Raw genomic sequence first — 72,089 nt, forward strand, 5'->3', positions numbered from 1 at the left:
TGATTGTAATGGTGGAATGTGCATTTTTTAGTAGTGATATTTCAATGCTTTTTAGTTGCTTGTTTAAGAAATGATGTGTGGTATGTGGTCTTTTGAGATCCTTTTTCTTTACTATGCTTAGGGTAGGTTATCTATATGTTATGTTGGGAATTGGCTTGGAATGGAGGCTGAGGCCCTAAAGAGGTTGATAGGAACCCATTGTAGGTTATTTTAATAAGTGATAAAATTTTATTAAATGAATTAATAAGATATTGGTATCATAGAAAGTTGTTAGGGGGGAAGAGGATTAAAAGACTAGTTGGGTAACCTTAGAGCTGACTCATTAGTATGCCTTGTTAGTGCAAAAGGATACTAGTGCTGCATAGAGTCACTAGGGGGCTGGTGGATTAAAAGACTAGATGGTTAATCATAGAGTTGGCTTGTATGATGACACTTTCCCACATGCATAATAGATTCTCTACGTGTCTTTTTTGCTTCTGGGTTTAGTTGATACTTGTGTCTTGGTACCCCTTGAGATAGTTTTCTTTTAGGGGATTCCTTCAACTTAGATGTTGGTTTTGAATTTTAATTTTTTTATCATGTCTAGGAATTGAGACTATCTCCTTAGTGCAATGGGAATGGACCTTTTTAGATTTCACGAGGTTGGGTGGTAGTGCTTTTTCTTATACCATTGAGATCTAACCGTTTGATGTTGTGGCTGGAGTTCCCTATTCTATATTCCTTTCATTCTATTCTTATGTACTTTGATGGATGGTTATACCTTTTTTATTGTATTTTATTTCATGAATCTAATGAGATGTTGTAATCTATTTTTATGTTGTATATTATTTCAGCCCTTCATACCCTGTACCTTCTATAGTGGATGATGGTGCATTATGATTATTGCCAAGTGGCATTCAAAATGGTTGTATATTATTTGAATGGATTCATACTAGTATATTATTATTTTATGTGGATTTATTATATATTGGATTTAGTGTTAATTAAAATTAAATGTGATTCATCGTCATTGGACCCTTAACCATTGTAACTTGTTTATCTGTTGTTAATGTATGAGTGTATGCTAATTATTTCCGCTATTCTATAATTGTTGTTGTATCTTTATCTTTAAAAAAAATGTTTGTCAAACTTAGTAAAACTTTAGGTTAACTTCTTTTGGGTTCCCTGGTGGAGCATTACAGAAGGATATAAAAATGTTCAATCATTTTACAACTTTAACAATGATAAAGGCTTGTTTTTTGATGGCTGAATAAAGCAACTTGTGTTTCTTTAACTAACACTCATGAAGGAGATTGGGATTCCTTTGTCCTTCTTATTTTTTTGAAGAAGGTTGAAAGACATGGTGTGTTCAGATGCATAGCATTACAACAAAAAATCTCGCTTAGAATTGGGATGGATGAGGATAGGTGCTTTGGCAATGGCTTCCTTAACCACTTCAAATGATTTAACTACTAGGTAATCCCACTTAAAACTTTTCTTTTCACTTAAAAAATTAGCCATTGGTTTTGTTATCTCAACAAAATTGGGGACAAATTTCCCAAGGAAAGTTATTTGACCAAAGAAAGATCTAATGTCGTTGCAATTAACTAGGAGACATAGTTGTTGTGTCACCTTTACTCTTTCTAGATCAATCCTGATCCCTTTTTTTGAGACTACATGACACAATAATTTCCCTTAATTAACATAGAAGATGGAATTTTTAGGATTCAAAGAGATCTTGCATGTTCTCTGCATCTTTGTATTACTTCCCTTAGCTCTTTTAAATGCTTTCTCCACCTTATGGAAAAGATAGTCATATCATCAAGGTATATTGTAATGCTTTTGTTCAAGAGATGTCCAAAAGTTGAATTCATCGTGCGTTGAAAGGTGACACCAACATTTATCAGCCCAAAAGGCATTCTTCTATAGGAAAAAGTACACCAAGGTGTAGTGGATGTCATCTTGTGTTGATCTTCTTTAGAAAGTCCTATTTGATTGTATCCAAAGAAACCATCAAAAAAAAATATCATTTATGAGCCTACAACAATCTGAAGTATTTGATCATGGATAGGGTGCAATTTTCTTTCAAACATGCCTGATTAAGGTTTCTAAAGTCCACATAGATCCTAATCTCCCCTTTTTTTTTTCTCACAGGCACAATGTTAGCCACCCAACTAGAATGGTGTATTGGGAAGATGATATGAGCTTTAAGTGTCTTGTCAATTTCTCTAAAAATAACATCTGACACCTTTGGATTGTAAGTTCTTAATTTTTATCTTAAAGGTAGAGTAACTAGTTTCAGAGGAATGTGGTGTTTAAATTGTCTGCCTTTGAAAGTTTTTAGATCTTCATAAGACCATGCAAAAACATCTTTGTATTCTTTTGGTAACTTAGTGAAGCATGCTTTCTCACCTTCATTGCAACAAGTTCCCAATTTCACTATCTTTGGACTTCTTTCATCACCAATATTGATCCTTTCACAATCACCATTTTGGACATCTCCGGAGGCTGTAGCTTGAGCTGAAAAAATATCTCGCCTATCAAAAATCCTTTCAAGTTCAACCAATCCCTTTGGTATAACATTACTTTTGAATCGTATAATATCCTTTGACTCCTCACTGGTGATGTCAGGACATAATTCATGGCATTCTACTTGTGAGTTTTCTAAGTAACTGGCATTGAAATCGTCTATACTTTGCAAGAAAGTATTGATATGAGCATCATCCTTGAACACTTCCCATGAATTATTATTATCAGGTACACTTGGTCGAAGTATAATCTCTATGGTATACTTGTCACTCACAAATTTTGGGCATGAAATCAACAAGGAAGTTGACATTGCCAGAGTGTCTACCTAGGTGTTAAATACCCTCGGTATTGATTGAATAGAAAAAGCATCAAACCAATCTAACTCACCCCATACTTAATTTTTATAATGCCTTAATCTTTCATTCTTGACTAAAAATATCTTTTTAACTTGCTTCACTATTAATTCAGGATCTCCTCTTGCCTTAAGAAATTTTATACCTTTCTTCTTCGCTTCTTCTAATCCTAATAATAGAGCTTCATACTTTACCATATTGTTTGTGTTCTCAAACACAAGCTTAAAAGAAAAATAAAAAGTCTATCTTGAAGGAGAAATCAACACTGTGCCTGCTCCTAATCCACTTGAACAAAAAATTCCATCAAATTCTAGGACCCAAGGGGTTGTTAGGAACCTGTGTGTTCCTTCTGTTTATTTTGTTAGAGTAGTGTTGTTGGACGCATATGCTTTGTAAGTCGTCCCGTGAGTATATTTTATTATCCCACATGCATAGGTAGTATTACTTTTCTAGATCATACTCAGTATATAAGAATAGGTTGAGGCCCTTGATGGGCACGGACGAATTTATTGTATTGAGCTTGCTCAAAGGAGGTTACCCCCTCGAAGTGGCCTGCGATCAGTAGATTCATTCTGAGTTCTGCTATCACTTTGTATTCTGTTATTTCGAGCATTCTCACGATATTGCTATAAGGAGGTTCATCACATCTGGTATCAGAGCACTCTCTTGGGCTCGCTGGGTGGAAATTACATCAAATTTTTTTTCTGTCGTGGCCTTCAGGTTCCTCTCACTTCTAATATCTCTTGTTATTGCAATAACTCTTTTCCGTTGTTATGTCTGTGAGTGAATTTTTCTAAGTCGACTGTTCAAAAAAAAAAAAAAAAAAAAAAAAAAAAAAAAAAAAAAAACCTTGCTTTATGGTTGTTACGTGTACAGGAGCAAAAATCATGGAAGAAGAAATGGCATCCCTCAAAACCAAACTTCAAGATCTGGATGACAAAATTCTGGGTCTTAACTTTCAGCAGTTAGCCATGAGCCGAAACCATTCAGGAGATACTGGGTCCTCTTCTGGCAATTTCCGTGGACCAAAGCTTGATTTTCCACGCTTCGATGGTTCTGATCCGACTGGATGGATCTATAGGGCAGAGCAGTATTTCAGCTTGCATAATACTTTGGATAACCACAAAGTCCCCCTTGCATCTTTTCATTTGGAACATGAAGCTCTTCAATGGTTCCGTTGGTACATCAAGGCTAATGTAGGCCCAACATGGAGAGAATTGTGCACCCTCATTTTGGAGCGCTTTGGCCCTAGTTCCTTTGATGATTTCACAGGAGCACTCACTAAACTGCGTCAAACAGGCACTGTAAGAGAATACCAGACAGAGTTTGAAAAATTAGCTAATCACACAGAGGGCTTGTCTGATGAATTCTTCCGTAGTTGTTTTGTCAGTGGTCTGAAGGATGCACTTCGCTCAGAAGTCAAAATGTTTCGACCTACTACAATGATGGAAGCCCTTGGGTTGGCTAAGTTAGCGGAAGACAAGATTAGTGCTCTACAACGCTCCAGATCTAATTTTGTTCCATTCAGAAATACAGGTTCTCACAACCCTCCAGTCATACCAGCTCCTAGAACTACTCTGATCAAGCACTTGTCTGAAACAGAGATGCGAGTCAGGCGAGACAAAGGGCTTTGTTATAATTGTGATGAGAAATGGTCTCGGGGCCATAGATGTGTTCAGCAAAAGCTCTATCTCTTGGATGTGGATTCTCCACCGAAACTGGAAGAATATGTAGATGCTCAGGAAATAGTGGATGATGAGGTTGAGCCTCACCAGCCTGAACCTCCTTCACCAGAAGCTCCACCAGAGATATCTGTCCATGCTTTGGCAGGAGTCACTACTCCACAAACCATGCGGGTCTAGGGTTTCTTCAAGAAGATCCCTCTTACTATACTCATTGATTCTGGTAGCACTCATAACTTCATTGATCCACGAATAGCCAAACAGGCTGATTGCTTTATCCATCCCTGCTCTAGCTTTGAAGTCATGATTGCCAATGGGGGCACTTTACCTTGTAAAGGGAAATGTCGCAATGTGCGTCTCTCTATTGGCGATTATAACATGCACTCTGACATGTTTTCCTTACCCTTAGGTGGCTGTGATGTGGTTTTGGGTGCCCAATGGTTACGCACTCTTGGCCCCATTCTCTGGGATTTTGCTGAACTTTGGATGCAGTTTTCAGCCGAGGGGCACCAACACACTTTGAAAGGCTTACAGCCAGGGTCTCTCAGCATCATCAGTTCACACTGTATGGAAAAACTTCTTAAGAAGAATTCACATGGTGTCATCGCTCAGCTCCATTCCATTCAGATGCAGCCATCAGCAGTCTCTAGCACTCCTGCCGATCTCCAACACATTTTGGACAAGTATTCTGGTGTATTTGCTGAACCTGTGGGATTACCTCCTTCTCGTCCAGAGGACCACCGTATTCAGCTCCTTCCTGGCAGTGTTCCGCCCAACATCAGGCCCTACCGCTACCCATTTCATCAGAAGACCGAAATCGAGATACTTGTCCGTGACTTACTGAAGCAAGGTATTATTCGCCCTAGTACCAGTTCCTTTTCTTCTCCAGTTCTGCTTGTTCGCAAAAAAGATGGGTCATGGCGACTCTGCATTGATTTCTGAGCACTTAATCATCTCACTATAAAGGACAAGTTTCCCATTCCAGTTGTTGATGAACTTCTTGATGAACTTCATGGGGCTCATTTTTTCTCCAAGTTAGATCTTCGTTCTGGGTATCATCAAATTCGGGTTAATGAGGAGGATATACCTAAAACTGCCTTCCGCACACATGATGGTCACTATGAATTTTTAGTCATGCCCTTTGGCCTCACGAATGCTCCTTCAACATTTCAGGCAGTGATGAATAACATATTTCGGCCATACCTCCGGAAATTCATTCTGGTCTTCTTTGATGATATCCTCATATATAGCAAAACTTGGGCTGAGCATCTCCATCATCTGGAGCTTGTCTTGCAACTTCTCTCTGATCATCAACTCTGTGCAAAACTATCTAAATGTGTGTTTGGCCAGGAGGAAGTGGAGTATCTCGGGCATATTGTTGCACACCATGGAGTGCGGGTGGATCCTACAAAAATAGATGCCATGAAAACTTGGCCGCATCCTAAAACTCTCAAGAGCCTTCGGGGTTTTTTGGGGTTGACTGGCTACTACCGCAAGTTTGTCAAAGATTACGGGAAAATTGCAGCACCATTGACAGCTCTGTTAAAAAAGGATGCCTTCTCCTGGACCCCTGTTGCTGAGACTGCATTTGAACAACTGAAACAGGCTATGTGCAGTACACCTGTTCTCGCAATGCCAGATTTTTTCAAACCCTTCACTATTGAGAGTGATGCTTGCGGCAATGGATTGGGTGTTGTTCTCCTGCAAGATGACCATCCTATTGCGTTCACTAGCAAAGCCCTCTCTGGTAAGAATCTAGCACTCTCTACTTATGAAAAAGAAATGATGGCTATTTTGCATGCTGTACAGAAGTGGCGGCCATACCTCTTAGGGAGTCATTTTTGCATCAGAACCGATCACCAAAGTCTGAAATACTTCCTGGACCAACGGGTATCCTCTCCTACACAACAGAAATGGGTCAGCAAACTCATGGGGTATGATTATGAGATCACCTACAAGAAGGGTAAGGAGAATATTGTGGCAGATGCTCTTTCTCGCACATTTGATAATCAAGCTTCCCTTTCCGCTATTTCTATGCCCATTCCCAATTGGTTAGCGTCTGTTCAGCAGGGCTATGACAGTGACTCTTCTTTATCTCAAATCATTCACCAGCTAGCCAATAATCCTTCTGCTATACCACATTACTCTTGGGATGGTGCTTCTCTTCGATACAAGGGTCGGCTAGTGCTTCCTCAGAACCCAGCTCTACATCAAGCTATTTTTTATGAACTCCATGCTTCTCCTTCAGCAGGGCACTCAGGCTTCCTCAAAACTTATGAGCGAGCAAGGAGAAACTTCTTTTGGAAAGGGATGAAACAGACGATTCAACAGATGGTGGCTGAATGTGATACTTGCCAATGCCACAAGGGTGAAACGACCCTCCTTCCTGGCTTGCTCGAACCATTGCCCATCCCTACACGGATTTGGACTGATATTTCTATGGATTTCATTGAAGGGCTTCCTAAATCCGATGGCAAGACAGTGATCTTGGTTGTGGTTGATCGTCTCTCGAAATATAGTCATTTTTGTGCCCTCAACCACCCCTATACTGCCTCCTCTGTTGCACAAATCTTCATGGACCAGATATTTCGTCTTCATGGACTCCCTTCTTCCATTGTCTCTGATCGTGATGCAACTTTTACCAGTCATTTTTGGACTGAACTGTTTCAGAAAACTGGCACCAAACTGAAGATGAGTTCGGGCTATCACCCACAAACTGATGGTCAAACTGAAATTGTCAATAAATGCTTGGAAACTTATCTTCGTTGCTTCACTTCCGAATAGCAACATCAGTGGGCCACGTGGCTCCCTTTAGCTGAATGGTGGTACAATACCTCTTACCACACTGCCTCTAAAATGACTCCATATGAAGCAGTCTATGGTCAGGCACCTCCAGTGCTCCTTCCCTACACTCCCAATAGCTCACCAATCCAGGCAGTTGACATAGTTCTCCGCAGCAGGGATCAGATTCTTCGTACCTTACAGGATAATCTTCACATGGCCCGTAATCGGATGAAACAGCAAGCAGATCAACACCGTTCTGAGCGCTCATTTCAAGTTGGGGATATGGTTTTTCTTCGTCTACAGCCATACAAACAATCCTCCCTAAAGCTGAAAGGGCGTCATAAGCTGGCCCCAAAATTTTATGGGCCTTATAAGGTTCTGCAGAAGATTGGTTCAGTTGCTTATAAACTGGAACTTCCTCCTTCTTCCCGCATTCATCCAGTCTTTCATGTTTCTTGTCTAAAGAAAGTTCTGGGTACCACTGTCAGAGCACAAACTACTCTCCCTGAAATGGATACGGAAGGATCCATTATCCTGGAGCCGGTGGCAATCATTGACCAGCGCACTCGCCAGCTTCGCTCTCGCTCCATCTCTGAGGTCTTGATTCAGTGGCATGGCATGCAACCAGAGGATGCTACCTGGGAACCCCTTCTTCAGATTCAACAACAATTTCCACACCTTAAGCTTTGAGGACAAAGCTTTTTTCTAAGGGAGAGGGGATGTTAGGAACCTGTGTGTTCCTTCTGTTTATTTTGTTAGAGTAGTGTTGTTGGACGCATATGCTTTGTAAGTCGTCCCGTGAGTATATTTTATTATCCCACATGCATAGGTAGTATTACTTTTCTAGATCGTACTCAGTATATAAGAATAGGTTGAGGCCCTTGATGGGCACGGACGAATTTATTGTATTGAGCTTGCTCAAAGGAGGTTACCCCCTCGAAGTGGCCTGCGATCAGTAGATTCATTCTGAGTTCTGCTATCACTTTGTATTCTGTTATTTCGAGCATTCTCACGATATTGCTATAAGGAGGTTCATCACAGGGGTATTATCATTGTTTGCCTTGATTACCATCACTTCAATTTTAGGCATGATCAAATAGCTAGCAAAATTAGTTTCTTAATAAAGGATCTAGGATTTAATGTCATTAGATGGGAAAACTGTATATTTAGATTTGGTTTTAGGTACTAGGGTTACTTTCTCCTTCCCTATGCGTATAATTTCTTGTAACCAATCCATCTTAACTTCTCCTCCTAGATCCCAACATAAAGTTCTACTAAGAAGTATTCCATAACTAGTAGGAATATCAACCACCAAAATAGTGAGGCTCTATAATGCAATTGCTTAGTTCGAAACCATATAAAAAGAGAAGTACACAAAAAAGTTTAGGTTTTTCTTTAAAAGATATCTCTGGACTTAGTTTCTCAAGTAGAATTTTCTCTTTATGAAATTTTGGTTGTTTTGCTCCCAAGAAGACACCTTGTTTACTAGTTTAGCTGACAATTTTGAGGTAGGGTCATGAACATAATCTATTAGATTATCAAGTTCTTTAGGATTCATCCTCAAATATTCAATAGGGGAAATTTTAATCCTAGAGGATTTATAAAAATCAATAATACCAAAAAGTGAATCAGGATTAAACCGTTTTATGATTTAAACTTGAGAAGCTTGAGCTTGTGGTGCTTTATTTCCTCCTATCCTAGTTTTAAAATCTTTCACTTGCAGAGATGTTACAATGCCTTTTTGTTAGGAATAAACTTTTTCAAGCTCTGTTGCCCCCTAGTTAAGATTGAACAAGAGGGTTCTTTCAAAGTTACAAGAATGTCACCACCTCTATCAAAATCAGACTTATACTTGAGCTAGTAACTTGAAGAGTCACTAGGTCCTTCAGAAGAATCCTCCTCAAGGATTGTATTTGTTGCAACTACCTTTGCTTCTTCCAATTTTCCATGTCTTACATTTTCTGGACATGTGGCCACTTCATGATCACTAGTAAGATGAAAAACACACATGTTACCTTTGCCAGGAAGAGGTTCAATTTGAAGTCTTTGTTGAGTGGGAGGAAGATTAAATTATTTCCCTTGATTATGGGTGTTTTGGCTTGGGTATCTTTGTGTGATGTCTCAGTAAGGAACCATAGCCTTTGGTAGTTGTCTTTTGACAACTATCATATCATTTGCCATCTTTTGAATTAGTAAATCAGTTGGAGAAGAGGAAGAGGATGCTTGGGAATTTGGGATTTGTGCATGATCTTTCTTCAATTTTCTAGTTATTATAAGATCATCCTTAAGTTCAATAGCAAGTGTCTAAGCAACTCCAAGTGTTACAGGGTTAGCTCTTTTCAATGGGAAAGCAACGTCTGAGGACATTGCATTCAAAAAGAAACCTTTATAGTTTTATTCATTAGGTTTCTTAGCATTGGGAACTTGTTGCAGAGAGTTACTGAACCTTGCAAAAAATTCATGCATGAGAACATGTATCTTCTTTTTCATCTGGCTTAGTTGTATCAGTAAGGAATTGGCATCATCAACTAAATTAAACCTAGCTTCAAAAATACTTCTCATGGTATCCCAAGATGTAATGGATGCATTGGGAAAATGATGAAACCAATCAGTTGTAGAGTTAATCAAAGTCTAGATGAATAACCTCACAATGACATCTTCCATAGTAATTGTTAACACACCACATATTGTATTGAAAACATTCAAATGTTCTTCAGGTGAGTTCTTGGCATCTCTACTGAATCTAGGCAAAACTTCTCAAGCTCCTTTAGGCAATCTTCCCATATTACCAGCTAGCCTCAAAGGGCCTATGATAGTATCAAAGGCTGGTTGAGTGTCATTCTTGGTATTTTAATATTAAGAGGGAGAATATTAATGGTAGAAGGAATCAGGGTTTTAGGAATTAGTAAGGACTGGAAAGAAGGTGGTTGGATAACACTTTTAGTTTTAGTAGAAGAGGATGGTCTTCTAGTGGTTTTAGTTTTCTTTCTTTTCAATGAAAGATCAGGTTTTAAATCAATCTTCTCTAGGTCTTCAAAAATCTTTATCTGCTAGTCTTGAGAATCTATCGGTCTAGGTGTATCCTTTTTCCGCCAGGGTGACCAAAAGATAGTATAACTTAGTTGCTTCAATTGTTTATGTGGGTAACCCTTTCTACAACTACCTCTTCTTAAGCCTTCAAAATCCCTCTAATTCTCTTGGTTATTTCCTCTTCTCTTTCTAGGATTTGTTTTGCCTAAAGATATTGTTGATTACTCAGTCTATTTACCCAAGCACAAGCATTAAGATCATAAGTAAGGTCTTCTTGTGTATCTAGAAAACCTAGATTTCATTGTAGAATAGAAATTTGACTATGGTTAGGTAGAACCATTTTCCCAGCTCACTGAATTCATTAGATAATTTAGGGAAAGTATTGATCAATGGATCTTCTTCTTTCCCCAATAGAGTTGCCAAAAATTATTAGTGAATTGTTTTTCTTCTAACAAAGGTGAACTAAACTTCTCAAAGAAAAATACCAGATCAACACCAATAGTTTGAGTTCCCAAGAAAATGATATGGGACTCTTTGCGTAATAATGCTTCTCAATATCATAAGGTGTAGCTACCAAATTGAAAGATATTCATTAATTCCTCTTTATGAGGGAAAACCTTCCCACTCTTTTGAAATAACTAGAATGTAAATAAGGAAAGATGACATGAAAAATGGAATGAAGTTAGTTAGACCCAAAAGCCCTTTATTCAATCCCTCTTCTATTAAGTTTGCCCAATTGATAAATTTCTTGCCTCCTACGATCTTCTAAATGAAGAGGTACATCCAATTTTCCTAGTGGAAAGCATGCTCATTTCCTTTCACCTTATTTAAGAGGAATCATATCTCCATAATTTCATTAATAAAATCCTTAATGGTCAGTGGCTTAGGAAACCTTAATCCTCCTGGTGCTGGTCTTAAGAGCCAACTTTGTGCCATTACATAGTCATAATCCTTCTTAGTCCTTCCATAAATGCTCTACTTTTTCAAAGGTCCAAGGCTCGTAAGGCACATTGTTGGGATTTTTCAAGTATGAACTAACCATTATCCTATCAATTCTTGCCAAGACTTCATGTGAAGCTTTCTTTATGCACCTACTATGAGGGTCATAATGATTCACACATTCTATTATCAATTCAGGGCATTCCATAGCGGGCGGAAAGGCCACAACTTCTAGCAACCCACTGTTGGCTAGCTTTTGAGCTATGGTTCCACTTTGGACATTTCTGGTTCTTTCCACTAGCTCAATTACGTTTACATTTACCATGAATGTGTCTTGAATTTATGATAGGGAGATCAAAAAAACATGATTTTTTAGGTTTAGGGAGCTTAGGCTGAAACAAGATCATGTTTACGTAGAAAATAAGAAAGCCCCACAAAAACAACTACTTGAAATTCTTAAAAAGAAACTAGGAATGGAAATGGACAAGGAAAGTTGTTTTGTACTCACCGATTTTGCAATGCTAAATTACTCCTACTTAGTCCTTATCAGCTTGGTGATCCAGAGTCTAGAATAGCAAGTTAAGAAAATAAGCATGGAAATTGAGTACTTAAGCTACAAGTCCTAAGAAAGAGTATGAATAGATGTGGCAATGTGAAATCATTAATATGCCTATGCAAAGGTTTATTTGACAAGACATTTTAGTTTTTTCAATTAATTACTTATGTAAAATTGACACATTATCTCACACTTTGAGTGATGTCAGCAAATCATCGCTTTCTTTCTAATAATAACTCATACTTTAACACACTCCTTCTAGCTCTCATTATTATTATGCATCCAACCTATGACTCTAACATGGCATATAGATTTCTAGAACTCCATGCCTAAATATTTATAAAATCCCTACAAAGGAAACAAGATGAAACTTATTAAGAAAAGAGAAGTTGAACTTGAACTTGAAGTGGTAACTTTCAATTTTAACTTCAAATTCAACTTGACAAAAGGGATAGATTAACCATTGGGGACCCAAAAAAGGTTTTAACTTTTAAGACCTCCTGACCAATCCAACTTGAACTTGAAGTTGAACCAAGCGGAGATAGTTCAAGTTAACTTCAATTTGACAACACTTGGATCCATAAGAATAAAGGGGAAACAAAATATGAGTGTAACAGGAGTGGAAAAAAATCTTATGTCATTGGTCATCATTTCAAATATTGTTAATTTTTTTTTAAAGACTCCAAACATATTTTCATTTGGTTGTCATTTTGGAGACAAATAGGGATAGCTTTAGTGGTGAATATTCACCAAATGGTGTATTCCACACATTGGGGACCTTGAATTTGGCAAAAAAATTACACCTTCAAGGTAGCCACATCACACACTCTTTTTAAAAATTGTGTCTTGTGCTTAGACTAATCGCCAATAATCATACATAATTAAATATTTTTACCTACAATTTCTAAGGCTTATCTTATTTGATGGTCACATTCATCAATATGTGGTAAAAATTTAAGATAGGTTATATGTTAAGTACATATACTTTACACGTGTTTCTATTCTAGAGACTTTTCAAGTAAGTTTTTATCCTTTTAATCTTTGGCCCAAAACAGATCTGATTGTAGACAAGTGTCATTATCCCAGATACTTTCTCTAAAACTTGTAACATTTTGGCCTAAAATAAGATTTATACCATTAATTTAGGATCCTCTAATGGTCATTAAAATGAGTTACCATGTTTGAGATGATATAAAAATATGCTATGTAGGTGTTTGTAGTTTTGGTCATGAGTTTCTTCAATAATTAAAGATTTGCCAGGATTTTACAAAATTTCCATATGATGAAAAAAATCGCCAATGAAATTAATTTTTTCCCTAGTGTGAAAAAAAAAATTCCAATAGAAATTGTAAAGAACTAGATCTAGACTAACTGTGCCACATCATCTTAAACCTCAAAATGCAGAAAAGAACCAATTACATAAAAGTGAAAAATTCAAATTAATCATTAACAATAATTATGAAAACAAGAATACAACTTTAAAATGTTGATCATCAATTTCCCTTTCGTGTATCCATGTTATGACATACATCATTTACAAATTTGTTGATTACAATGGTTACATATAATTTACAATTTATACATCAGACATACAAAAATTTTGAGTTACAATTTACATAATCTTGAACATCTCATTAATGAACACCAGTTAGCCTACGACAACATTTCCTGACATAGAAGTGTGGCCTAGGCACTTTAACCTTGACAACCATGGAGTGAAGTACTCCCCTGAGATTCTTCCTAACACAAAGAATTCCTCGACTCTGGCAAGAGAAGCCTAGCGCTTGAAGTGTGGCCTAGGCACTTTAACCTTGACAACCATGGAGTGAAGTACTCCCCTGAGATTCTTCCTAACACAAAGAATTCCTCGACTTTGGCAAGAGAAGCCTAGCTTCCCGGAATAGGCCGGATCAGATGGATTTGGTGCGACTGTGAAACATTTCTACATTGCAAACATGTGCCTAGTAGTCTAAACACGGAGTGTAGTCAAGAAATAAAAATAAACTACACATCTACACATATGTAGTAAAACCAAATAAGCATAACCATGTACACATGCAATATCTGGAAAACAAAATAGCTTGGCCAAGCACTTTTAAAATCCAGAATTCCCTGTAGAATAAATAAGAACAACATGTATCCATTCTACAGAAACTAAACATGAAGATATCCATCTATTTGTCCCATAATTGCTACATTACACCCAATCATGAGGGAATACGCATTTCAAATGCTATTGCCAACGAAATATTCAATAATCTGTCTCATATCTAGATACGCATTTGTTTGAAATGTAAAATAACAGACTGCTGGTAGAAAAATGTTGTAAAAGATTTGACTGTCATCACTAATAAAAAGGTTATAATGAGTCAACTATATGAAACCAACAAAACTCAAACTATCAGTTGAAGTTGATTCAGAATTTAAAAATGTGTCAATGTCATAGCCATTACTCTAAGAGATCATCTAACTCAGCATTACCAAGCTCTTGTCGCATGTTTTAAAGTCAGCAAATTTAAAGCTCAACGTATTATCTAACTTCTGAACTTACATATACAACTGAGAAATTCAAACTATTTCCAAAGAACAAGTCATGTTTCAGTCTTGTCGGAATGCATTCGAAAAAAATAAGGGTGAATGCAATTTTTAATTCCTCTTATTTACGACAGGTAAAAGAGGCAACTAGTATCTTGTGATTCAAGCATGCACAAACTTTCCAGGGAGATTTTGGGTCATAAATCAGCTATTCCACCAAGCATCATCAGTAGTTAGTGAGGAGGGGGTGAACGGGCTGCACTTTTAGAATCTATCATACATTGTTCCTTGTTTGTTAGTGAGTTAAACAATTGCCTAACTCAGCTTTGACTACTGAAATTGTTGAAATTTGTATGTGAGCAATACTACCAGTTCCATTTCCTATTTCATCATATAATCTGACTGGCAGTCAGCTGTTATTTTTAAGGCTGATGCTATTGCAAGAGATTGATCGGCTGTGATAGTAATGATTGCTCCAACTAATGGTACATAGATGACAGAAAAGAAAATAGAAGTCTATCAACAGAAAATAGACGACCCAGATGAGTATATATATAGACATACGTGCAATAAAAGTTCAAGCTGAAGGATTTAAAGACTTGACTGGATCAGTGGTATGAGTGGGTAGACTAAGTTTGATGTTACTAAGAAATGGATGCATGGTATTTCAGTATTAAGTTTTCATTATATTCAATCGCTAAACAGCCTCAAACATGTAATAAGGCAGAGATAATGCTGAACACATTATTCAATATAGTAGTTCATCTATAATTTCCCTTGATTTGAACAAAACCAAATATCTTATGATAATCCTAGGATACAACACACTGGACAAATACTAATATTTGAAAGGAGAAATCAAAATAATAATAGAAATCAAAATAATAATAAAAACTACTCCTTCAATACCCAAAAATCTTAAGGAACATAATTAAAGACCTTGCACGTACATAAATGGCAATTTAAGGAGGAGGGTTAACTGTGTTGTTGTAAATCCCAATCTTCACAACTCTTAGCGATTCCAAGAAGATAAAATGATAGAATGCTGCCCACCCAGATTTCTTTGCAAAGTATTATCAAGGCATGTCTTTCCGTAGTTGAAGTCTACAGAGTATTAAAAGTTAAATCTTTCAAATGACAAACATAGAATTTGAATCTACGCCCTTGACAGAGAGCAGTACTTCTAAAAAGGTTTTCCCTTTATTTAAAATAATCGTAAGGGATCCATTCTACAATTTTGTCCTAATAATTCAAAGATTTTCAGACAAACATACACATAGATGTACGGCTCATCTAACATTTGCAGACCAAAATGCACTTCCCAGAGCTTAAACTGTATCAATCATTTGCATTAAATCAAATTAAAAAAAGAACCTGTGAATTGAAGCTTGCTTGTTGGCTTGCCTTCCAAGCGTCCCTTTTGTCCTGTCGGTTTTCCTAACTCCTTCTGCCCTCTTTCTTGTGCGCCACCTCTGTTTTTGTTTCCATGAACCCCCCCCCCCGTTTTAAAACAATTTCCAAAACAGTGCTCGTAACTGACCTAACTTCGCCCCCCCCCGGGGATTCCACTACTATGATAATATACTTTGTTTTGTTTTGCCAAAATTTCTTTTAAAAGAAAACATTTATTTTGTTTAGTTAAAGAATAATAAAAGAATGCTCTTCTAAGGTCCTATTTATCAATATCCACAATTAGGGCTTTTCTAATATATATCAAAATTAACATCAAACAAAAAACTCTTTCGTCAACAAGCTAATATGTTTCCTTTCTATTTGCACATTTTAAAAATATCTCATTATAAATCAAATGTTACCTCTAAATTTGTTCCAATTTTTTTTTAAGGTTAACATTAATAACGCAACATAAAATAAACAAACATATGAATCCTATGTGACGTGTGTGTGTGGTCACACGGTCATCCAACACATCCCCTTCCACGAGGCTAGTCTTCTCTACCTCAACCACACTTCCATCGTAATGATCTCTGCATCCACTTAGACACTCACAACCATAACAAAGAGTCAGTATTAGTCGAAATCAATGTATCACAACTTAATTACACCATCATTAAGTAGTAATCATTAACTAAATCATAGATATAAACATGACAGGTAAAATACATCAATGACATCATCATTGAAATGTAATATCTCATGCACATCCATAGAAAAATAGATCATTTTTTTTTTTTTGGAAATCTAAAATATTAACTTGCATTTTTATTTGATTAACTTTAATCCATTTGACCAAGTCAACATGGCCACATAAGCAAGAAAAGAAAAGGTTCTAGGGCTAGACATAACAAAAATTATATTTTCCCACCTAAAATAATATTGGATTCACTAAGATTTTACACATTTTTCCAAAGGGGGGTCTCTTAAAGTCATCCCTAGAGCCAAAGTAAGAAAAAAATGGATGCCTTAAAACAATCATTCAAAATTAATTAGATGTGGCTATGTACTATCATTTGACTTTTATTTAGCATATGGTTTAGACATAAATCAAAATGAGATCTTTTTCACTCTATTCATAGGCATATGCCACTCTTAAGAAGAGGAAACTGGTTGATTTTTTACTATTAGTCACTTTTACATTTAATATGAAGTGTCGATGATTTGTAAGCATTGCCTTAGTAAAAGTTTCTATGGAGGAAGGGCAATAGTCAAAAATTATTCTCAAGTGAAAAATAAAAATCCTCGACTCCAGAAAAGAAAGGCATGCAAATCTTGAATACTGGGCATCTATTTATCATTATGTCGATAGTAAGCAAATAAAAAGTTGTGTTTTCCTACTTTTAAGGAGAGAGAGAGAGAGAGAGAGGATTTAAGGTATAGTGACTAATATAAATGATTTAGGCTTTAGGTTTTAGAGAGAAAGGGGGATTAGGTTTTAAGGTTGATGGATTAGGTCTTTGATCTTAGAGAGAGAGATGGGGAGAGGGTCTAGGGTTGAGGATTTAGGGTTTAGAGAGATGAGGGAGAGGGTTAATGGTTTAAAGTTTAGGGTTTAGGGACTAGTTCAAGGTTTATGACAATAAGTTTAGCACAAATATGGATAGAGTGAGAAGAGATATGGAAATGGGGTATGGAGTTAGAGAAAGGGACGAACGTGGGTGTTTATGGGAAAATGTTATAGGATACAAGGCTTGTGTGTCTAAGTTTAGTGAGAGATTGAGAGATGTATAAGATATGGTGCATGCCATATAGGGTAGTGTGTGCCATGCTATTGCTAGGGTATCATTTTTACATTCCATATGGTGTATGTCATATGGGTTTGGTATGCTCAAGCATTAGGCTCAAACACACCACACCATAAGTTTAGTACTACATATCTTATGATGCACGTATATCCTTGTCAAAATAAGTCCATATAATTAAATAATAAATAAATAAAATATTAAAAATGTTAAATTTTCTATATTCATTGCATAAGATATATTAAATATGAGAATTCAATATTATTATATCTATATAAAGTAAATATAATATGAAATTGTAAATAGACTATGCAATATTAGTATTGAAGAAATATAACTTATATATATATATATATATATATATATATATATATATATATATATATATAGTATGTTAGTAATATAATATATATAATGAATATAATTAAATTATTAATGTAATATAGTATTTATTTATGAAAAGCTACGACTCTTAAAATGAAGAGTATATTTATAGAACAAAATAACTTTGAGAGATCATCATTCAAAAATGAAAAAATATTGAAGTTCAAATTTATGCAATTAGTAAAAATGAAATAAATTAATGGAAGTCCCAATAAGGGACATTATAAATGGTATTAGAGTAGTGTATTTTGCCAACCTATAGATTTAAAATATTAGATACTCATATCTCATTTGCAGAGACTTTAACTTATTCATCTTCCTGAATGAATATCTATCTCCTAATATTTTAGGTAATTCTAGAGGGAAGGAGAAGCATTACTAGTTGACAAAAGCTAAATTGAGTGTAGAAGATAAACCAAACCCTATTGACCAAAAGAGAAGAGCAAATGGAGGTGAGTTTAGAGGTACATGCTAAAAATGTGGTGAAGCAAGGCATAGATCTTTTGAATGTCATGGTAGAAGAGGTGTTGTTGTGAATGAGGATGAAAACCATGATAGTCAACATGAGCAAGGAGAGAATTTACTAGCTTGATGAGTACTGGTTAGTTAGAGGACATTGGACTCTTGTTAGAGGAGTGATTTTTGTTAGGACTCATTGTACGTCTAGTGGTAAAGTTTGCATTGTGATTATGGATAGTGGTAGTATTGACGACCTTGTTGCTAAGGAGACAGTTTAGAAACTTGGTTTGAAAAGAGTAGGACATCCTTATCCTTATAGGATTGGATGGTTGCAAGGTGAGCATGCTTTGGAAGTTAGGGATCAATGCCTTGTTGATATCCAGATTGGGCAGCATAAGGATCAAGTGTTATGTGATATTGTGGACATGAACAATTATCATTTGTTTCTTAGTAGACCTTGGCAGTATTATTGTAGGGTTGTTCATGATTGTGTCGAAAATATGTTTTCAATTGAGAAAGGTGGCAAGAAGCATTCCATGATTCCTTTGTGGAAGGAAGAACTTGAGTATTGGTAGTTGGGTTGAGTTGAAGGATTATGAGAGGGTTATAGATCAACGTGGAAAGAAGACTTGTAGCACACCAAGGATGGATTTGAAGAAGCAAAAGTGGAACAAAGGAAAGACTGTACAAGTTGAGGACTTGGAGGATATGTATGTGAAGAATCAATTTTATATTTATGTTCTGAATCCTAGAAGATGTTCTTCCAACTATTGAGAACTTCTTTTTGAACCTAGGGTGTCTTATGTAGGAACATCCTAGGCTTACTGGCAATCTTGTAGGATGATATGGTTTGGCTTTGGAGTTGGAGGACTTAGTCAAAGAAGGAGAAGGTACTCGGTCATCGAAGGCACTCAGCGTGCAGTAGGAGCTTGGTGATGCTAGTTGTAGTGTTTCCTGAGTTATCTCAGTCAATGAAGGGGCTCAGTTATGCTTGAGGATTTTCTAATACTTAGCGTGGTTTCTCTAATGCTCAGTTTGGTCTTAGTTTCTGTGTTTCTTGAGTTTTTTGTGAGCTGACCTTTTGGCATTTAATTTAAGTTGTAGGTATTTAATGAGTGTTGTAGCTGACTTGTGGCTTAGTTGGGTATAAGTAGGGTGTTTTTGTGGAGTCTTTGGTCAAAATCATCCAGCTTGGAGAAGAGCTATAACAAAGGAACACATTTTGATAAGGGCTAGTAGCCAAGGCTTGGGAAACAAGGAGCTTGCTTGGTGGGCTTGTGAGCATAAGTTTAGATTTTCCTTGGAGGTTTCTACCAGAGTGTGGATCTTGACTAGCTAGTGGTTAGGCCAGATGTTGAGGGATCTTGCAAAACTACTTTTGTAATTGCTATTATATTTGGCCCTAACCCAAAAAGCCTTACAACTAGGCACATTGCATGTAAAATTTTTTTATATGAATAAAGTGTTGAGAAATGGTATTTGATCTTGCATTGTTGTTTTGTTTCCAATGTGTGGTTATTTGCTAGGGGCTAGGACACCTCCTTTGGGGATTCTCCTACCTTGCACTACATCATGAATATAGTCAAATCTCTCACACAATTAGAGAATATCATTGGACAAGTAAGGAAGATACACAAATTATAAGGTAGGGCTTCCTCCATCTCTATAACTAGTACATGTACAATAATGTTTATTTTGATAAAAATTTAGGTAATGACATAATGCTCCCATTCTTTAAACATACATGCTCAGGACAAGTTTTTATTTTTCAAGGAAAAGAAGAGATGTATTTAAGGAGAGGCCAATGTAAATCCAACCCATCAATTATTTTGAGATGGGTAAGGATCAACATCCATGTAAGATGCCTTGACGATTGACCAAGATCGGATCAAGTTTCCTTAAGGTTATTCCAATATGGGATTAAGGGCTTGGATCCATAGAAATCTCGAGGAAGATCGTTGAGTTTGGTGTCAAAGAGACCCATTACATCTCAACATTCCTTCTAGACCAGAGTTATAAATCAGAATAACATGTTCCTTTTTAATTCACATATAGATAATTTCTTACCTATAAAAGTAACCTCAAGAGAGAGAACAAAGTTTGATCATTCATTAATGGAAAAATATCAAAGAAAATAAATGCAATTGGTCTACAATTAGTAAAAATAAAATAAATTAATAGAAGTCCCAATAAGGGACATTACAGTGCAGGCCATGTGCTTTTTGGGGACAAGAAAGTTGAGTTACAACTTTTTGGTCCCCTAATTTATACACATACCCTTTTTTCAGTTTCTTTCCAATGTGACCATTCAAGGATTTTGTATGACGACCCTTGGTTTTTGGCCTCAAATGATTTGAGCCTTTAAAACTGGTCTCCTAGTTTCAACTCACGGAAGGAAAAAAAATGATGTTTCTTGTTTGGGTTTAGTTTCCTATGTTGCCGTTGGAGTTTTAGAATGAAAATATTTTGATCAAGATATCTGTCAATTATTTGGTAAGTATAGTGCTAGAAATAAAATGGTTAAGTTTAAGAAGTGTTTACTATTTACAATATTTTGTGTGCTTGTGGAGGAAAAAGAGGCTCCCCCTACCCAAATCACACTCTCCCCCAAATTTGAGAAGTGGGTGCAACTCTTTGAGTGTGAGGAATCCTTAAGTATTTTTCATGCTTGGAGTTCGATGGGTCATGATTGCAATTCTTTCTTACAAGATAAGAAATGATGCTTTGTTTGGAAAAGAAAGGAGACAAATGATGAGAATTCCTATTTTCAAGAGTCTCAAAATATTGATTCTATTCAAGAAAACCCCTTTTTGGATTTTGAGGATTGACAATGCTTTGGAGGTTGAAGAAGGGTGTACAAGTGATCTTATGTCTCCTTGTTTCAAGAAAATGTGAGTTGGAGAAGGATTCTTCCATTATGTTCAATCAAAGGGCTTTGAACCACTATTTTTAGACACCAATTTCAAGTTGGCTCTTGTTTAGTTAGTGGTCTTTTTCCTTTACTTATTCTATTAGGTTGTGCTCTAGTTGTTGCTTTGTTGTGTGGTTTTGTACTTGTTTTGTTATAGCTATTTGTTATTCTATTAGACTTAATGCCTCATGATTTTCTATTTGTACATGGGTCAAAATCTATGCTTATCTAATAAAAACACAACCTACCCAAAAGACATGGATATTTTATTGATGCCCTAGAGAAATGTACCTTAATCCAACCTTCTTTTAGTTTAATCCACTTGAAATTTTTATATTTAGATGTTGTTGGATTAACCTACTAGAATCCATTAACAATTGAAATGAAATATTGATCTTAGAAAGACGTTAGTTTTAAATAAAACAAATAAAACAAATAAATCAAATATAGAATTCAACCCATTAAAATTAGATATTACAACTCTTATTAAGATATTCATCAAAGTAATAAAAGACTAAAAAATATATATAAAAAATAAACCAATCAGAGATAGACTAAAATATATATATATAAAATAAACCAATCAGAGATATACTATGTAATATAAAAATACATAGAATAATATAAAATATTATGAAAGGAACCCATCCTATAGGAGATAATCTTTGAAATCAATTGAATAAGCACTACTCCATGGACCATTGCCAACTTAAATTTACATGAATGCTTGCAAAAACAGTACCTCACATGTCCTTATAAACAGGGAAAATTTAAAATTGCTCAATTTGTTCTCCAAACCAAACTACAGACATTCCTAAAACCAAAAAAGAATCTGATAAGGCCTAACCCAAAACTCCTCCACATAAAGAGACTTCAGACATTACACATTAATTCCTGTGTTTTTCTTGTCCGTTAGATCTCTCTCTGGTACCTTAATATCATTACCTGCACAATCCATATTGAAGGACCGAGTGAATCCATTGAATGTTCTCTTCCTTTCCTCGAGTGAGATTGAAGCATCTCTATCTCCCTTTCATCTTTGGGCTGCCATTAGCATCAAGCAAACAAAGCCATGCAACCTTATTTTTTATGAAGATTTGATTATTTCTTCTAATGAAACATGACAGTGCGTCTATTACCTTGGTATTATGATAAATCCTTTGGAGACCATTTATTAACTCTATCTATGGCTTGAGCAGTCTGCAGTTAATAGAGAATGAAAGTAAATTAGAAATATAATTAACATTAATATGTTGTATATCTGAATTCAATTATAATACGCTTAATTTGTTTTCTATACTTCCTTTATTTCGATGATAAATCACAGAATATGATCTGAATGTTGATACAAATAAATGCTCTATGATTGAAACATAACATATTTTAATACTGTTATTAACTGAAGAAATCTTATATATCTGAATGAAAACATTCACTGCCATTTTGACACTAATACAAGCAATCAAATTGAGATTTAGTACTTACTGCTTTGTCCCAGTCACATCGATAGACAATAATGGCCAGAACAATGGTCTGAACTGCTGTACCACATATCATTCCCGTCCATATCCCCTGCAATATAAAATTTGGGACACCATGCATTTTAAATTTGATAAACTGAGTCTGAGAAAGTTAATTAAGCACAAGGAGATCAAAATTTGAGAAATTTAAGCTTCTAGATTTTATTTTGCTGTTATAAACAACCTACATTCCCTTTATTGGTAGGATTTTCTCAGAAGTCCTTAAAATTTTTATTTTATAGAAGTTGGACTTACCAAAACCCCCTGTTTGAACACCCAACATAGCATCACACCAAATGGTACACCGATCACATAGTAACATCCAATATTGATGTAAGCAACGTAGGATTGCCAGCCCGATCCCACTGCTACCCCTGTAAAAAAATAATAAGAAAGAAAAATGCTTATAACTCTATTGACAATTGAGTTTTTATATTCGTATTGAGATATCACGTTTTCAGCATTGTCAGAAACAGTTTTGAAAAGAAAATTAGTTCGGAGGAACAAAGTCAGAAGTTACACACATAGAATGGGGAATTTGTTTACCTGATAGCACTGGCTGAATGCTGTTGAGGAGCACAGTAAAGGCCAGCAAGATTGACAGTTTAGAAACTGCCTCTATAATTATGGTACTGCTTGTGAAAATCAGACTAAATTCCCGGCGAAGCAGAAGTATGAGCAAACAAAAAACAAGGCCTATCATGGTTGACGTAGTTGCAGAAACAATTACTGCAAATTTGGCTCCTTTTCCATTTCCAGCACCCAGCTCATTAGCTACCCTCACACTGCATTCACAAGCATTCAAATTCATTAAACAATAAATCCACGCCAAATAAAAGACATAAAGGGTATGATATTAACTCAATTATAGTAGAATTTGTGATAGCTTAAGAGATGATAGTGGAGCAGAGCTAGGTAAGCTTACAACACACATCTTAAGTTTTGATTTATTTAGGTGATTTGTTTAAAATTATGCCTATTTTTTCAGTAGAGTTAATCTACGGAGATTTCAGATGAATCATTTAAACAAATCGATCTTAGAGTGTGCTATTTAAGTCAAACCAGACTAAAAGAAGTCAATGTCACCCTTTGACAAGTGGGCTATGCTAGAATTAGGATATACAAAACAGGAGGAAATAATTTACTGTTAAAATCTTTAGAACTAGCTATTTATTTAGTTTATTGTTTAGACAATAATTATATTTGGTTGCCTTGTGTAGAACCAGATCTTTTAAAGAAAACTCAGAGGTAAGAAAAGTATTCAACTAGGGATACAAAGAGAGTCTACAGAAGATGAAGACACAGGGTACTGAAAAGGCCTCTTTGCCCACAATAATGCTGAAACTTATGAAACCAATGTACTTTCAAGATCATGGAAATTTTTGAATGAGAATGATTTTTTATTATCTAGAAATGCGAGGATGATAAATTGGATGGCACTTTCTGTTCTTGGTACAGGAACTCAATTAGGCGGGCATCCCTTCAAAACCGTTATGTAGTTGTATTCAAATTCTCAAATATGTGCAAGTACTCAAGAAGATGATTTTGAATAAACATAAACCTGCAAACATTAACGATACAGATGAACCGTTATATCAGCATTACATATTTCAAGGCTTTCCAAAACCTTTACACGTTTTTGCATTTCATTAAATTCAGGAAATACTTCCTAATTTACGAGTACATACCCAGTAGCAGCAAAAAAACCAAGTGGTATCATCATCTCCCACCCATTGATACTCATGCTGCAAAATACATATCAAGGTTTAAGAACGTATATTTTGCACCATTGTATGAATCTCTGTATTTGTTCTCAACAAATAGTGAAAAAAGTGTTTCTTTGTTTTTACCAGATAGAAAGAGAATCAATTGCAACTTCTGAATCTGGCAAATTTCCCGTTAACACTACCAGTATTTTATAATACCAATTCTCCAAACTGTTCACAAGATGAAAGTATGTTAGAAGTAGAACCATCTGAACATTTGGACCCAACCACATTTAAAATGTATTATATAACAGATTTGGCAACTAACCAGAGCATAACACCAGACGCTGCAGAAAGCTTGAAAAACGACCACAAGTCAGAGAATGCATCTTTAGACAGACCAGTCCACGTCAGTGGGCAAAACCCACAGGTGGCATAAAGAATGAGGCCAGTTGTGGGCATCCACCATGCCAAATTCAATGTAATTGCAGAACCAATCAATCCCATCTCAAGTTTAAAAATCAACAGCCAACTCAGAAAAACATGGAGCACTAAAGAGGCTGCAGAGATCCAGGCAATGACCATGTTCTTCAACTGGGACTGCAAAAATCTCTGGGCTGGAAAGTAGAAAACATATGCAAAATGTTGAGGAATGAGCCAGATTGAGAGTGTTCCTGTTAATTCAGCAATTTCATCTGATTGTCCAAGGATCTTCAAGATGGGGGTTGCAAATATATACATTGGCAAGAGAAGAATTGCAACACCAAAGACGACAATCCACGCTCTCTGCATATACAATCCTAACATATGATATTGCCGAGCCCCAAATGCCTGGCCACACAGGGTCTCCAGGGCGCTCGCCATGCCTAACTGCCATACCCAAAACTCTCATTCCTTTATAATAATATCCAAAACTGATATTTTCTATTAAGAATTGAAACATAATTGACAGAATAAATGGTATCAAGCAAGCTGATTCTGTCATTAATTCTTAGAAAATAATGTACTAGTTGATTTACATAAATTATTTATTGGACAATATAGAAACAAAAGAAAGTAAAGGTTAGATTTAACGAAGGAAAAAATTAAGGAAGAACTAATGAACAATGCGGTCAAATAGGATAAAGTTTTACATTCACATTGTAAAAAGAAATTGTTGAAAAGCTTTTAATTATCCTCTGTTTCTTTGTATTCAAAGAACAAATTGTATAAATGAGTGTGTGCAGTCATGTGTTGTACCAAATTATTGATTAATAAAAAAATTCTCTGTTAGATTGTGGATGTAGGTGAGATTTGTTGAACCACGATAAACATTGTGTTCTTATATTTCATCTTCTCTGTTTACATTTTTTCGTTTCTTTGCTCGTTTTTATATTTATAGTTGTTATTAGAGCCAAGGTGAGGCTAGAGCGAAGATGGAAGAAGGTGAAGTTGATTTAATTATCAATGAATTTCTTGAAAATTTGGGCTCAGCAGAGGATGAGATTATGCAGGCTAAAAGCAGAAGTATCCACCATGTGCACTGGTGGGATGGCTGGGAAAATAACCTGAAGCTGAACTAAAAGATTTAAAAGTTCTTAAATTTGAGGTTAACACAATTCTTGAGCGTACAGGCGCGCATAAGAAAGTCGTCATGCAAGAATTGTGGAAGTGGACAAGTGAAGATAAGACTGGCGAGTTTGCAAAATGTCTAGTGTTGGCATAGTATCAAACAGCTTCTCTTATTTTTGGTTTTAACCTCGATGACGCAAATAATTTTGCATCCAGAATTCATAGAATGCTGCAGCAAGAGTAGAGTACTTTGAAAAGCCTGCGAAATTTCCAGTAGAAGAAGATGAAAGGGCAGACGAAGGAACAGATTAGGACTTCACCATGGAAAACAGAGAAGGGACAGACAAAGAGGAAGAGAATTCGCTTAAGGGAGTTAATTAGATGTTACAGCTGCAAGGAGTTTCCAATTCTAAGAATCTTCCTTGTGTGATCCTATAAATACTGGTTTCAATGCAGAAAATCAGTTTCAATCTTTGTTGTTGTGTGGTGGTGTTGGTCACACACAAGTTCCATCAACACAATCTATGCAAAAAGAACACGGGCAGCCTCCAGCATCTTCAACAGAGGAAGGATGCTCTAAGCTGCAAGAGGTCCATGGGCTTCCAGCATGTTTTTCTCTCGACAAAGCGAGGGAAAACTGTTCAGAAAAGGATTCGAAAGGCCAGACTATTGAGGAGCCAGATGAAGGCATTTTGGAGGAGCTCCGACTGCTCAGGATTCCACAATTCCGGAGGGAGTTGCGTTCGCGGGAAGTTTTAAAGAGATAGCGGATGGGGAAAAGATAGTCGCGTATGTGGGGCCTCAGAGGATTTGTCCACTACAGGAACATAAAAACATCACATTTTGAAGTCACGTGGCGAAAGAATTTGAAGACAGAAACTGCAATGGTGGCCAATTGCCATGAGCCATAAGCTACAAAGTGGCTGCATTTCGAATCTCAGGCCGAGTCTGTAGAAACCCACGACAGCACTAATACTGGATTTAACTGTGGAGGAAACTCCGTAGTTAAGCGCGCTCAGGCTGGAGTAGTACTGGGATGGGTGACCTCCCGGGAAGTCCCGGTGCTTCACCCCTGTGAGCATCACCTAGATCCAATGAGTGCTAAGTGTTCCATTTATTCTCATGAGAGATGGATTCCTGTTGAATCACTACTCATGAAACATGGGTCATCGAGTTTGACTCAAAAATCACACAGTTAAATCCTGATATTCACATCACAATTTGACTAGCTGTGGAAAACATCTCCTACTTAGCACTAATACACCTTGTGAAAGGTGGATGGACAAAATAAACTAAAATGGAAAAATAATCAATATGCTGCCACACTAATATATATTATTGACCATTTTGTCCATATCAATTACATTTTGTCCATCCACCTTTCACAAGGTGTATTAGAGCTGTCGTGGGTTTCTACAATTGATATCAGAACCAGTTGAACAGAATTTCTGACTGAGATAAAAGAGCAAGCGATGTTTTGGTGCAGCCAACGTGTGAAGGTCATATATTAAGATCATATCCACTGAAATAGAGAAGTGTCAGATTGTTGTTGGCCAATGGGTCAGATCATGTGGAAGTTGGAGTAAGAAAGATGCCACATTTCATTTGAGGAAAAATTACACATTCCAACAGAGTCAGTACGACACCAAATAAAAATCACAGCTTTAGGTCGGTAATCAAAATGTTTTCATTACAAAAAAAAGCCACCATCGACGACACCAAATAAAAATCACAGTTTTAGGTCGGAAGTCAAAATGTTTTCATTACAAAAAAGCCACCATCGACGACCAAATTATGGCCGGTTATGTATCTCCCAGCGTCGGAGGCAAGCAACAGGGCAGCCCTGGCAATATCCCTGGCTTCACATCTGACCCCTTCAGTACATCCCACAGTGATTGTACTCAAGACATTCAACGTACCCAAGATGTTCTCCCTTCCATGAAATCTCCTCTCAAGACATTCAACGTAGAACAAGAAAACGCTTGAGGACATGAGCAGTACCACTGTTATAACCAATACCCGAATCAAGGAATAGCTCAAGGATATAAATAGGTGTTTGTGTTCTTTGTAGACAATGTGGGATCCAATCAGTTGCAGCTTAAAAGGATGCAGAAATTGAAGGAATTTAAAGCTGCGCTGAGCTACCATTTTCATGGTTTGAGAGGCTGAATTGTGAAAGGGAAAAGATAAACGCAAAGCCAAGTGAAAACCGAAAACTTTACAGGGAGATGTGAAGAGTGGAAGAAGGGACGTTGTCTTCTGTAACTCCTAGGGAGGAGGAAATGTTAAAATTTTACAATGGGCAATTTTATGTTTGGGTTTTAGAGCCAGCTAATCTTGTTCAGAAGGGGAGCACAATAATAGGAGAGATTTGATGTGAAGAAGACTAATTTGGATTGTGCTAGAACAAAATCTGGCAAGGTCTCATTATTCTCTAAAATTTGGAATAGGAAGCAGGGGCTGTCGGTTGTGCCGATTGAACTTTATGGGGGAGATGTTGGGATATGAAGTCCAACAGTCACATGACCTTTCAATTCTCCTCAGTCTCTTTGTATTTGAAGAACAAGTTTGTATAAATGACTCTGCAGTCATTTATTGTATCAGATTATTGATTAATAAAGGATTCCCTGCTGGATTGTGGATGTAGGCAAGCTTTGTGGAACCACGTAAACATTATGTTCTTGTGTTTCATCTTCTCTGTTTGCATTTTCTGTTTCTTTGCTCATTTTTATATTTACAGATATAAGATATACTTTAGCATTCAGATTGTTATCCTCAACTACAAACATAAACAGGGGAAGAAAAACACAGAAAAAATTGCACAAAAAGCGGAACGGCACATAATATATTATGCATACTTACAAAGAGTCCCAAGTTGAATCCCAAAATGACAGTAGTGGTTATGGTAATGGCGGCCAATTCCAATTCTCCCAAGTGTCCTGTAAAAGCCTGAGTCACAACGATTGACCCATTCAGAGCAAGGCGACTGAATATGGCAGGCCCTGCAATTGCCCATAATTTCTTTGATTCATCTGCAATCCTCCTTCCTAACTCTTTTGAACATGTAAGTGACCCACTTTCATTGATCCCCTGCAAATTACATGAAGTTTCATTGCCCCCTTGAAAATTACATGAAATTTCATTGCCCCCATTCTGCTTGTCATGAATAAGTGGATCTTCTAAAGAGGCTCCCAATTCTCCCATCTTTGCAGCCAATATTTAACATGCCAGGCACGCCTAAACTCTGACGAAAATAACCCTAATGTGCTAAATTTATAACAGGTTCTCCCATCAATGGTGTTGTCCATAATGCCGATTAAAAAATGATAATGCTCATAAGGGTCAAATAAATAGCAACCTACTGCTAGCAAATACAAAGAGAAAAGTAAATCGGGAATACAAATGGAAACGATTTTAATATGTAAACAAATTTCTATGAGCAATCGGGAATCAATGTTTCCAATGAGTTTTACTAAATGTCAAATGGAGGACAGTGAGCACTGAGAATTATTAACAAAGCTGGGAGCCTGGGACTGACTTCACGAAATTAAAATATAACTAGAAAAATGGATGGAACTCGTACGTTGAGTAAACAATCATTGTTTGACTTTTATACCTGATTGTCACCTTTAATAAAATCACCTTTGATAAAATTGGTTTTAGTGGCTGTCACATCAGTTCTTAGGGACGGTCCATGGGAGGGGTTGGCCCCATGTTGGCAGTTGGTCTCATAATTTTCTTTTAGAGTTATCTGAGGAGATTCAAATCTGTGACCAAGTTTTAATAGCACTTGTTACAAGTTAGAGCTATCGTTGCACCAAAAGATCGACCTATCAATGCCCAATACAACCATTAGACTTATAGAACAGAGGAGGTGGTTAAGCCATGTCATGAATCTCAAAGGGGAACGTTGGTGGTTAGTCCAACAGAGTATAGGTTTATTTGGAATCTACTCCTATAAAATAGGAGCTCCAACTTTTTAGCCCACTCAATTTGAGCGAGTGAAAATGGGATGGGGCTACCCAACCAGCTTACAAAAGAAATCTGCTACTTGTCAAAACCTACTATTTATTTTCCCACCAAAATGATATAATTGTATGAAAATTTGACAACAAAGAATTTAACCATTTCCACATATCCCATAATAGATTTGAAATAAACACATAATTAAAATCCACATGCAAGAGAATAGACAACATACCCCCAAAATTGTGACACAAGATATACTCTGAGAAACCCTCATTGAGGGAAAAAACTCAGCCTCAAAAAGCATCCATCACCATGTATTATTCAGTAAAAAATACCATTGCAATACAACCATGGAAGTCTTCATGGCCATAGCCACAACCGAGCAAACCATGTAAACAAGCATGAATCCGCACATCCCATGCCATGCTTTTAACCTTCACAAATGTTCCCTTGGCTAACCTGTCAAGCCTTGTCTCGCTCGACTCTTGCCTTTTGTCTTCTCCTTGTCACTCTACAACAACTACCCTTGTGGTTGCTTATATAGTAGCAAGTCCCACAAAACCACTAAGTGGTATTACATAAACCATGTGCTACCTAACCCATTGACCCCACATTTAATATTGGGCATTTAATTCTTTTTCCCAATATTAAATAATTACATAAAATATTTTCACAATGTTACAATACAACTCATCAAAAATATTCCATGAAAATCTTAACATGTTGCACGTCTATCTAGATGCAACATTACATAATAAAATAATAAAATAATAAAATATAACAATATTATGCAATGTGTGCAACACCCATTATCTCAACAATCTCCCACTTGTTGTATACATTGCATAGGGTCAATCCGTAGCCACATAAATGAACAAGGGAACAATCCCTCCCAGCACATCCACCATCATGGATCAAAATATACCAAGTGCTCCATCTTGGTACTCGCAAAAAAATCAAAGTATCCAGCATCTCAAACATGAATGATCTCACCTCCTATTATGCCACTGCCACTAGACATACATAGAAGCCATCCAACCTGTCGCATTAGAAGATTATATAATCCCATACCAACTAAAATTCCGAGCACAAATAACCTGATCCAAAGGTAATCACATGCATCAGTGGTTGTCAAAATATCCATAGCTGAAATAGCACCCACAGCAAGTGCCAAACTCATCCAACTATCCATACCTCAAAGGTATAACAAGTGAATCTCATATCACTGACATATCCAATCTATAACTTGCAATCAAGCCTCAAGAGCAATACCTACCACATATATACCAAGAAGCTCCCACTGCAAAAGATAATGTCAAATCTATAACCAATCCACTCAACAACATCTCAAAGAAGTGAATCCATGTACTCGAGGACATCCACAATACATAAACTGATATCTTGCAAGAACAACTCTCATAAAAAGTCTCCAATGCTCTCCCAAGTTCTCCACAACCAACAGAGGAAAGAGATAAAGGAATAACCATGTCATCTCTCACATAACATGCATGAGCACAAACTAGTGATCACAATCTTTAACCAATCTCAAATCCAATGTACGCAAAACTGAACATCCAATAAGATAACCAAGACCAGAGAAACCATGCAAATCATAACCTGTATCATGTCCTTCTACACACACCTCTAGATGTAAACTATGCAAGTATGATCTCCTCCATAAAACCCCAACAAGAAGCCTCAACAACACCCAAACCATACCATATAGCTAATCATGGATGTAAGCCTCTCACAAGAAGATTAAACTCATAAACCATTCTTAAATCAAGGAATAACCATTCATAATCCAAGGAATATGCCCAAATATAAAACCATCTCCTAAACTCAACCAACATAATAACATATGCACATGGAGATAACCAATGCTAAACCATATCTCAAATGAACCCTCCAGAACTAATTCATGCACCATAGCTCAAGATACATATCCATGAAAGACAAGCATAAATATAATGCAACTGAGAGAAACAATGGGCTATACCTCTCAAGTAGCAAACTGTCGAGTAGACCAAGAGTGGGGAATGAGAATGCTCATCAAGATACCCAAGTCTCCAACCAAGACTCATCTAAGAACAATCTCCTCTCAAGTCCATATCAGGGGACTGCCCCTCAGACTTCCTGCTAAAACCATTAACCATCCCAACAAATTCTTCTCTAATCCAAGAGAAATCAGCATCACCACCGTCTCTAAGTATCCATGAGCACCTGTAACCAATCAATCCATGCCAACTTCAAATGCAACATAGCAACATCATGAAGTATTTAGCTTATGATTGGTGTACTCAATACCAAGAAACTAAACCAAGATCAATGTCAAAGTTCCAACCATGGCCTCAAGAACATAAACATGACAACATGATCTTACCATCTCAACCAAAGAGATAACATGCTTCACATGAACACACCATAACATGTCACAACTCTAAACGCGTATCAAGAGTATACCATGACATAATAATGAAACTATTTTCATACCAAGGATAACATGCCAAATAAAAGCATAAACCACACCTTTTCCAAGAACCCCATAAGTCCTCAAGATACAACCATCTCCATACACCATGAAGAAAACCATCTCCACATACCATGAAGAACCATCTCCACACACCATGAAGATAACAAGTGCACCATGCAAATGTCAAAGACGCTTCTACAGCAACAGGACCTAAGACAACCTCCAACATCTATAAACACTCAATAAATATATCAATGCCAACAACTCCCACTCAACCGTTGTACCAAGTCACATATGGCATCATAAAATCCATCTCCTACTTGAAGATCCAAACCAAACCAAGAACTAATCCTGCACTGTCACCCCATCACTATCACAAGCTTCCACTAAATCGTGTATCTAAGCCATCCATGACATAATGATGAAAAACCATCTTCTAACCTTGAGAATCAACCAAAGCATCAAACCATCAAAGAACTCAAAATACACATCATGAGCTCTTCAAAAAAAACCAAATAACCATGATCCTCAACCAAGAAGATATACCACCATAACCAAATCGGAAATCCAAGCTAATGAACATCAAGGATGTACTTGTATAACCAATCATTTCATGCCAAAAATCCATGGCACCATGATCACATCCATGAATCGAGCATCTGGCTCTCAAAGTGTCCAACCTGTTAGCATAAAATAGTCAACCACAATCTTTCACCATGACTATACTTGGTAACATCATCTCATCCCTTCTACATGAAGAAAATAGTAAATCATGTGACTTAGGGCATAGACAACCCAAATTCAAGCCACTAATTTGAATATGCATCAATACTGAAAGATCAATGGGCAAAGACAACCCATAACCAAGTTATAAATGCAACCTGTAAGTATAGACCGCTTACAACATTGCACAACTTAAAGATCCAACAAGTCATCATACATATCCAAGCCAAACACTGATAATCATATTATCATGAGACCAATCTGAAATATGAACTAAGTATACAATGACATCAAATCTTAAATCTCCAATGCCATAAACTCACAATGTTACCATAGTAAAAAATATACCTATAAACTGTTCAGATCAATATATCACCAAATAAATCATGCCAAATCTACACCAAATCTAAATCATTGTGTAGAGCTCCCCAAGAGCTTTCTGTTGACTACTCGAAGTCCAAAATCTGACTCTGTATGCCCAAGTTATACCCTAATCCGTGCTCAAAATAAACAACACCTGACTTTAGGGCTCTTAAAACCTGCCAAAATTTCAAAATCATAGAACCAAACCTATACCAAGTTGTAGTGCTCTGAATTAGCTTTCCAACGCCTATAAGAACTCTGAAATCTGATATTCTGAGAGAAAGTTATGGCCATTTTACTAAGATAGTCTTTTTACCATTTTCACTGCGATTTTTATTTTTTTATTTTTTTTCTTGTGACGAAAATTCTGACAGGATTAAATTTGAAGGCCATCACAGGTTGAAACTAAAAAACTCTTTCATTTTCTCTAAACATGGCCAAACTAGGGCATATTATATATCAAAATTTATGAAAATGTCGACCTGGATTCAATGGTGAGGTCTGTTTTTACCCAAGAGGTAATTTCTGCAAGCTACCCCCCAAAACCCTCATTTAAAATGAAACATCAAAAAAATCCTTTTGTACAAAAAATTTCACATGCCCAAATCTTTTAACATCCCATCATAATAGAAAATTCAAAACTCTCAGATCTGCAATAAACAACTCATATATCTTGCCCTTTCTTTTATCCTCTCATGCATTCCCATGGATTCAATCTAGGGTTACAATAATAAAACCATAGCTCTGATACCACTTGTATGAAAACTTGGCAACAAAGAATATAACCATTTCCACATAACCCATAATAGATTTGAAATAAACACAGAATTAAAATCCACATGCAAGAGAATAGACAACATACCCACAAAATTGTGACACAAGATATACCCTGAGAAACCCTCATTGAGGGAAAAAATTCAGCCTCCAAAAGCATCCATCACCATGTATTATTCAGTAAAAAATGTCATTACAATACAACCATGGAAGCCTTCATGGCCATAGTCACAACCGAGCAAACTATGTGAACAAGCATGAATCCACACATCCCATGCCATGCTTTTAACTTTCACAAATGCTCCCTTGGCTAACCTGTCAAGCCTTGTCCTGCTCGACTCTTGCCTTTTGTCTTCTCCTTGTCACTCTACAACAACTACCCTTGTGGTTGCTTATATAGTAGCAAGTCCTACAAAACCACTAAGTGGTATTACATAAACCATGTGCTACCTAACCCACCGACCTCACATTTAATATTGGGCATTTAATTCTTTTCTCCAATATTAAATAATTACATAAAATATTTTCACAATATTACAATACAACTCATCAAGAATATTTCATGGGAATCTTAACATGTTGCACGTCTATCTAGATGCAACATTACATAATAAAATAATAAAATAATAAAATATAACAATATTATGCAATGTGTGCAACACCCATTATCTCAACAATAATCCCACCCCAAAAAATTATGAAGAAATTAAACTTTTATTTTTTAAATTTGTAGCACCACAAGCTTCCTTGAATTTAAGAGTTGATTTTTTAAAGCTGATTGACATATAAAATTCATGAAACCACTTTCTTTTAGATAATTTTAAAATTTCTTAGCGACACCCACTCTATTTTTAATGAAGCGGGTGCCTATGGGGACCTAGCCTTATCTACCGTTCCTCAAAGTGAAAATCTTAGATGAAAATGGAAGTACATTTTTCATTAGGGTTATTGAATAAAGGAAATGACTTAGTAGCCACTTAGGCTAACTTCGTGCACCTACAATTTCTAATTCGTATATCAAAATCTGCTCCTTTTTTTGGTGAACATCCTTAGGTGAGTGAAGAGCTTAAAGCTAACCTTTCAACTTTTTCACATTTACAAGACTTTTTGTAGAACTTGTAGAGTATGAGGTAGTCTAAAAGTGGTATTTTAAAATGTTCAACCAATACCTACCACTAAGACCCCCCTATAGTTGTTATAGTACTTTTTGGACAAATGGACCAATCAACAATCAAGAAAACTAAAAATTGAAAAAAAAGCAACTGACTATTGGTGGTCATGGTGATTTGTTTTGACATGTTTGTGTATAGGTATCAGGGTTTTTGGGTAGTAATTGAGGCAAAGGTAACGGTTACATGGCAACATTGTGTACATGGGCAGCAACTGGCTTGTTTCCCCTACATAAGATTATATAAGTTTGTATGCAAGTTTAGGAAAACACTCAAAATAATACCATCCCAATGACAAGAAAGAAAGGGTATCACAAATGTAGCTTAAATAGAGAAAAGTGAGCAAGGACGATATAGAAACAAAAATAAATAAATAGTAAATAAAGATAATTCAAAAATATAAGAATTCTTTTTATTTATTTTTTATCATGATGTTTTTTTTGAGTTGTTCTCTTCACATTTTATACTAATTTGTTGACTTTCACTTTTTCTCTCCTTTTGTGTCCTTTGTGCTTTTTTCCATTTTTCTTGTTTCTTCATTAATAGACTTGTTTATACCACTTGCTTAACTCTAGATAAGATGACACACATTTGCATGTCACATATTCATGCCATATAGTCCCAAAGCACATACATGGCAACATAAACCAAATGATACTAATTATTGAGCAGAGTTGGGTATACGTGTGACCCCTGTTGATATTTATTAACTGGCAGTGATTTGCAAACATTATCTAAGTACAAGTTTCTAATAACAATGAGCAAAAGTCAATATTTATTCCCTAGTCGAAAATAAAAACCCTCAACTTCATAAAAAAGAGGCACATAAATCTTGAATAATGTCTGCCTATTTGCCATTTTGTCATTGATAAGTGGAGGAAATTGGATATTCTTCCCGCTTCTAAACAATTTTTGATTTAATATGAAATGCATTGATGTTTGCAAGCATTGTCTCATTACGGGTTTTTGGTGATGAAAGGCAATTGTTGGCTATTATCTTTGAGTGGAAAAGAAAACCCTGAATCCAAAAAAAGAGAGTATGTAAATCTTGACTAGCATTTGCCTATTTTCCACTCTATGAGTAGTCTTTGAGTTGTATTTGCAACTTTTATCAAAATTTGCAAGGGTTAGAGAAAAGGGTTTTTGGTTGCTAACATATGATAAACTATACATAAATTTAAAAGGATTAAAAAAAACATAAGTTCATGATTGTGGATTATAGTTAGACTTACGTAATTGATCTTAGTCTCATAAAGAGTAGAATATGTACATATTCTAATGTGTTAGAGAAGAGGGAGTGATACTTTTAAGATAGAGCTAAAGTTTATTTATAAATTCAACTAAGAACCTTATATTAATGTACATGCATTGATGTGCATTATTATCTTGTTACGAGATGATGAAGCATGGTAAAAAATTGATTTAGAAGATGGATCATTTATTGAATTTTGTGAATTTATTAAAAGAGTTGACCTAGACATAAGTACACTGACATTTGAAACGTTGTTAGCTTCATGGGTAAATGATATTTAACTTGATGACAATATTTGCATGCAATTGAAAAATAAGTTAATGGAAACGTCATAATTCCCAAAAACATTGTTGTCAAATATTCTTTCAGTTTTTTGTGCATTGGACTTTGGTCACTACATACAATCTATTATAGAAATCAAGATTTCACTATATTTTATCAAGAATAACTTCGATGACTTGTAACTACCAAGTGACACAACTTCATTAGCAATGCAAAATCTCAAATGAAACAAGTCAATCTACTTAGCTTGAAAAAGGGAAAAGAACTTAAGAGAAATCACAAATACAAATTGGGCTAGTGTTTACTCTGCCTTATCCTTTTGTAAGAAGAAATACTAAATGGTTTCCATCCAAGTTAAAGTCCAGTAAAAACCATGTAGTATATATAGGTTTAATATCATAAATAAAATGAAATTGAGCTTTCAATTTTGATAAAACTCAACATTGGTCCACTTATATATGACATTAATGGTCTTTGTAAGAATTATCAACATTAATTTACTTATATAGGACATGTGCCATTGTTAAACATTTTGGAAGAACTAAAAGGCATGGACCAACTAATCCCTGCTTGTTAACAAACTTTGACAAATTAGGCAATCTAATCTTAGGTTTTTTAGAAACCATGTATCTTCCTTATCCAACATAATTGAGACATATGCATAATCTAGAGCTAAATGTAACTACAACTAAACCTATAAGTTTTTATAGAAATAAAGTTATAGTTTATCATGATGAGGTCTGTGACTCCCCATTTTACCCCAAGTAAAATAAGTTGAGATTAAGATGATTTATCTTATATTATAAACTTTTATGAGTCCAAGGCGCTACAAGTTAAGAGTTGTTATTAAAAATCATAGTACAAATCTAGATGTCAAGCTTTATTGTTAACTAACTCATATATCATTAATATTACTATTACATTAAATGAAATGTCCATATAAACATACATATTCAAAATTTACTGTAACAAGAATATTAGCTCTATTTTAAAGGGCACTTGATTCTAGAAGAGTGTGTTAACTAAGCAAAAACAGAAAAAAAGTTGTGTTTGCTATTACTGCAAGATTTTATATTTAGATAGTTGTGAGGAATTCATAATTTCTTTTAATATGCTAATCTTACTTTTCTTGATGGGGTAGATAACACTATTAGAAATTGATTCCTCCAATAATGTATTAGTTAAATTAATAATGAGCTTCAAGAGGTAAAATGGATCAAGTGGAAGAACTAGATTGTCTTAGCAAAAATATGCTTGATTCTATTATTATAGTAAGGAAATGAACATGACTATGTGCTTGGTCATTCTTATCCCCAAATTTTATTCTCATTGATTTTTTGTTAAAAAATATGACTTGTAATAGTCCATAGATTGGAAGTGGATAAAAAGTCAATTAGGTTAATGCAATGAAGGTTCAAAAGATTAATACTATTAAAACATAGTTTTAATATTAGAAACTAGTTTGAACATCAATGTTGGTCTTCTATACCTTAATGCAACATGTTTGATCATACTTTCAAATTATATACTATGTTAACATATTTATAGACCTCTTCAATTCACAATATTTATAACCCTAAATAATTTTGTGGTCAACCTCTAAAATACAAGAAATAATTCTAAAAATACAAATAATCCTCTTTTGTGCTACCCCACTTTCTCCTTCTCCTTGTCCTCCTCAACTATTTCTCAACTATTGATACTCTTCCTTGAGACACTAGACATGTGTCACATGTCTTCCTCCTCAACTAAGTATAGATAGACTTGTAGGTTGGGCCCTCCATCCTTTATGAGGATCCTTTCTCCCTTGCTTTGTCTAATCCCTCTTTCACTATTCCTTCTCTATCTTCTACCCCTCTAGTTGTTGCCCTTTTTTTTTTAACTCCCCTCTTTTTCTCCCTATGTGATAGTGCCTAGAGGTCTGTTGAGCTCCCCAAAGTGTGTTGACACTCTTGTTTCTTTTGTGAAAAAAGTAATGGGTCTATCCTCCCCCTCTTTGGAAGTTAAATCTGATTTCCCTTTGTACAGTGTATCTTGTAAGATTAGCAATACTAGAGTGTTAGTCCTTGGTGGAATCCTAACTAACATAGTTAAATCTATGGATTTGTCACTTATGAGTAGATTTTTCTTGTTTAGGCCCTAGATATTGATCAACTCAAAAATTCAATTGCTAATAGTTAGTCCCTTAGGAAGTGTTAAGATTAATATTATCACTCATAGATGTTCCTCTTTAGTTTTGTGAATAAAGTGTACCTATTGTAAGTTTTTAATGATGGCCCTTAAACTAATAGTAGTGACTAGAGGAATCTCCAATCTCTTTGCAAATAGAAACTAGGATTATACCCTTGCTCATATTTAGGTGTTGTTGTCCCCACTTGTGTTCCCTTTCTTGGGCTTTCATTGGAATTTTGGAACAATGAGGTTTTCAAGGGTATTGTTGAATCCTTCGGGTCACTTATTATGGTAGATAGGGTAACTCAGTTAAAGTCTCACCTAATTTTTGCTAGAATTTGTCTAAACTTGGAGGCCAAACGTATGCTGCCAACTTATATAAACCTCAAATCTAAGTATGACATGTGCACCCATTTTTTGGAATATGAAAATTATTCTTTGTGTTGTTTGGCCTATTAAAAATATGGACACATAAATAACTCTTGTAGAATATTTTTCATTAGATCCTCTATCTACTTTTTTTTCTAGAACTCACGATGCTACCTTAATTTCCACATCAATCTCTCTAGCGTTGACGATTTCTAGTGTTGTTACTCCTATGCTCCCCCTAGTCATGGAGATCTTACCCTTTGGTAGTTGTACGTGTTGGATGTGTGATAGGGAAAACTCATCCAGTCAAATTAGGGAAGTCAATGCTCAATACCTACAACTTGCACAAAAGACGAGAATGTATATATGCATATATAAATATCTAAACTAAATAAGCAATGACAGGGAGTAGTGCATCATGTAGGTCCCGACTAGTAGGTGACTACAACTTCCTTCCTTAACCACATTAGATACATCAAACAAAAATGAAATCTAGACACACACACCATATAATGCAAGTATGAGATAAGTACCATACTAAATCACAAGTATAAATAGCAACAATATTCAATATAATAACACATCATCATGAAAGAAAATGCATTTACTAAATAAGAGTCATTAAAGCATCATGAAATAACACATAAAATGAGTCAACTATGTAATCAAATTGGATATATAAGCAAGTCATGAAATAATACTATACACTATAAATCAAATATCTTAGAAACTAACACACTCATGAAATAGGCCTAAAGAGTTTGGCAATCAAAACATAAAAGAGAACTACAAGTAGGCGCTCGACACCCCCCACCCCACCCCTGCAACCCCCCACCCTCCTCTGAATACCTCTAAATCCTAACAAAGAATGAGCATGGGATTTTAATCCTGAATCTTATAAGATGCTCATAAGTTCCACTAATGGAACATCTTCTCACTAGAGGTGTATGATGCTAGAGCATCCTTGGATTGTTTGAGATCGTGCAGCACCCATAAATATTTCCTTTCACTTTTGTTTCTTTTAGTCACTTTTTGTAAATTTAGTGTTATGTTTGTTCTAGGTGGCTCATTATCTTACATGAATTTTGTGATATGATCTATACTTTATGATAAACATATTATTATTTTTACATCTCAGTCCATTCTTTCTTGATGGTGATTCCTTATGTTTTAGTTCAAACCTATATCAATTCTTTACATTAACAACTTTATTTGAGTAAATTTATGTCACGAATCTTTTTCATGGCTTGTAGATCTCATTGGCATTTTATTTGATGCTTTTATGCTTGTGGTTAGCCTCCTTGTGTGTTCACGCTTCCTTCAATATAATTTGAAGGCATTTCTTTATGGTTTGGGTCATGTCTTGTTTGTTGTAATACATTTTCTTTATCCTTGGAGAATGTGATCTCATTGGTTGATTTGTGGCTTGTGATCTTGTAAATATTGTGAGTTTGGGTTAGTTAGACTGTGTAAGTGTAGGAAGCCTTCTAGAGGTTAGAAATTAGTATGGATCTAGATTTCTAACATAATAAAAAATGTATGTCATAGAATGTATTTTGGCATGTTGTTAGGAATGCATGTTGTAAATCTTGATTATATGATAATACAAAGACCTGATGATTGTTTTTCATTATTGAGTTCTTATGATCTTAGATGATTTTTTTCCATTGTGTTGATTCTTGTTGCATGGTTGGACCATCTATAGCAAGAAAATTTGGATCACATGGCTACATCAAGTCTTAAGAGAGATAAGATATCTCATCAAGATGAGAGATAGTTTAAGCTCCATTTAATTGTGAACTACTAAGTTGTTGGCTTCTCGCAAGAGGATATGTAGGAAAGGTCATTAAGAGTGAACAAACAAGGATTAGGTTTGGGTCTTAGGTGACCCTAATTATGAAAGGTTAAGACTATCAAATGTAAATATATATGGGTAAGTCCACAAAGATGGGGGACCAAAAAGGGGGCATAAGTTGCCACTTTTTTTTACTGAAATCAAATAAATCTGAACTTTGGCAAGAAATTAAAGATAGTTGAACTCAATATTTAAAGATATGATTAATAAAAAAGTGTAGCCCTCTAAATCTAGTTTCTAAACTACTAATTTTTTTGTTAAATGGTGGATTTTAAGTGATGAAGGGTGCTCTTGTTAATACTATAAACCCATAACATAAACAAATAAACAACAACAAAAGCAAGAACAAAATATGGACTTCTTATTATCACTGCAAATACAAAATTATAGAATTCAAAAATATGATATACTAACCCAAATGGGAACCTTTATTATAGTAATCTACAAGACTAAGCTGCGAACTACCACCTAGAGTTGTCCTAGACAATATTCAGACCTTTCTTAAATAGGCAATTTTATGCCACTTGGGAATGTTCTAGACACTCAAACTTAATACCTAGGGTCAGCAGACCTTAACAATATATATAGAGTTGGCCAAATACATCGTTGACAATTATTTTAAAAATTTGAAGTATCCCAACTTTGGAAAGCCACACTCTCGAACTATTGCTCGAATTGGCTATTATAACCACTTTTCAAAAATGCCAGCTCCTGATCTATAGGCTCAAAATAATGCAAGCACCCTTCCATCAAGTTTTTGTACCTCATCCAAGCACTCTAAGGCCTCCAACATGAGCCTGAAGATTTTCTCCTAAATTTTCTACCAAAAATCTACAATAACTTTTTTGATACTTAAGTTGGAGCAATGAGATTTTTATGGTAGGCTTATAATTTTGAAATGAAGCTTCATATAGAAAATTAGAACATTCTGAGCTTGTGTGACAAAATTACTAAAAATAGTAAGCTCCTAGAAATAGTAACCACCCTATCTACTTGTCCTTATTAAAATAGAAAAGACTGAAAAGAAAATATTTTTTGGGTGATGCAAGTTCTCCCTCACACCCAAGATGCTCCTACATTAGACACCCAAGGTAATTTGAGAAGTGACTATCTCATGTCTTAGTTGTTTAGAGGAAAACTAAGATGGTTAACCTCTTCCCTTCCTAGCCATGAAAAATCCTCTACTAGCATCCCTTTCCATTTGACCAGGCATTCCTCATTAGTTTTGTTCCTTGTACTTTTTCCAACATGATTGTATAGTATCTTAATCTTCTTTGTAGCCAAACTACCTACTAGAATACTCCACTGCACTTCTGTAGCTTCATCTCTATCACCTCCTTCATAACACTCCGTCAAATCTGAAATGTTAAATATTGGTGAAATATTCAATTCAACAAACAACTCCACTTTATAGGCATTTCCAGAATCATGCCTTTTCACTATCTTGCATGGTCCAAACTTCTTCATCTTTAGCTTATTATATACAGCCACTAGAAAATGCTCCTTTCTCAAATGAACTATGACTTCATCTCCAATATGAAATTCCTTGTACCTCCTTTTCACATTTGCCTTAGCCTTGTACTATGTATTCATCTTTATGATGTGCTTTCACACCTCCTCATAGATGTTGTTCAAATGTTGAACAAATTCTTTTGCTTCAACACTACTTATCTCTCCTTTATCCAATTGCTACAATTCAAAGGCATTTCTTGGACTACTTCCATATACAATTTGGAATGGTGATTTAGTAGTACTCTAATTGACAAAATTATTATATGCAAATTATGCCTATGGTAAAATCAGATCCCATCCTTTTGGTTCATCTCCAACCAAACATCTTAGTAAATTTTCCAAACTCCTATTCACCACTTATGTTTGTCCATTATTTTGTAGATGATGTGATGAATTGAATTTCAAATTTGTCTTCAAATTCTTCCACAATGTATCGCAAAAATGCCCAACAAATTTGGTATCTCAATCTGAAACTATACTCTTTGGCAGACCATGTAGGCTCACCACTTCTCTGAAAAAATAACTATGCCACATGAATGACATCACTAGTCTTCTTGCAAGGAATTAAATATGCCATCTTTGAAAACCTATCAACCACCACAAAAATACAATCATGCCCTTGTTGAGTCCTAGGTAATCCAAGAACAAAATCTATGCTAACATCTTCCCATGGCTTCTCTGGTACAAGTAATGGCTGGTACAACCCTATATTCTACTTCACTCCTTTCACCATCTAACATGCTCTACAACTCTATACAAACTTCTTCACATCCTGCTACAACTATTGCTAGTAATAATTCTTAGCAACTAAAGCTATGGTTTTATCTTTGCCAAAATGTCCAGCCGATCCTCCATTATGCTTCTCTTTGATGAGATTCTCCCTCATTGAGCTTCTTGGAATGCACAACTAGCTTCCTTTGAACAACATACTTTCTTGGATTATGGAAACCAACCACCTTGTCCTATCAAGTGTAACAAGTTTTGTACAAGCCTTCCATGCCTCACCAAAATCAGGATCATCTCGATACAAAGTATTGAGTTCCTTGAACCCAACCACCTCTATTTGCATTTTTGTTGGTAAAAGTTGTCTTCTACTAAGAGCATCTGCAACTCTGTTAGACTTCCCACTCCTATGTTTCAAAAAAAATGTATAACTCTATAAAAACTCAACCCACTTCAAATGCATTTGGTTCAATTTTCCTTGACTATTCAAATATTACATAGTTTGATGATCAGTATACAAAAGAAACTCCTTAGGAAGAAGATAGTGTTTCCACTTCTTCAATGCTTGAACTATAGCATAAAATTCCTAATCATAAACATAATATTTTCTTTTTGCATCATTCAACTTCTCACATCTAAAATAAGCAATAGGTCTATCTTCTTGGCTCAAAATAGTTCCTATTGCAGTACCACTAGCATCATAGTCTACTTGAAACACCTTGTTAAAATCAAGAAGTCCTAAAATAGGTTACTCAATAACTTTTTATTTCAATAGATTGAAACTCTTATCTATTTCTATAGTCCACTTAAATTCTTTCATATCCCCTCTCAGTGTTTTAGTCAAGAGTCCATAAATATTGCTAAAACTTTTTATGAAATTTCTGTAAAAACTTTTTATGAAATTTCTGTAAAACCTAGCCAATCCATAAAAAGATCTTATCTCTTTTATAATTCTTGGAGTAGGTCATTTAAAGATAGCCTTCACTTTCTCCAGGTCCATTTCTAGACCTTATGCTGAGACTACAAATCTCAAGTACACCAACTCCTTCTTTACAAAACTGCACTTCTTTAGGTTTATCAACAACTTTTCTTCCCTCAACTTATCAAAGACCTTGCAAATATGGATCAAATAATCCTCCAATCTCTTACTAAAGGTCAAAATGTCATCTAGGTAAACAATGACAAACTTACTCAAAAACTCCTTCATTACCCCATTCATGAGCCTCATGAAAGTTCTTGGTGTATTGGTTAGCCCAAAAGGCATGACTAACCACTCATGCAATCCTTATTTTTTCTTGAAAGTAGTCTTCCACTCATCACCTTCTCTAATACAAATATGATGGTACACACTATTCAGATCTATCTTTGTGAAATACTTAGCCCCACTCCAATAGTCCATAATATCATCCATCCTTGGCAATGAAAATTTATACTTGATTGTGATCTTGTTGATAGCATGAGAATCTGTACACATCCTCCATTTTCTATTCTTATTTGGTGCTAATATATCTGGTACAACACGCAAACTCAAACTCTCTCGAATCAACCCCTTCTAAAACAACTCATGAACTTATCTATTTAACTCTTCACTTTCTGTTGGTGTCATTTTATGCACTATCTTGTTTGGAAAACTGGCTCCTAGAACCAAATCCATCTAGTGCATGACCATCCTCACTAGGGGCAATCCATTAGGTATATTATCTGATACAATATCAGAAAACTCTCCTAACATTTTTGCAATTTCTATAGGTACCTCCTCTACTTCTTCTTTACTATCTTTTGGGATTATAAAGAAACACATATGCTCATGCTTCATACCTTTGAAAAACTCTTTTCCATCAACAAAAATAATTCTACTAGAACTTCATAAATTTTCTTCTTTATCCTTCAACTACTTCAACCTATGTTTCACTCCATCCTTGGTTAGAGTGTAGGTATTTGCTCATCCATTGCGTATAACATATCTATCAAACTGCCAAAGCCTACCAAGCAACATATGTCATATGTCCATAGGTATGATAGCACATAGTACCTCATCCTAGTAGCTTCCAATTTTGAACTTCACTAAGCGCTACTCATTGACCATGACCTTGTGGTCATGTTGAACCCAAGCAATATGATATGGACTCGAGTATTTCTACCTCTTAGCTTCAACATTGTGACCATCATTTCTGACACCAGATTGTCAGTACTTCCACTATCAATGATCACATCACACCACTTATCTTCACATCTGCACCTTGTGTGAAACAAGTTCCTTCTTTGATTAGGTTCATTTTCACCACTTAGTAGGAATCTTCTGTTAACTAGGATTTCTCCTCTTTCAGCATCTTCAGAATGTGATGATCTGACATCTTCATCAACATGTGCAACTTTGGCCTATCTTTATGTTCTTCGATCTGTCCTTCCTTGGCACTCAGAATATTCAAATGCTCTATGCCCTTCTTCTCTATAGTGAAAACATTTCCCACAAAAGCCTTCTCTTTCAGATCCTTGTCCTCTGCCTCTTCTTTTCTGATCTCTATTATTTTTATCATGGAAACTATTAGAATTATTTCCCCTTAGGTTTTGGCTACTACTTCCATCCTCATCCTTGTTCTTTTGATCATCATTATTACTTCCAAAGATCATTCGCCAAATCTTCCACCACAACCTCTTCTACTATTCTTGTTGTCAAAATTCTTGCTTAGTTTTTCCTCAAATCTTAGATAGAAATGGTATGCCTCCTCAACATTGTTCACTCAAACTAGACTCAACTGATCCTAAATACTTGGACTTAACCCATTAAGATAATGAACCACTTTTTCCTTATCAGCTTCTGCATGGCCAGTTCTAACAAGAGCTCGGTAGAACTCTCCAGTATACTTTTGAATAGACTTTCCCGCTTGCTTCAACCCTTGTATTTTCTTCAATAGATCAAGCTCATAATCTATAAGAATGAATTGTCACATTAGTTTAGCTATCATCCTATCCCATTTGGTGATTTTATCCTTTCCCTTTCTATTTTGCTCTAATTAAACCTCTTGCCACCAGATCTTTGCATGTCCCTTTAGTTTCTCCTTCACAAACTTGACCCTATTAGGATCCTCAATATCTTCATACTCAAAGTACTCCTCCAATTCATTGATCCAATCAATTAGCTACTTTGGGTTAAGATTTCACAAAAATGTGGGAAATTCATTAATCTGATCGATCAACTACTCTAGGTTAAGATTTGCTTTGAGTTTAGAATTGCCTCTACTTTGACATTTTCTTCTACTTTGCCCTCATCCTCACTTTCATCTATTATGAGAAGATTCATTCCTCTACACATTTGTTCTTCCAATGCTTGCATTTGTCTTTAGAGGGCTCTAAAACCCTTAGGTGTAACACTTACAGTTCTTCCACTACACTCTCTTTGTGGAGGCATTTTTGACACTTTTGTTAAAACCCTAGTGTAAACTACCTCATAATCAGCGATCTTTCTATATGCATAGCCCAAACCATGGTCTTGGTGAGAACTCTGTCATAGTTGACAATATGTCCACACACTCAAGAATTCTAGCTTTGATACCACTTGATGAAGGGTGCTCCTCTTAATACCATAAACCCATAACATTAATAAAGAAACACCAAAAAATGTGAGAACAAAATATGAACTTCTTATTATCACTACAAATGTGGAATTACAAAATTCACAAGTACAATATGCTAACCCACATGGGTACCTTCATTACAGTAACCTGCAAGACTAAGCTGCAAACTACCACCTAGAGCTATCCTAGACAATGTTTGGGCCTTTCTTAAATAGGCAATTTTATGCTGCATGGGAAGGTTCTAAAACTCAAGATCAATATCTTAGGCTAAAAGATCCTAACAACACATATAGAGTTGGCCAAATATATCTTTGACAATTATTTTAGAAATCTCCGGTAGCCGAACTTTGGAAGGCCATAACTCTCGAACCGTTGCTCTGATTGGCTATTATAACAACTTTTTGGAACTGTCATGTTTTGATCTATAGGCTTGCAATGGTGCAATCGCCAATCCATCAAGTTTTCAAACCTCATCTAGGCACTCTAAGGCCTCCAAGGGTGAGCCTGAAGAATTTTCACCTACATTTTCCACCAAAAATCCACTATAACTTCTCCAATACTCAAGCTAGAGCAATGAGATTTTATGGTAGGCTTATAATTATGAAATGAACCTTCATGTAGAAAACTAGAGCATTCTGAGCTCATATGACAAAATTACTAAAATTATAACTCCCAAAAATAGTAACCACCCTATCTACTAGTCCTTATTAAAATAGAAAAGGCTAAAAAGAAAATAATTTTTGGGTGATGCAAGATTATCCTCACACCCAAGATGCTCCTACATCATTAAGACCCTAAAAAAGGGGGATCACACAAAGTGGTCGTGTTTCTTGAGTAAATTTATAACATAGTGTCAAGTGTGCTCCCCTAAAATCTTAAATTTTTTTTTTGAATCTCTCTTTTGAGGAGATAGCTAACACTATGCATTTTATCTCGTACTTTTTTGGTAAATTTTTACACTATAATAGATTTATTATATATCTTTAAATTGGAGTCATCTCAAAAAACATGAAATTTTGTCATGGCACCCCTAGAAATCATTAAAGACTAATATAAAAATAAAACTTTTGTTTGGAAGTGTGTAGAATGGAGTCTAGTTTCTAAAACTATAACTTGTAAGAAATGATGAAAGAGTGAGAATTTCTACCCAAAATGCTACCAGTTGGTTTTGACAAAGAATGGACATACATTGAAAAAAAATTAGTGATCAAAGGCTTAAAATAATCCAAATTCAAAAATATTTATATGGTTATATAACTAACAAGGAGATAAATAATCTTGTGTAACCTGATTCTCTTGTTATACAACAATGTGAAAACCTGATGGATGTCACATAACCAAATCTACATTTTTTTGTGTAAACTTGTTGAAAATCACGTCTAAGACATGTTTTAGATGCCCAAGTGTTTGGGTTGGATATCCAAGCCAAATCCAAAACTTAGGATTGACAATCTTGAATGAAGACCATAATGTGTGTGCACTATTTAAATTTGAAAAAATGAAATTTTGTTTCTATTTTTAAATAACGCATATGCACTATAGCACGTACATGCTATTTAAATTTGAAAATTTGGATTTTTAAAATAATTTTAAATAGCGCATATTCGCTTTAGTGAGTACACACTAGTGCATATGCATTATGTTTTGCCTTGTCTGAGCCTATGGTTTGGGGAATAAAAAGCATTGTGCATATGCAATATAGTGCATACACAAAACAATGCATACACACTATGTCTTAGATTGGGAAAAAACAAAAAGTGGCAACTTTTTGGTCCCCCATCTTTATGCACATACTCATGTTGTGATATTGATTTATTGTTGTCATGGTGAATAAACGAGTTTTAAAATTATCACTCCTAAATTAAAGGGAAGATTCTTGGTTGATTAAGATAATGCATGTATGTGTTGGAAATATTCAAGATATAACAGTTTACTGAGAGGGGAGGGGTGAATCAGTAAACATAAAATCTTAAATCAATTCATATTAACCAGTAAAATATTTAATCACCTAATCTGCAGTATGTAGACATTCATAACACATAAGCACAGAGATTTTGGTGACCCAGAAACCTTCCAAAATAGAAAGTAAAACTGGGGTGGGGATGAAACCCACAAATCTTCTTTACTGCAGTAGGAAGTTAGCCGGTTAAGGCATACAATGATCACTTCTGGTGATCTGCCCTGTTAGGAGCATAAAGGATTGTTATATCCACCTTGTTAAAGGATTTGAAACATACTTCATAAGTATGCACTCTGTTAGGAGATTTGGTACAAAGACTGTTAAGTCTACCCTGTTAAAGGATTTATAAAAATTGATTCACCTATTAGAATGAAACAGTGGATCTGAATACAACTGATTGCTGATAAGATCCGCTACGCTCTGATTGTCCTTGATATGACAGATAAAACTTTTCTGCTCCAATGCTGACTTTGCTGAAAACCTTCAAAATTCAGCTTACTTGCTTTCGCACACATTCTTCACATACTTCATATATTTTTCTTCATCTAGAATGATACAATACATTACATATATATACCATCCTGGTTAAAATTACATGCAATGGTCGGCTGAATAAAAGTAGACAAAATTTAACTGAGTCGGCCGAATAGCAAAACAAACTCGGTAGAACAAACTTCTTTGTTTACTGACTGAGCTCGGTTAACACTGAGTCCTATGTTAACCGACCGAACTCGATTAACACTGCATCCATCTTTACTCGGTTAATATTGAGTTCTTAATTAATCGACCGAACTCGGTTAATGCTGAGTTCTTAGTTAACCGACTGAACTCGGTTAACACTGAGTTCTTCTTTACTCGGTTAATACTGTGAGAAAAGTGTTGTCACTAATGGCAAATAACTTTATGCCAACAATCTCCCCCTTTGGCATTAGTGACAAAAACAATTATGTATCAAAGTTTATGTATAGAAATTGACATACATTTGAAAAAGTTTCCAAAATTGTAGATCTTATTAGATGTATGTCTCCCCCATACAATATGCACAGTTTTTACAGATCAATACATATATCTTTGCACGGATAGCTCTGAAGTTCTGAAGTTCTGTCTCCCCCTTTTTGACAATAATGCCAAATAACATATATTTACACTGAGATTTCAAAATGAGAGAAAAATTCTGAATGTACCTTGAGAATAAGAGCCAAAGTCTTATCCCAATTTTCTTGCAAAATTTTGCTGGAGGAGAGTGCAATTTGAATTTCTGCAGAAAGTTCAATCATATGATCTGCAACTGAGAAATTGTTGTCATGAATCAATGTTTTGGAATGAGCAATATGCTTTTGCATTGAAGTCATGACAGGAAGAATCATATTCTGGATATCTATGAGAGTAGACCTGATTCTTGCTTCCTCTCTCAGCAATTCTGCCTGTTTCTCTGACAAAAATCTTATTTTATGATGATGGGATGAACTTGTACTGAGGTCAGATTGCAGCACTTGGGCACTGACCTTCATATCCTCATCAATTTTATTCAACTTTTCTTTTATATCCTTGGTATACTTAGTAACATCACAGAGTTTTCCAAAAAGTGAAGTTACATTATTAAAAGAATTCTCAAAATTATTCAAAATTGTAGACAATTCTACCTAATTTAATGCAATATGCTGAGCAATGTGCTCAAGCACCTTATTGTCAAATTTCTTCTCTGCCTTTTCAATCAACTTTTCTTGGCCGGAGGTATCCTCATTGAATTTGTTTACAACCTCTTCCAACTGAATCAAAATGTGTTGAGTAGAATCTACTTCAACACCTATAGCCTCTGTTATAATATTTTTAGCACTCTCAATGATGCTATATTCCAGATCTCTTTCATGCTGTAGTTGTTTCTGCCTAGCCTTCTGCTCTAATAGCTGACTGAGCATTCTCATTTCATCAACTGATGCTGTATCAAGATCTATTTTAGGAAGGATAATGTCCTTATCCAAATCAATTTCCTCATCCAGTGTCTTGCTGGAAAACATGTATCTTTTTGCTTTACTAGCAAAGACTTCATCTTGACCCTTGTGAACTGAGACTATAGTTGATGAGGCAAGGCTGGCTGATAAGACTGGAATAGGACTATGTAAAGGAAGACTAAGAGATGTGCAAATGGTATCAAAAATTGATGTTGCTGTACAGGATGGAGTGGAAGAGCTAATAGTTGCAAAAATTTGATTAAGAGAAGTCAAAATTGTAGTATTTGTAGGTACACTTATTATACATTCTGCAGTAGAGTTTGATGTGCATGATGAACTTACTGCAGAGACTGATGGAGACTCAGTTAATGAAGGTGGCTGCAGCTCGGTTAATGAAGTGATTGACACTTGCATAGATGGTATACGGAGCTGAGAGGACTTACCAGTAGAAGCTATTTCCATACTTGATGTAATTGTTTTGGATGGAGAGTGTGGAAGAGATGCAATGACTTCAGCTGTAATTTGTATTGGATCTTCTTCCACCATTGCTTGTTCTTTCTCCTCCATTTCTCTTTCAGCTTCTTCTTCCTCTAATTCTTTCTTAGCCTCTTCTTCCACTTCTAACATGATTGAATGAAGATCCTCTGGAATATCTTCAATATCATTATCATCTTCATCATCATCACTGTTGTCAGTGTCCTTGATTTCAACAGTATCATCACTGGATTTGTGTAGATGATAGATGTTTTTCCACATGTCTGTTGCATCATTTACCACATGCTCAATGTCTTTGACAAGTATCAAACAGGTGTGGAATCTAATCATCATATTGCCTTCGTGATCTTTCAGTGATGCTTTCACTTTAGCATTAGTGAAACTCGGCAGGAGATTCATCAGTGTCTGCTCATAGATGTCTTTTACAGTCTTGGTTGCAGCTTCCCATCTGATTTGCAACCTCTCCAATAGTTCTTTGGGGATCTGGGAGGCTATCTGGTCCGGTGAGTATTTCCATTTACCCATCTTGTTCAGTACTAGTTCCTCAATCTGCATCTTTTCTTGTTCTGTTCTGGTTTCAAACTTCAATGCTTTGAAGTTTGTGAAGCTAGCACCTGCTTCTAATTGTTTCAATCTATCCTCAAATGTGAGTGGAGGCTTAACAAGTACAGGTTCTTTCTTTCCTTGTCTTGTTCTCCTAGAGAAGACTGCAGAGGCTTGCCTTTTAGGTTTGGTGATGATTACCTTGCCTTTCTTTTGTTGAGGCTCCTTTTCCTTGTCTGACTCGATTTCCTCTTCTTCTTCTTCGTCTTCTCCTTTGCCTTCTGTTATCATAAGAGAGCCAACTTTCGTCTTCAGTTGGGTTATCTTTCTCTTTCCTTTGTTAATGGCCTGAGGAATTTTAATTTGGAGTTCAATTCTGGCCTTAGCTTGATCATATGTTCCAAAAATTGGTTGCCTTGGGTCTACTGGTTCATTCACCAGTGCTTCTATGATATCCCTGGCTTCGTCAATTTTTACCTCATAGGGAAGAGGTTTCACCCATGCTACTCAAGGCCTGGCTGCCTGAATGTATACCTTGTCTCAATCTACCATGAAGCATATGTCTTCTTTGTATTCTTCAACCAGTTTGGGTGGAATTCGGAACCTATGATTCATCTTTTCCTTAAATTCTTCAAAATAGTTATCCAAAATAATATCAAAATTTTCATCTAGTTCTGCAATGAACTCGTTTATCTGATAAAGAATTGGTATATCTTTTCTCCATACTACTGATCCCTTTGATGGAAAAGATTTCTGAATATAGAAGAATAAACAAATCAAAAGCGAACCGAATTTGCAGGGATTGTTCTTGGAGGTTCTAATGCTTTCCATATTCTTATTGAATTGGGATAAAAGTAATTCTGATAAATCAAATTCTAAATTCTTCTTCACTATTTTGTACGCCAGATCCACAGCTTCACAGGGTACACTGTTTGGACGGCTTGAACTATAGATTTTGTGAGCAATGACGTGAGTGCCAAATCTCAATTCGACGTCAGCTACAATATTCAGCTTAAGTCCCCTACCATCCCATTCTGCTTGGGTCAGTTTCTGCAATTCCTCCCGACCTAGGGTTTTGGTAGTCTTGGCTTTGCTCAGCATGGGGAGTCCAGTAATATTGTTAATCATTTTCTTTGTGATGAGCACTGGTTGCTCTAACCACAATTGGCCATTGTGAACTCAACTGAGTACATACCTAACCCATTTAACTTGAAATTTCCTTGGCAAGTGCGAAATGTGGGTTAACCCTTTTGTTTCAAGATGCTTATGTTCGGGTTTTAGATTTCCATCTATGCTCATTTTACCTAGGGCATTATCAATTTCTAGGTTTCCAAGTTCTTGAATAGAGCATTTAAAATGAGATCTTATATCATTGACAAGAAGTACCTTTGAAGGAATTTGAGATTGAGCACCATTAGGGTCCAGTGATTCTGCAATAGCTGGTGCTAATTTGAAGTTCGGCGCCTTCCATTCCTCTCCTCTAACCAGCATTTCTGAGCCTTTCTTAGTCTTAGAGCTTCCACTTCCGGATGCCATTGTTATTGATAGGTGTAGAAAAATTCTGAATTGATTCTTTCGCTCTTTTGAAAAATTCGCTCGGAAATGTCTTAAGCTCGCTCTGAAATTGCAGAAAATACCTTAGCTCTTTGTTCGCAGTAAAAATTTAGATCAAATTTTGCCCCTTTTGATAACAAATTTTCCATAAATGTTTTGGTACGATGGCAGAAGAAATGACAGGTTGTCATCCACTAGCTCGGTAGATATTATTAACTCGGCGATTGAAAGAAAATATTGAAGTACCGACCTTACTCGGTTGGGTCACGAACCGACCTTGCTCGGCAAAGTCTCTTACCGACTCAATTCAGTAACTGCTATTTGGTTAATGAAGCTTTGTTACATCCAACCAAACTTGGTAAAGTATTGAACCGTCCTGGAGTCAGAGTGTATCTACAATACTAATTTGATCCATCTTCTTCTTTTGGAGCTGCATAGGATAAATCTTGGAAGATGCAGTTCCAATGTTTCTTATATGAATACTAATTGGAAATGGTAGAGTCACCCACCTCTTGAGTGACACTCCTATCTGACTTATCTTGTTCAATAGATTTTGGAATCCATTGTTGCTTCATTTGCTTTCGGATGTTATCTGCTTTGATTTTCTTTTCATCTTCAATTTTTTTGATATTCATGCAATTTTTGGCTATATGACCGAGTTCTGTACATGTATAGCACCTTACAGTTGTGTCCTTTTTCCTTAGGTGATGTCTGGCACAATTCATGCCAGTATGTCCATATTCTCCACAATAGTGACATCTGCACTAGGTGTTGTAGTCCCATCCGAATATGGTTTTGACAAGTTGTTCAGCTGGATTGAATGATTTGGATTTGCACTGGAATGCCTTGTGACCATGCTTTTTGCATTTGTAACAATTGCCTTCAAATTTTGGTTTTTCTTTACACTCATTTGGCTTGTGACCATGCTTTTTGCATTTGTAACAATTGCCTTCAAATTTTGGTTTTTCTTTACACTCATTTGCCTTGTGACCATGCTGATTGCAGTTGAAGCATTTACCATTGAATTTTGCTTTCCCATTGCTCCAACATTTGTTTGATGTATGACCTATCTTGCCACAATGATTACAAGTGGATCTTTTATTCCTTTGTTCACCTTGCTTGGAGGATTCACCAGCTTCCTTGTATCCAAGACCAGCTTTGCTTGTTTGTCTTTGAAGATTCTGCTCATTCAATTGATTTACGTCTACCTGAGATTTCATCATCCTTTCATTGACTTGCCTTTCAGAGATTAGGTTATTTTCCAAGCTTTCATTGATTTGTCTTTCTGATCTCAAGTCATTCTGTAGACTTTCATTGATTTGCTTTTCAGTGTTCAAATCATTCCTTATTCTTTCATTTTGTGCTCTGAGAATCCTGATTTCTTCATTTGCATTGGTGAGTTGGTCTATGAGGTCTTCATACTAATGAGTTTGATTGCAGATTTCATGACTTCTATCTTCCAGTTCTTCTTGTGCTTTGTTTCTTTGATCCAAAGCTTCACATAGCCTGATTGACTGTATTTCTTGTTCTCTCTTAAGCTTTCTTACCTCTTCTTGCAGAGATCCATTCTTTTCTAGAAGTTCTTTGATTGCTTGGTCAGCTTCTTCTGAATTGCTTGATGGTAACAGGTCTTCAATCTTCACTTCAACATACTGATGATCATTCATTTGTTTTGCAAGATCCTTTCTTCTTTTTAGGGATTGAGAAAGATGTTCCTTTGCTTCTTTAAGTTGAACCATGGCCATTTCAAGATCTAACTTTTCATTTTCTATAACTTTCTCCAATCTGAATATCTCCATTGACTTTGATCTTTGCTCAAGCTGTCAAGCTTTGTCCTGAGAACCAAGTTAGCTCTGATACCAATTGTTGGAAATATTCAAGATATAACAGTTTACTGAGAGGGGAGGGGTGAATCAGTAAACATAAAATCTTAAATTAATTCATATTAACTAGTAAAATATTTAATCACCTAATCTGCAGTATGTAGACATTCATAACACATAAGCACAGAGATTTTGGTGACCCAGAAACCTTCCAAAATAGAAAGTAAAACTGGGGTGGGGATGAAACCCACAAATCTTCTTTACTGCAGTAGGAAGTTAGCCGGTTAAGGCATACAATGATCACTTCTGGTGATCTGCCCTGTTAGGAGCATAAAGGATTGTTATATCCACCTTGTTAAAGGATTTGAAACATACTTCATAAGTATGCACTCTGTTAGGAGATTTGGTACAAAGACTGTTAAGTCTACCCTGTTAAAGGATTTATAAAAACTGATTCACCTGTTAGAATGAAAAAGTGGATCTGAATACAACTGATTGCTGATAAGATCCGCTACGCTCTGATTGTCCTTGATATGACAGATAAAACTTTTCTGCTCCAATGCTGACTTTGCTGAAAACCTTCAAAATTCAGCTTACTTGCTTTCGCACACATTCTTCACATACTTCATATATTTTTCTTCATCTAGAATGATAAAATACATTACATATATATACCATCCTGGTTAAAATTACATGCAATGGTCGGCTGAATAAAAGTAGACAAAATTTAACTGAGTCGGCCGAATAGCAAAACAAACTCGGTAGAACAAACTTCTTTGTTTACCGACTGAGCTCGGTTAACACTGAGTCCTATGTTAACTGATCGAACTCAGTTAACACTGCATCCATCTTTACTCAGTTAATATTGAGTTCTTAATTAACCAACCGAACTCGGTTAATGCTGAGTTCTTAGTTAACTGACTGAACTCGGTTAACACTGAGTTCTTCTTTACTCGGTTAATACTGTGAGAAAAGTGTTGTCACTAATGGAAAATAACTTTATGCCAATAGTATGTCATAGAATATATATTGACATGTTGTACGTTTTGATTATATGATTATATGATAATACAGATACCTAATGATTGTTATTCATTATCGAGTTCTTATGTTCTTAGATGATTTTTTTTCCCACTATGTTGACTCTTGTTGCATGGTTGGACCATCTACGTCAGGAAAATTTTGATCATGGTTACATCAAGTCTAAAGAGAGATAAGATATCTCATCAAGAGGAGAGATAGTTTAAACTCCATTTAATTGTGAACTAAAAAATTGTTGGCTTGTCACAAGAGGATATGTAGGAAAGGTCATTAAAAGTGAATCCTCAATGATTAGGTTTGGGTGTAGGGTGATCCTAATTATGAAAGGTTAACACTTCTAAGTGCAAACAGATATTGTGAAATTGATTTTTTGTTGTCATTGTGAATAAATGAGTTCTAAAATTATCACTCCTAAATTAAAGAGAAGATCCTTGGTTGATTAAGCTAATGATCAATCTCAAGTGAGAAAATTATAATGGTCATGCGAGGGTGGAGGTTTCACACATTTATTAAATATAAGTATTGCAACATGTAGTACATTTATCTTTTTTATTTGTTATGTTAGTTTAGTTGTCTTCTCTATGCCTTTGAATGTGTTCTAAAGTTCAAATTTAATAAAATTTAAGTTTTATCATTGTTGTTAAATTTGTAACTCCTACTCACACTAACATGAAAAATCAAAAGAATAGGTTTTGACATTATTATGTACAACAAAACTACTATCAAACCTAAATAATCTGTATTGCTTTCTCACACTCCTTAAATTGAATTATTAATCTAGTCTTTGAATCTCTCTCTCTCTCTCTCTCTCTCACACACACACACACACACACACACACACACACACACACACACACACACACACACACACTTGATGGTTGATATAGGTAAGAGGTCAAAGAAAATATTAATTATTAAAATATGTTGTACTTAAATATTATTATTATTTATTAAGCTCGAGTAGATTCAAACCTAAGACCTCCTAGATAAGAGCCTCACAATTTAGCCTTGTGTTGTAGGCTATTTCCTATCTGTGATTTACAAATTTATATTTATAACACATGAAAAAAATCTAAAATGAGAACTTAAATTTATTTTACTTTCACTCATATCTCTTGGTAGTGTAATGAAATTGCATATTGTTTGGTCAAATGGATCTCTAATAAAATGAAAAATTAGAATATTATGGATATAAGGTAGTTACGTCTAGGTTTGTCCCAATAGTTAGTGTTGGCATTAAGTTATGTTTTCCATTAGTGACAAAACTAATTCAATTTTGTATGGTTACTGAGTTCATCATTTAGTTTCCAGTGTTTGCTAAGAAATCCAATGATAACCAGGTTTCACAATTCATATCAAGCATTCCAAAAGCTATCGAGTGAAAATAGACAGTGTGCAGTCTAGTAGTTATCACTAAGTAGTTAGTAGTTACTAAGCTTTGCAGTATTTACCAAGTCATCAGTTATTGTGATGTGAAGCCAATTTCAACCGAGTGATGGGATGAGTAGTGTTTACCAAGTTCATACAAGGTAAACATAGTATTTAGTATCTATCAAGTGCCACTATATCTACCGAGTCTCTAATGGTTATCGAGTTTGAAGCCACGTTGTGTGGTTAGTATGGACTAGGCCTCTACTTCTATCGAGTGCATGATGATGCCGAATAATGCAATGGACACCGAGTATCAGAAGGTCACCAAGTTAGCTATTCAGAACTTGAATTACTACTATTTGGCTGACTTAGTAATATTTTGTTTACTTGTGTTTTAGCCAACCTTGTAATTGTAAATATTGGAAAGGTATATATGTAATGTATTATATCATTCCTAAGTATGATGAGAAGAAGTAATGTAATGAGACGATCAACATATGAATGTGAATCAGCAACAAAGTAGAGTATTCAACAAGGCCTATAAGGAGCAATAAAGTTATATCTATCACAAGAGGTGATATGTACTTCAAGGATCTAATCAACAATCAAGTTGTAAGTCAGATCTACTATTTTATCCTAACAGGTGAATTAGTTTCTAAATCCTTTAGCAGGGTAGACTTAATATTCTTTCTTTAGATCTCTTAATAGAGTGCATACTTCATTGTGTGTTTGTAAAACCTCTAACAAGGTGGATCTAGTAGTCCAAATTTCTCTTAATAGGGCAGATCGTTAGAAGTGGTCAATGTAAGCCTTAATAGGCCAACTTTATGCTGCAGTAGTGAAGTTTTGTGGGTATCATCCCCACTCCAGTTTTACTTTCTATTTGGAAGGTTTTTGGGTTACCAAATTTCTATGTTCATGTGTCATGAATGTTTATCTTTCAGTTTCTTATGCATACAGTAAAGTAGATCAATTAATGGTGAATGATTTATATTGTTAAGTGTTGAATTTATGAAAAGTTTTGAAGTTATTGATTCACCCCTCCCTTGTCAGTAACCTAGCTAGTCTTCATTAATTCCAACAATTGGTATCAAAGCTTTGTGGTTCTCAGGATAAAGCTTGATAGCTTGACAAAAGATAAAGGACAATGGAGATATTCAGACTTCACAAAGCCATTGAGAATGAAAAGCTAGATCTGGAGATGGCCATAGATCAACTCAAGGAAGCAAAAGAGCATCTTTCCCAATCCCTAAAATGAAGGAAGGAACTTGCAAAACAAATGAATGACCACCAATATGATGAAGAAAATATTGAAGACTTTTTCCCCTCAAGCTGTTCAGATGAAGCAAATGAGGCAATCAAAGAACTCATAGAGAAGAATGGCTCTCTACAAGAAGAGGTAAGATAATTGAAAAGAGAACTAGAAATTCAGTCAATAAGAATGTGTGAAATCTTGGAACAAAGGAATAAGGAAAATGAAGACTTGGAGGAAATGAACAATGAAACTCAAAATCAATCCCTTCAATAAGAAAGTCTTATCAATCAGCTTTCCAATGCAAATGAGAAAATCATGAGTCTAAGATTTGAAAATGAAAGGCTAAGAAATGACTTAATCACTGAAATACAAATTAATGAAAGATTGAAGGTTGATCTGAATTATGAAAAACAACTCAATGAAAGAATAATGAAATCCCAAGTGGACATGCATCAATTGAGTCAGCAAAGTGAGCAGAATCTTTATAGGAAAAAGGGTAAAGTAGGACTTGGATACAAAGAAGAAGGTGAATCTTCCAAACAAAGCACTCAAAGGAATCAAAGACCTACTTGCAATAACTATGGTAAGTTAGGTTATACATCAAACAAATGTTGGAGCAATGGAAAGGAAAAATTCAATGAAAAGTGCTACAATTGCAATCAACAAGGTCATAAAGCTAATGAATGCAAGGAGAAACTAAAGTTTGTAGGTAAATGTCACAAATGTAAGAAGCAAGGTCACAAGGCATCTGAATGTAGATCTAAACCATTTGATCTAGCTAAACAATTTATAAAAGCAATATTTGGTTGGGACTACAATACTTGGTGTAGATGTCATTACTGTGGAGAATATGGACACATTGGCATAAACTGTGCAAGGCATCACTTGAGAAAGAAGGATACCACCATAAGATGTTATGCATGCATTGAACTTGGTCATATAGCTAAGAATTAGATGAATATAGGAAAGGTTGAAGATGAAAAGAAAGCTAAAGATGATAACATTAGGAAGCAAATGAGATAGCAGTAGATTCCCAAATCCATCGAGAAAGCCAGTTCAAATGATGGCCATGTCACTCAAGAAGTGGGTGACTACACCATTTCCAATTAAGTTCTTAAGGAAGAACTAGAACTATATCTTCAAGCCATATTCTAACCAGTTACAATGAAAGGAAGCAAGAGATCCAAATTAGTATTTAAGATATAGAGGGATCACAAGAAATTAGTATTCACTGAGTAAGGTTGGTGATAGGCTCTACCGAGCTAGGTTAGAAGTAATAAAGTTTTGTTCGATCGTCGAGTCACAAGCTTCTATTGAGCATAGTAAGTGGATGATAGTCTGCCACACACTATGTCATTATGGTACCAAGCATTAATGGAAATTTTCATCAAAAAGGGAAAAATTTGACTTCATTTTTTACCATGACTTTAGTATACCTAGAGTAGAGTGATTTACAGTGCATCCAAGTAATCTCGAGCAAATTTGCAACAAAGATTTTTCAAAAAAAATTTCTCATTTACTAAGCAACCATGGCATCTAGAAGTAGTAGCAGCAACAAGAAAAAAAGAGGTTTTGAGATGTTGGGAAAAGGCATGGAATGGAAAGCACCAAATTTCAAGTTGGTACTAGTAGTTGTGGAGCCACTCGACCCGAATGGAGCTCAATTGCAAATTCCTCCAAAGGTACTTCTTATAAATGATATTCACACTCATTTTAAGTGATCTATGGAAGAAATTGGAACCCTAGTGATGGATAGTGCCCTAGGAGAAATGTGTGTTGATGGATCTTTGAAACCCAAGCATAAGCATCTAGAGGTCAAACTATTAACCCATATCCCACATCTGCCAAGAAATTTCCAAGTAAAGTGGATTTGGTATATTCTGAGCCATGTGCATAATGGTCAGTTATGGTTAAAGAAGCCTGTGTTGATCACAAATAAAATGATTCATAAGATCATAGGTCTCGTTGTGCTCAATAAGACTAAAACAACCAAAACCCTAGGTCAGGAAGAGCTTTAGAAGAAAACCCTAGCCAAGTGGGACAAAAAAGGTCTGAAGATCAGTAACGTATTTGACGTGGAACTTAGGTTTGGATTTCATATCATTGCACATAAGATATATAGCTCCAGTCAATTGAATAGTGTGCCATGTGAGGCCATTGATTTGGCATACAAGGTTGTAAAGAAGAACCTAGAATTTGATTTGTTAGATTTATTGTTGAAATAGTTAAACAAGAACATGGACATCATAAGGACATCAAAGAACAACCCCTATAAATTTGGCTCTTTGCTAACTTTTCTTTTCTTTTATGTTTAAAAGTTTCCCCATCTAAAGGTTTAGTTGTATGGAGGAAAGATAGTCCCATTTTGTATCTGATTAATGAATTCATTGCATAAATGGGTGAAAATTTTGAAACCATTTAGTTTTCAAGGAGAAGATGAACAACAGGTTTCAGATTCCTCCTAAACTAGTTGAAGATTATAAAGATCATGTATGCTTCATGGTTGATTGTGATAAAGTTTATATCCAGGCAGTCAGGCTTGGAGTTGTATGGGTGAAACCCTTTCCATATGAAGTTAACATTGACAAGACAAAAGGCATTATTGAATCCCTAGTCAATGATCCAATAGTTCCAAAGCTACCTGTCTTTGGAACCTATGAAGAAACAAAAACCAAAATAGAGCTTGAGATCAAGCTACCTTAGGCGGTAAACAAGGGTACAAAGAAGATAGAAAAGTTGAAAACTATAAGTGCCCCTCTTATGCTTATTGAGGGAATAGGAGAGGATGAAGAGCAGGAATCAGAAAAGAAGGAAGAGCATGTAAGAAAGAAAGGCAAGGTGATTATAACCAAGCCACCCAAGACCTCCACAAATTTGTTTACTAGGAGATCCAAGAAGAAAGGAGTCAGTGAAGTTGTGCTTATTAAGCCCCCTCTCACCTTCCAAGAGAGATTGAAGAAATTAGAAAAAGGTTCTAGTATTACAAACTTCTAGGCATTAAAATTTGAAACTAGGACAAATGCAGAAAAGATGTAGATTGAGGAGCTAGTGCTATCAAAGATGGGAAAATGGAAATATTCCCTAGATCAAATTGTCCCATAGATATCTAATGAATTATTAGAAAGGTTGAAATCAAGGTGGGAATCTACTACTCAAACTATTAAATACATATTTGAGCAATCTTTGAGACAGTTGCTACCAAATCTTAATAATGCAAAAGTTAAGGAAGCAATGAAGAAGAATGAAGAGAAAATGATGATGATATTTCATACTTGTTTGATCTTGGTCAAAGATATTGAGCATGTAGTTAAAGATGCCATAGATATATGGAAAAATGTTTACCATTCACATAAGCCAAGTGAAGACCCAATTGAGATCAAGGATGATGATGATAGTGACAATGATGAAGAAGATAACACACCTTGTGCCACTTTTGATGCTGAGTATTATCAGGCATTGAAGGATGATGAAGAAGAGAAAGAGGAAGAAGCCGATGAGGAAGATTAGGAAGGAGATGAAGAAAATGATCCAGTAAAGATAGTTGCATAGGTTATAGCCTCCCTTCCTCACTCTCCACCAAAAACTGCTACAACATCTTGCATGGAGATAGCTTTAGCAAGTGTGATTGTAGCATCAATTGATACATCATCAATTTAATCACTATTTGCTCTCTCTCATCTCCAGTCATCACCAATGGAAGTTTCTACCATTTCATCTACCAAGTTGCAAACCTCCTCTTCTTCAGCTATCGAGTTAGGAACTTCATCAATAGCATGTGTAGTAAGTTCAACATCCTATTCTACAGTTTTGTCTACTACAGCTTTGCTTGCACAAATTTTTATTCCAGAAAGTTCTTCTATTGCAAATACTTTAGTAAGAAATCCACTTGTTATCACCTCAATTTTGGATTCTTTTAGCACTCCTACAAGTATTTCTTCAGTTGGTCCTATTCAAGTTTTTACAGCTAGTCCAACCATCTCTACAATTATTTTTGTTCCTAAGTCCAAGGCAGTAATATCAGAAGTAGAACCAAGGAGACCTCTTAAAATTCTGATTACTAGGAAAGTAATTGATGAAGATATAGACTTGGACAAAGAAATTTTAGTTTCTAAGTTGGATCTTGATACTGCTACAGTTGATGAAATGAGATTGGTCAACCAACTTTTTGAATAGAAGGCAAGGCAAAAGTAGTTAAGAGATGAAAGGAATAGGGAATTCAGAATAATTGAAAGTGCAAAGAATATACTAATAGAGGCCATAGGTGTTGATGTGGATTCATCTCAACACATCTTTTTGTAGTTAGAGGAGGTAGTACAAAAGTTTAATGAGGATTTTACTGGACATGAAAAGTTAATTGAAAAGGCAGAGAAAAAGTTTGATAATAAAGTGCTTGACCACATTGCTCAGCACATTGCCATAAATTAGGTAGAACCATCCTCCATTTTGGCTAACATTGAAAATTATTTTACAAATGTAACATCTTTTTTTGCTAATTTTTGTGATGTTATCGGGTTCACTAAGGAGGTAAAAGAGAAATTGTATAAGATTGATGAAGATATGAAGGCCAATGTTTAAAGATTGCAGCTTGACCCTAGCTCAAGCTCAGCACATCACATTAAGGTGAGATTTCTATCATATATGTAGGCTAAAATACTAAGAGAGGAAGTAAGGATCTAATCCACATTGATAGATATCAAAAACATGATCCTTCCAATCATGGACACAACGCAAAAGCATATTGCATATTCAAAGTCTTTGGTCCAGGATAACAATTTTTCAATTGCAGACAATATGATACAACTCTCAGCAAAAGTTCAAGTAGCTCTCCATACTTACAAATTTTTTCAAGAGAACTATAATAAGACATTAGCTCTTATTCTCAAGGTACATTATGAGTTTCTCTCAAATTTTGGTGTCTCTGTATGAATATATTATATAACTCTTCGGCATTATTGTCAAAAAGAGGGAGTAAGAAATATTTTGTGAAGAAACAAAAAGGGGAGAGAATAGATTGACATATGTATAGAATAAAAGAAAGAGAGACTATTTGTATAATTATGTAAAGTGACTATGTATATATTATGTCTTATGTATGGGGGAGATATGTGCAAATGTATATACAACAACTTTACAAAGATAAATTTTGAAAAATCAAAATTAGTATGTTAGTGTACATAAGTCTTGGATTATAAGTGTTTTTGTCACTAATGCCAAAGGGGGAGATTGTTGGCATTAAGTTATGTTTGGCATTAGTGACAATACTTATTTAATTTTGTATTGTTACCAAGCTCATCATTTAGTCTCTAGTGTTTGTTGAGCAATCTAGTGATAACCAAGTTTCACAGTTCATACCAAGCATTCCAGAGGTTACCAAGTGAAAATAGACAGTATGCAGTCCATCAGTTATCATTGAGAAGTTAGTGGTTACCAAGCTTCACAATATTTATTGAGTCATTAGTTACTATGATGTGAAGCCAGTGTCAACTAAATGATGAGATGAGCAATGTTTATCAAGTTCATGCAAGGTAAACATAGTATTCAGTATCTACCAAGTGACACTATATCTACCGAGTCTCCAATGGTTACTGAGTTTGAAACTATGTTGTGTGATTAGTATGGACTAAGCCTTTACTTCTATTGAGTGCATGATGATGCTGAGTAATGTATTGGTCGCTAAGTATCAGAAGGTCACCAAGTCAGCTATTTAGAACCTAAGTTTCTACTATTTGGTTGACTCAATAATATTTTGTTTACTTGTGTTTTAGCCAACCTTGTAATTGTAAATATTGGAAAAGTATATATGTAATGTTTTGTATCATTCCTAAGTATGACGAGAAGAAGTAATGTAATGAGAAGATCAGCATACGAATGTGAATCAATAGCAGAGAAAAGTATTCAGCAAGGTCTATAAGGAGCAGTAAAGTTATATCTATTACAAGAGGTGATCTATACTTCAAGGATCTAATTAGCAATAAAATTGTAAGTTAGATCTACTATTTCATCCTAATAGTGAATCAACTTCTAAATCCTTTAATAGGGTAGAATTAATAGTCTTTCTTTAAATCTCCTAATAGAGAGCATACTTCATTGTATGTTTGTAAAACCTCTAACAAGGTGGATCTAGTAGTCCAAATTGCTCTTAACAGGGAAAATCATTAGAAGTGGTCAATGTAAGCCTTAATAGGCCAACTTTATGTTGCAGTAGTGAATTTTTGTGGGTATCATCCCCACCCTAATTTTATTTTCTATTTGGAAGGTTTTTGGGTTGCCAAATTTCTGTGTTCATGTGTCATGAATGTTTATCTTTTAGTTTCTTATGCATGTAGTAAAGTAGATCAATTAATGGTGAATGATTTATATTGTTAAGTGCTGAATTTATGAAAAGTTTTTAAGTTACTGATTCACCCCTCCCCTCTTAGTAACCTAGCTAGTCTTGATTATTTCCAATAGTTAGATCGTTTAGTAGATCTTGATAGGGCTATTTGATGCTTGTTCTCTATATTTCTTATTGTTTAAAATTTTTTAACCCCAATTTTATTATAATAATATAGAATTATTTATTTATTCAATAATGACGACATCCTATTAATATTATCATAAGGGAATGACAACATCCTATTAATATTATTATAAGGGAATAAGATATTAAAAAAAAAAAAGATTATACATCTCTATCATCGTTCATCCTCTTGAACTTAGAACTAGGCATGGTAGTTTGACATAAAAAGTGACCTAGATATATATTAAAGTTAAACTTTTGATGCTCAAAACTATATTTGATAATACTATCTTTAAATATTTTGGATGTCAGTTATTTGACACAATTTTATTAAGATGTTATTAGGATTATTCTTCTAAAAAGTTTGAATAAATTCATTCTCCAAACTATTTAATTATATAGATTATTATATGTACTTATCTAAAATATAAAAATGGATTTAAAATCAAGGACCTTGATATTTTAATAGCTCCTTCTGAAAATGAAGGAAAATCAATTGTCAACATTTTCAATATCTTTCCAATATATATCAAATATAATAATGATAAAGTTAATATTAGTATATTAATTCATTGTAAATTTTCAAGTTGTCAATTGATTCTCCCAAAATTTGAATCTAGCTTCTCATTCTCCAACAAAGTTGACTTTCTTTTGTTTGTATGTGATATTTAGCTCATCCAAAACAAGAGTACTTTGGATTTATTTATGTAATTGACACTTTGATCCAAAAGTACCCATGAGGAACAACATGCCTTTTTTCACTTCAAAACTTCATTACATCATTTGTCTCTTTTTATGGAAAATATAACACAATGAAAAATACTATATAGTACTCTTTAACTAATTCTATAATTTAACTTGTGAGAGCCCTTATTTATGCAAATAACCATATAGAACTAACATAAGCAATAACTAAATCTTATAAATAATATTTATTATAATATATTGATCTAATACATGTCATATAAAATATAATCCCATGTTTAGAAATAAAAGAATATAACAAGCAACACTACCTAAACAACAAAGATGAAAAGATGAAACTACCTTGTCAACAACATGAAATTTAGGTGAAGGTTAAATAGAAATTTGATTTTCATGATTATTTCCATATTGAACAAGAGAAGAACTAGATCTAAGGAGAAGAGTTTCATGAATGGATGAGGGTGGTTGCAAATATTTAAAACCATTTGTCAGAACTTTAGGATACACCACAAGATGGTCAAAAAGAGTAGGTCTCCACTAAAATGAAGATGGCTATTTATGAGAGCCTTGAGAACAAGACAAGGCTAGTTGATTAATAACAAAACAAAAGTCTTTATATTCCACAATAGGGAACCAAGATAAGTCATTAAATTGATGCACAATCTCGCCAAATAAATATTTCAAAAATTGAACTTTCACGAAGATGCAAGCAAAATAATTGTGGGAAAAGTTCTAGAAAGTAATGTTTGCCTTCAAGAAATGATCAATATAATTAATAATGGCTCCATAAGCACAAGGAAAAAATAGGAAGATAAGGTAATATCACCCAAGTAGGCACAATATTGATAGAATCCCTCAAAGGGTTAAAGGAAAACCAAGGTCACATCAAAAGAGGATCCATATCCCACGTCCAAACACTACCATCAAGTAAAATCTATCTATCCTCCAAAGAATAAAAGAAAATCACAAAAAGCCTCTAGTAGAAAGGTAAATATCTACCTTCATCATCAACCAAAGGAGTCAAATGTTTAGAAATAGAAATCTATATAGATCAAGGAGAGAAGACTAAATATTGAAAATACTTGGAAATCAAAGCCTTGATAAAAAAGTAATTCTCGTAGCTAGTAAAATATGGCCTTAAAAGACATTGGAAGAAAAGTAATGACATAGGGAAGAGGCAATAGTTATTTCGTTTGATCATATATAAAGTTTCCCATCATAAAATCCTTTCTCACATCAAATCGCATAAATTTTATAGTACCCAAAGAAAAACTATTTAGAGAATATAGTAGCAAGAGAATCTCCAGTGTAATATTTCATTTCTTTAGTAAATGAGGCTTGAGGAGAAGAAGTCCTAAGCATAGAAAGACCGATTTCACCAATTGGAACAAGTCCAATGAGAGAGTTGAACTCATGCACTGAAGACTCAATGATAAGATTAACATTTTGATATTTGAATATAAATATGTTAAAAATTAAGCTATCATTGATATCGTTGGTTCTATCAAATTATCATTATGCTCTCCTTAATGTTAGGGTATCTTGAAGGTGGTTGTAATTTTGATTATTTTTGTGATGACACATATGAACATTTAAATTATATGACACAACTAAGTTGTGTTAATATCTCTCTCACATAATGTCATATATATCATCATATAGAGGTCTTATTTGTTTGTGGAGGTCTAGAATCTTTTGTGTTATTTTTCTAAAATTTATTGTGCTAGAATAATTTGTTGTTGTACTAAAAGATTGAGCTATCGATGCATGATAAAAATTCCATATTTTACCTAATATATGGGAGGTATTAAGCCATGCTAGAAATCTCCGAGGAGGTGTTGACCATCAAGTCACAAACAATCTCCCCCTTAGCACTAATTGATCCTTCAAAACCTACTGAAGGGAGACTCAAACCTAGGACCCAAGACTTTGATACCAATGGTTGGAATCATATGTCATTGCACCAAATGATCAAACTATCAAATGCCAAATTTAACCCTATCTCTAGAAGGTGATTAAACCATGTCATGAATCTCCAAGAAGGTGTTGACCACCAAGTCAACAACACATTGCCTATAAATTGTATATGCTATGTCCTATTATTTTGTATGACATGCATCCTAATGATGTTTTTTAGTCCTAGTAGTTTGGAAGAAAATTAAGGCAACACTTGAAAATAAACGTAAAGTTTTAGAGGAGCGCTAGTTAACTATATGTGCTAATATTCCTAATAAATGTGTCAAAATATTGTAATATGTGCCAATTATAGGAAAGGTTTAAATGTTATTTGTGACAAGTTGAGCTTGTTTTAGGTAGAAAATAGTATGTTCCCACTCCTAGTCTAATATTTTAGCTTTTGGACTAAGGCTATTGCATAATTGGTTGAAATTTATTTATGTGACTGACTTAGAAAGAGATGTAAATATATTCTTGTCGACTGATAAATGGTTGTAGATATGTTCTTCCATAACTTGAAGAAGGAATTAATGTTTAATTAAATACATAATTCTTATCAAATCCATTCCATAGTGAGTTGGGTGCAAACTAAAATGGAGACATCATGCACCATGTGAGGGTATTCTAAAGTAGATCAGATCAAAGAGATGTTGAAGATCTACATGAAATAGCTTTCATATATGCTATTATAATTGAGATTAGTGCATCATAATTTGAGTTGGTGCTCAATTCTGTAAACAAGAGAATAAGTGTCTCGTATAGTTTGGTGTCCACAAACATAACTAGGAATTGTATCTCCATCTAAGATTGTAATTATTATAAGTTGATGCTTATAAAAAATTGTAAATTCTTTATTAACTATTTGAGCCTTAATTTAGATAGTAGATTGAAGTAGCTCTTGTCATGGATTAGTTCTCTCTTTTATGACTCAACCTATCTCTCCTAGGACTAAAAATTTAGCAGAAGCATATTCTTTTCTTTTTTGTCTTACTACTACAAATAATCTTAATATTAAATCCCTTCATGTGGAAGGTGATTCTTTTGTGATTATTGATGCCTGTATTAATGGACATTCTCATTCTTGGCATATCCATTATGTTCTTTTTTAGAATTTGGTCCCTTTTGTATTCTTTCTTTGACTATTGTTTATCATTTTTTATAGAGAAGGTAAATGCCTATCAAAATCTCTAGCTAATTGTTAGGATCAAACCTCAAATAGAAATAACAATTACATGCAAATATAATTAATAATAGAGAATAATAGATCACACAAAAGAGAACACAAGACACCAAGATTTAACATGGTTGACCCAATCCCTAGGATACATCCACCAAACAACAAGTCCAATATTATTATGATGCACTGATTACACTTTGATTACAATCCATAATCCCTTATAGCTCAATACAACCACAAGGAGTAATTTTCACATCACCCACAATGAAACAATCTCTCACCCTAGGCTCTTTTGTACAAGTATTTTTGCCACTTTAGGGTTATAATTAGTTACAACATTTCGGCCATAAAATACTAATAAAATAGCCCCAAAAAAATTATGGAGTATGCATAGTACTTCCTTGATTAGTCACCACAATCTAACAATTTCCCACTTGGAGAATGATTAGGCTGCACACTAAACCACAATCTCCCACTTGGAGACTCATCTTGTAGCTATCCTACTACTCCATGAGGCTCTCACTAGATCAAACCACCCTGGAATTTGCTATTCTTTTAGTCTTATTCAGTGTAGAAGACCAACTGAAGCTAAAGAGGAATTCAACTTCTCCCTTGTCACTGCCTTTGTAAACATATCTGTTGGATTTTCATCTATATGTATTTTATTCAACTTTAACTGTTCATCATCCAAAATTGACTGAATGAAATGGTACCGCAACTGAATATGTTTTGTCTTTAAATGCAGAGCTAAATTATTTATAAGATGAATGAAACTCTAACTATCTATAAAAAAGTAATTATCCCTTTGAGGGTGTCCCAATTCTTCTAAGAAGAACTGAAGCCATATCATCTCCTTGGCTGCCTCTATAGCAGCAACATACTCTACCTCTATAGTGGATAAAGCATTAACCTTTTATAACTGAGAAACTTAGCTCATAGTTGTCCCACCAATAGTAAACACATAATGTGTAGTACTCTATCTAATATCAATATCCCTTGCCAAATCCAAGTCAATATATCCTTGTAAATTAGTAGTAGAGACCCCAAAGTGCAAATACTTACTAGATGTACCTCTCAAATATCTAAGAATCCATTTAACTATATTCCAATGCTCAATTCCTAGATAAATCATATACCTACTAATGACTCCCACTGCATGTGCAATATTTGGCCTTGTACATACCATAGCATATGTATCAAGCTTCCTATAGCTAAAGCATAAGTGCCTTGGACATCTTATCCTTCTCTTCTTGTGTCTTTGGACACATCTCCTTAGTCAACTTCAAATGACGAAATAAAGGTGTGTTGACAGCTTTAGCATTCTCCATAGAGAAACGTTGCAACACTTTAACAATATAATTAATCTAAGATAATGTCAATTTCTTGTTTTTTCTATCTCTACAAATCTTCATACCAAGGATTTGTTTTTCTATCCCCAAATCTTTCATAGAAAATGCATGTGCTAACTGGCATTTTGGCCCCTTAATATGATCCATGTTAGACCTAGCTACAAGCATATCATAAACATATAAACATAAAATAATGTATTTTTCATTATCCAACCTCTTAAAATAAACACAATGATCTAAATGACACCTACTATATCCATGTTCATGCATAAAATTGTCAAATTTCAAATACTATTGCCAAGGTTCTTGCTTCAAGCCATATAAACTTTTCTTCAATTTGGACACTAAGTTCTTCTTATCTTTGACCTCAAATCCCTATGGTTGTGCCACACACACACACACACACACACACACACACACACACACACACATACATACATCTTCATCCAAATCACCACAAAGGAAGGTTGTTTTAACATCAAGCTACTCCAAATGAAAATCTTCAGTAGCCACAATAATTAAAACAATATGGATAGAAGTCATTTTAACAATAAGAGATAATATCTTATCAAAATCAATGCCTTTTTTTTGTGTAAATCCTTTTACCACTAACTTGGCTTTAAATCATTTCTTACCTCCATCTACTTCTTTTAACCTATAAACCAATTTACTATGTAAAGCCCTTTTACCTACATGCAACTTGCAAAAATCCCATGTCTTATTTTTTAGCAAAGAATCCATTTCTTCTTTCATTGCAGACTCCTACTGAATCTTTGTATCCATCTACATAGCTTCGTCATAACATTCAAGTTCACTAGCATTAGTAAGTAAAATAGAGTACAAAGAATGAGAAACTATTTTTGGAGGTCTACTTAGCCTCGTTGATTGTCTGGCGTGTGTAGTATTTGTTGTTGCACATCATGAGGAATTGTTGGAACATCATCTTTTGGAGTATCATTCAACATTACATAATCATCTTCTTTCTTCTCATGTTGTTACAAAAAATCTTTGTACAAAACTTTCTCATTGAATATGACATCCATGCTTCTTACAATTTTACAATTTTAAAAATCCCAAAGCTAT

The 72,089-nt window shown here is 35.1% G+C and overlaps 1 protein-coding gene across 1 annotated transcript; it reads right to left on the minus strand.

The window, feature by feature from the left end:
• Nucleotides 1-21,888: 21,888 nt before the first annotated feature.
• On the minus strand, nucleotides 21,889-29,527 carry LOC149542113 (protein DETOXIFICATION 27-like). The gene is made up of 9 exons (XM_089796163.1): nucleotides 28,978-29,527; nucleotides 24,893-25,434; nucleotides 24,709-24,795; nucleotides 24,547-24,603; nucleotides 23,405-23,643; nucleotides 23,114-23,232; nucleotides 22,824-22,910; nucleotides 22,478-22,538; nucleotides 21,889-22,382 (listed from the first exon to the last, which is right to left on the minus strand). The coding sequence occupies exons 1-8, from the start codon at nucleotides 29,317-29,319 to the stop codon at nucleotides 22,485-22,487; spliced, it is 1,527 nt and encodes a 508-aa protein (XP_089652289.1). The 5' UTR covers nucleotides 29,320-29,527; the 3' UTR covers nucleotides 21,889-22,382; nucleotides 22,478-22,484.
• Between the last annotated feature and the right edge of the window lie 42,562 nt (nucleotides 29,528-72,089).

The sequence above is a fragment of the Cupressus sempervirens genome, chromosome 8, assembly GCF_028749045.1.
Source record: "Cupressus sempervirens isolate cs-2001-9-10 chromosome 8, ASM2874904v1, whole genome shotgun sequence".
In the NCBI taxonomy this organism is placed as follows: Eukaryota; Viridiplantae; Streptophyta; class Pinopsida; order Cupressales; family Cupressaceae; genus Cupressus; species Cupressus sempervirens.

Excerpts from the sequence above, each read along its gene's own strand:
- LOC149542113 (XM_089796163.1), bottom strand. The coding sequence starts at position 29,319 with ATGGGAGAATTGGGAGCCTCTTTAGAAGATCCACTTATTCATGACAAG. Across the intron at positions 23,644-24,546 it reads GGTTTTTTTGCTGCTACTGG|TGTGAGGGTAGCTAATGAGC; the intron begins GTATGTACTCGT and ends TTGTGAATGCAG. Across the intron at positions 22,911-23,113 it reads TGTTCAAACAGGGGGTTTTG|GGGATATGGACGGGAATGAT; the intron begins GTAAGTCCAACT and ends TTTATATTGCAG.